General features: G+C 38.7%; 1 long non-coding RNA gene across 1 annotated transcript; it reads left to right on the top strand.

Annotated features, from left to right (window-relative positions):
• The first annotated feature begins 33,782 nt into the window (after positions 1-33,782).
• LOC150087960 (uncharacterized) lies at positions 33,783-69,162 on the top strand. Its single transcript, XR_016546754.1, has 2 exons — positions 33,783-33,944; positions 69,116-69,162. It is a non-coding gene; the product is annotated as an uncharacterized LOC150087960 (long non-coding RNA).
• Positions 69,163-72,089: the final 2,927 nt, after the last annotated feature.

Here is a 72,089-nt window from a genome sequence, read left to right as displayed (position 1 = left end):
ATTAACCCAGCCACGGAGTGAAAAAGCCCATTAAAGTTCCTCGTGTCATCGACGGGATTCGAACCTGGGCCTTTTCCACCCGGTGTGGGGAGGACGGTGACGCAGATCCCCTCGTCCTCATTGAACATAAGGTTCACTTTGAGCAGGATTGGTTCAAGGATCATGTTCTAGCATTTCATATTTTCCCCTGACTTCCAAGTTCCCCCCGACGTCAATATCATCGAACATTTGGGGATGCGGTGGAACTCAACATTCGTCAGTCCACGCCACTGCCTCGCTCCGTGGCTCAGTGGGTAGCATAGTTGATATAATCACTGTCTTTCCCAAACCGGGTGGAAAAGTCCTGAGTTCGAATCCCGCTAATGATGCAAGGAATTTTTACGGGTCTTTTTCACAACGTGTCTGAGTTAGTCGGTCGCAGTCGAGGGTAGCATGGTTTATGTTTTCGGAAATTCAGGTTTTTCGTCCAGCAAACAACAAATCGACTACAGAACACGCGCAATTTACAGACATTATATACCGCTCGCTGTGGCCTAAGTTTATCCAAGAAACTCCCTTGAGAATGAAGTCCAGTCGGATTTATCTGCAAACTTCGAAGATTTCTTACAGTTGCTCACACACTCCTGCAGGACGGAATTTAGTCCAGCTGACCTTGAACTCAATCTGTCATTAATTGCTGCTCTGCAACTTCTGCCACAGCAATTGTTTATTGATTTCTTCTTTTGTAAATTTTATCTGCTTAAAGTATTTTTGTTTCCGTTCTTTGTAAATAATGCGAACATCTCATTGTAAATATTGTATGTATTTCAATGTAAATAGCATAAAAAATGTTTAGTACACAAAGTATATTACATTACTTCCAGTAGTGTAACTACTTTCTTGGAGAAGCTTTCTCAGTAATTTTTCATTTTTAGCGTAATTTCCCAAAGAACTAATTGCTTGCACTAAATTGTGTTTATATTCGCTTATTAGATCTAGTTTTACTTTTGAATTTCGTATAATTGTTCATTAAAATAAAACGCTTTTAGGGCTTAAGCCTCAGGCAGCGTAAAAGTTTAACAACCTACAAATTTGCGCAATAGCATCATGTTATTTCGTCCAGCAAACCTTAACAACGAGTTGCCACGATATTGCACTACCTCTCAGCTCTAAAATAACTAAAGATTCCGTTCTCAGCTATTTTAGAGTTTGCTGCGTACTAACATGATGCTATTGCACAAACTTGTACGTTATTGTTTATTATATTGTTTACTGTTGTATTTGTTTTCTGTTGTATTTGTTTATTGTATTGTTTACTATTATTTGTTCATTATATTGTTTACTATTATTTGTTTATTATATTGTTTACCATTATTTGTTTATTATGTTGTTTACTACTGTTTGTTTTTTATGTGATTGTTATTAACTGCATGACTGTGTGTTCTTTTTCTCCTTTGCTGTACATGTGTGTACACTTTGAAATAAAATTTAAGTTCTAGGGTGCACACACGAATTGTTTTCCCAAGATTCTAAAACCTATTAACACAAACTCTGTACAGAGGTTAAAATTAAACAAATTAATAGGCACGATCCTCGATGGAAACTTATTTAATCATTAAGATCTCGTTTGTTGAAATTTTTAATTAGAAAAGCCATAATTATTGTGAAACAATCTGGTGAGAGTAATATGACTAAGCATTGCATGACTGATCGAATTTGTTGCACATAATGTCGTCCCCAGGGGCTCACATCTGATGAGTATAGGCTTGGCACATCCAGGGTCCTGAGCTGGATATCATCATTCTTCTTTTTCTTGGTGATTCCCTTTTACTTCTGATCCTTGTTCTCTCTCTCTCAGGGTTAAAAAAAATTTTTTTTTTTTGGCTGGTGCAGTATAAGCCTCAGGCTTCCTTGCACCATATGGCTAATAATAATAATAATAATAATAGTAATAATAATAACTCTCCTGTTATTGTTATTTATACCGACTGTGGAACACATTCGAGTTGTAGTTCTGGGTTGCTAGTGGTGGATCCAGTAGGGGGCGATCTAGTGGTGGATCCAGTAGAGTTCCCGCCCCAGTCTAAACAAATTGGAATAAATACCCTGTATTTTATTATATTATTTCAACTACTGGCATTCATATATAGGGGGGAGGACAAAATAGTGGAAACCAACTTTTATAAAAATAGTAGTTTTTGAAATGGCTTTATGACGTATTTATGAACATGCAGGGATTTTTTTTTTCTTTTTTTGTTTCTTGCAGGTAAATGAAAATTTTGTTTCTTGTACTGTAAATGAAAGGTGATAAAAACTGATGTTTAATTAAAAATGATATAAAAAAGTACATGAAGAAAATGGGCGACCTATCTGAATTGTTGTTGCAGTAAGATTTTTAGGAGCATCAGCAGCTAAGGCCATATTGCTCCTTGTATAATGTCTGTAAACTGCATGTGTTCTGATGTCGATTTTCTGTTTTTTTTTTGGACGAAAAATCAGAGTTTCCGGTAGAAAAAACCTCGCTTGAGCCCCACTAACTCAGCCACATTGTGAAAAATGCCCATAAAATTCCTCGCGTTATAGATGGGACTCGAACTTAAATCTTTTCCATCAGGTATGGAGAGGACAGCCCTAGCTAAAGGCAAATTTGCGCAAATCCATTCTACAATTGTCTTTTCTCAATTTGAGTTTATGCCCCCTCAGATGAGTAATCTCAGCAAGAGGAAGAATCCATTAGCGCGTGCTTCCCCTTGAGCTAATGTACATGCTCTCTAGAGGAATGCAAACGACCTTCATAGGGTACATAGCAGATCAGGCGAATAATCGGAAACAGGAAAAAACGCGGCTGGTGCTGCACCTGTGGCAGGCATGGCAAGAGAGATGGTCCAACTCCTGTAAAGGAGAAATCACAAGAAAATTCATACCTCAAGTCAGCAGAGTCTACCCCAGAACCCCACATTGGTTCTTCCCAGGATTACACACTACATACCTACTGACGGGTCATAGTACCATATGTGCCAAGCTAAATAATATGAGAATTGTAGACGACCCAAATTGTGGATGCGGAGAGTTAGAGACTTGGCAACACATAATGTATGAATGTGAATATTATGAAGATTTCCGAAGCATCCTGATAACCAAGACTACATACCTTCCTCGTAATCGGGAACACCTTTTACTGGACACGGAAGAAGAATACAGTACAAAGCGTTCAATAAGTTTGGGCAGAATCTTTTTGCAAGGAGGAGGACATTGATTGCGCTGCACAAAAACGCAGGAGATTAACAAAGTAGGCCATAGACTCGCACCAAATGAGTAAGAAAAGAGCAAGAAAAGGTGCCTCTATCAACAAATCCTTACTGACTGAACATCCAGAAATGACGCCTAAACTTGACGTTACTAAATAGAAAAAGCAATGAACAAAGAGGAGGATGCCTGTGGCGACACAACACTGATGATGGATATGTCCCAAATCAGCCTGATGTCTGATGAACCACAACTGACATTACATTACTCACATTACTTCACATTACTCCCAGGACCTTTTCATTCTCCACTACCCTGAGTGTAGTACCACACAGGGTTACTTTGAGTTCCTGTTACCCATATGTAGGACTACATTTGTCAATGTTAAACTTCAGTTGCCACCTCTCAGCCCACCTGCTCAACTTTTCCAGATCCTGTTGCAGTAGCATACTATCATTACTGTCATTATCAACCCTGCCAACCTCCGTATCGTCTGCAAACTTTTTTTTTTTTTTTTTTTTTATGAGAACCCCAAACACGAGAGGTATTATAACCTATAGTACTTAGTACCGTGCTTGGGTTGGAGGTTGAGAAGACGAAAGAAGATATTTGTTGATATTGGACTTGAACTTCTGTAGATTGTAATTTTCAGGAAATATGTATGAAGGAAGGTTGTTCCAGAAAACGGCAGTTGAATGAATAAATGAGGAAGATGAAAAGTTGGTTCTGTGGGTTTGAAGTTGGACAGTAAATGGATGTTGGCTGGTGGCGGCACGTGTTCGGACTGTTTTGAAAGAGAGAGCGGGAATTATAGAAGCCAATTCGGAAGAACAGTGCCCATGGAAGTATCTGTAGAAGAGGCATGCAGCAGAAACAGTGCGTCTATGAGAAAGCGAGTGGAGAGACTCTGTTAGAGATGAATCATTAATTAACCTAACTGCCCTCTTCTGAATGGAATCAAGAAGCCTGAGAGAGAGGTTTTGGGGGCACCACCCCAGATGTGGGAACAATATTCCATGGCAGGGCGGATTTGCGTTTTATACAGAGTGAGCAGCTGTTTGGGAGAAAAGTAACGCCGAGAGCGAAAGAGAAAACGAAGTTTTTTAGATGCAGAGGAAGCAATATTTGTAATGTGCTTGTGCCAAGAGAGATTAGAAGTCAGGGTAATCCCCAAAAGAGATATATCATTTTGCCTAGAAATCGGAGTGTCACTAAAGATAAGCATAGGAGCAGAAGAATCCTTTTTGCGAGATATAAGACAAGATTGAGTTTTAGAAGGGTTGAAATCAACTAAGGTGTCTTTGCCCCACTGGAGAATTACCTGAAGATCGGCATTTAAGGAATTGGCAGTAGATTTTCGAGAACTTGAAGCTGATTGAGCTGGACAAGGTTTCTCAAAATGGAAAGTTGAATGCAATGTGCTATCATCGGCAAAACTATGGATAGGATTTCCAGTCAATGGAAGGTCATTAATATACAAGAGGAAAAGAATGGGGGAAAGAACTGAACCTTGGGGGACACTGGCATTAGTGGAGAAGTTAGAAGACAGAGAGCCATCTACCATCACCCTCAGTGAGCGATCAGAGAGAAAACTGGATAACCAATTACTAAAAACAGTTGGCAAACCATAAGATGGAAGCTTGTTTAGAAGACCTTTATGCCAAACACGGTCGAAAGCCTTTGAGATGTCAAGAGCAACTACTTGTGTTTCACCGAACCTTTCCATTGAATTAGTCCATAAATGGGTAACATAAGCCAGAATATCACCAGTGGATCGATACTGACGGAATCCATACTGGCGATCGTTGATCAGACGGAAGGTTTCTAGGTAGTTTAAGAGTTGGCGGTTAATTGATTTCTCCATTACTTTAGAAAGAGTAGAAGTAATTGCAATGGGACGATAATTGGATGGGAGGGATTTGTCACCCTTTTTAGGAACTGGCTGGATATGAGCAAATTTCCAAGCAGAAGGAAAAACACCTTTGGAATAAGAAAGTGAAAAAAGGCGACAAAGAATAGGAGTAAGTTCAGGAGCACAGGTTTTGAGAACAAGTGGAGAAATACCATGAGGACCTGGAGCTTTCTTAGCATCAAGATTTATCAAAATCCTTCTGATATCCTTTTGACGGAAGACCACAGGAGGCATTGAATGGAGCGTGTTAGGAATGGTGGGAGGTGTTTTACCAAGATCATTAATACATGAGCTGGAAGAAAAATGGGATGCTAGCAGGTCAGCTTTATCCTTAGCTGAAGTGACAACAGAACCATCTGGTTTGGACAGAGGTGGGAGCACAGATGGGCAAAAGTTGCGGCCAATAGCTTTGGCAAGAGACCAGAATGCTCGGCTACCATTAGGGCAAGAAGCAAGTTTTCTACTCTTAGCCTGTTCAAACTCTAGTTTGGACTGATTAATAACTGCTTTACAATTGTTGCGAGCTTTGGTGTAGGCAGAAAATGAAACTGAAGAATTAGAAACAAGCCAATTACGATATGCAACGTTCTTCTCTTGGACAGCCTCAGCACATTTATTGGAAAACCAAGGTTTAGATAAAGGACGAGATTTTAAAGTGGAGTGTGGGATAAAGGATTCCATTCCTGCAAGAATAATTTCACTGACACGATCTGAGCAAACGTTGACATCAGAAGTTTTGAAACAGTAATCAGACCAAGGAAAAGAAGAAAAGAAGTCTCGCAGGTCATCCCATTTTGCATTCTTGTAATGCCAAACAATACGAGGTTGGGAATAGCCATGAGATAAAGGTTCCATTGGAAAAGAGACAATCACCAAGTTGTGATCTGAAGTGCCTAAAGGACCTCTCACTTCAAACTTGTACTTAGAAGGGTTGTTTGTGAGAAAAAGATCAAGCGTATTGGCTGTATGATTAGGATTGTCCGGTATTCTTGTAGGTAAATGAACAATCTGTGCTAGGTCATTAGTAATTGCAAAAGCCTCAGCATCTCGACCTGCTGGGTCGGTGTGACTAGAAAACGGAAGCCAGCTGGAGTTGTGAACGTTAAAATCACCAAGGAAAATTACCTCACTGTTAGGAAAGTTGGACTGGAGAAAGTCAAGTTGCAAAGAGAGGAAGTCAAAGAGCTCCAAGTGATTGGTGGAGTTGGGAGAACGGTAGAGACAACAGATGAATTTTACACAATGAGGTAGAGAGAGTTTAAGCCAGAGAAGATCAAAGAGAGGAGATTCCAAATTGCCAAGTCTCTGACAGGGAATATCAGAACGGACATATGCACAAGTACCACCTTTGAGGCGAAAGAATCATACAGCGAATAATTTGGACATCTGAGATGAGCAGTAGTTGAATCAACTGATAACTGAGATTCAGTCAGAAAAAGTACATGGGGTTTGGAAGGCTGCAAGTGGAAATGGACATCGTTGAGATTAGAATTGAGACCACGTATATTTGTGAAATGAATTAGGAAGTCCTTGGGAGGTTTAGATCTTTTCGCAGATATTAACCAACTTAGACATTAACCCTGATATACTTTGATCAATATCATTAATAAAACCGAAAACAACAATGTGCCCAACACTAAACCCTAGGGGACTCCACTAATAACGTTAGCTGATGAAGAGCAGTGTCCGTTGATAACCATTCTCTGTCCTCTCCCACTCAACCATCCTTTTATCCATTGTAACAACGTCCCATTAATGTCATACCTCTCCAATTTGTACAGTAGTCTTCCATGTGCCACAGTATCAAAATCTTTCCTAAAATCTAATATGTATATTATATGTATATGACATCAAAATTATTCTTTGAATCCAATTCCTTTGTCACTACATCATAGTATCCAATCAAATTCGTCAGACAAGACTTCCCCTGAACAAATCCATGCTCTGTCTAAACTATAACTGCAGGCTTGTCTAGATGATCTTGTACCGCTTCCTTAACCAGTGACTCCATTATTTTCCCTGGAACAGAAATTAGACTATCAGGTCTGTAATTACCCGTGTCACCCTTTGAACCCCCTTTGTGAATCGGGGACACATTTGCACATCTCCAGTCCATTGGGACCTTCCCTGAGTCCAAGGAAGCTTTCATAATTATGGCAAAGGGTTTCTTACTTCCTTTTCTGCCTCCTTTAATATAACTGAATAGATCCCATCCGCCCCAGGTGTCTTCTCTTATGTTTAACTTCAATAATTTCTCCTCCACGAAGAGGGGAAGAGGATGCAATGAGATGGATGCTCCTTACATCATTGCATCCCCGAAAGAGGATGCAGTGATGTAAGAAGCAGAATAAACTCGACACTTGATGATTGGAAAAAAGGTCATGGTTTCAGACGAATCATCATACACACTTTTTACAACGTCGGGGAGAGTTTACGTTTGGCGAATGGCAAAGGAAGCGCATCATCTTGACTGTCGTGCCAACCGTCAAGTATGGAGGAGGATCAATGGTTTGGGTAGCAATATCTTGGTGTTCTTTAGGTCCTGTCATCATGCTAAATGGGAGAATTACTGCCAATGATTACCTTGATATTCTGGGTGACCAGGTTCATCCCATGAAGCAAACATTGTTTCCCACAAACGATGCTATCTTTCAATATGGTAATGCTCCAACACACACACAACAGATATGTCTAATCTTGGTTTCAGGCGCATGAACCAGAGGCTGAAAAATCTCCCATGGTCCACACAATGGCCTGACTTAACGTTTTTGAGCCATCATGGGTATATTTAGAGAGGAGAGTGAAAAGCAGAATTCTTCCACTTGAATAATTCAAGGAAATTGAAAAGTTCCTCCATGAATAATGGTACAATTTTCCTCTTAAGACAGTTCAAGATTTACTTGAATCTATTCCACGTAGAAGAGAAACTGTTTTAAAAGCAATTCTAATAAAAGCAACTATAACTCTTATCACAGTTGTTACCAAGGGTCTGGTCTGACTCTTGGTTCAACTTTCAGCGAAACAGTGAATATATTGTGTAATAAGGAGAGGTGGAATAGGAACAGAGTATGTCTGAAAGGGACTAAGTTAATAATATTACAGAACGATTCCCAAATAAGGAACAAAAAGTGACATTGTTTTACATGTAGATAAAAAGGTAACCTTAGGGTCTTATTTCGAAATTATGAGATGACGTTGAGAAAAAGTCACTAGTTAATGTGAGAGTGTTTAGAATTTTACCCAGCAAGGAATTTGTCTTAAGATTTGTCAATCAACTCAAACCTAGAGAGAGATTGTGCAAGGGCCATGTCGTTGATTTTCAACGTGATCCTGCACTTGTTAACAGAAGGGGCTCCTTTTTTTAAGGAGAACATACTTATAGAAGAAGTGAAAGAATATTTATTGATGCTGTTCGGCAGTTAGGTACATCAGAAAATTATCTTGTGGAGCTTTGGCTACTTTAATCAGTAAGAAGCAAAGGTAGATTGAATTCTATTGGATTCTTGCACCGCTTCGACTTGCTTATTTGGGCTGAAAAATGTATTAATTAAAAGCAACGATAAAAAAATATTTTTAATTATGGGATGCCGAAAGTAGGATTGAAAAGAACTAATTGATAAATGTTTATTTATCATTATTTTATTAAATTTTCAAATACTGCAAATTGGCACTCATTTTGTAGTAATTTATTCTTTATTGTTAATTTATAATTTTTAAGTACTGAGGAGGGGCCAGAAGATGCACAATTATCCAAAAAGAATCATATCAAATTATTATTACTATTGTTGTTGCTCTTATATTATTTCTCCCTGATTGGGAGGACTCCGTGACGGGTACTGCTACCAAGTATTTCTTGCATAATTTTCACTGCTAATGCTAAAGTCATTACAAAATTATCAAATTATTATTTAAGTGCACCCGAGACCGTTACTTATATTAATTTTTGTATGGAAGTACCATTGGTGCATTATAGCCTTAGTTGCTAATGTGCCAATAAAACCCAACAACCAACCAACCATGGAAGTACCCCAAGCTGCTAATGTGTATGTTGCACTACTGAAAAGAACTGAAATAACCCACAATAAAGAAAACTGTGGAAAACTTCCACTGCCTGAGCTAGGACAGCTACAGCCTCGAGTGGAGAAATTCCTTCCAAAGTGGAAAAATTTAAAAATTTCTCCACTCTGGAAGGAATTGAAATCAGACCCCTCCAAATGCGTGAAGTCAGATATATATATATATATATATATAGAGAGAGAGAGAGAGAGCCGACTAAGCTGTCACTGAGGACTCCTGATAACAACATAAAAATTAATATTTACATATTAGGTGGCCCAAAGAGCAAGCTCATCCCCCCATGTATTGACTTTATGCATGTGTTCTCTGGTAGGCTTTCCGTTTTTCTTGACGAAAAACTCCAGGATTCCTGGAGAAAAAAAAAATTTACTGTCCTTGCCTGGGACCGATTAACTCAGCTACCGTATGAAAAGGTCAATAAAAGTTCCTGGCTGCACTGATGGGGTTCGAACGATAATCTTTTCTACAGGATGTGCAACCCGTAGGATGACTCCTAATGTTTGAGTAATCTTGAACAGATACATGAGAACTGTTGTTGAAGTGCCCATTTCAATGTATTTGTTACTAATTTGTTTATAAATAGAAATAAATTTCAATTTGTTTCAATTAAAACTGTTTTAAGTTTCAGGAATGACAATTAAATGAACAGAAACCTAAAAATCACAAAAGTTAATGTGATTTTTACGTTTCCACCATTTATTTAATTGTCAATTTTCCATGAAACTAAAGGCTGTCCATAAATCTATTATAGTTTCAGAAATGATTATTAGACAATGAAATATTGGCTTTATTAGCATTAGCATTAGCATTAGTAGAGGCATTTGATGCAAGAAAGCAAGCTTATGCAGCATCAGCCAAAAAAAAAAAAAAAAAAAACCCACTTCCACTTCACCCCTCTGTTCGTTCAAAATACCTGTCCAGCTGAGCCTTAAACTTATTTAGGCCATCAACCTCCACCACAAGGGATGGAAGTCTGTTCCACCAACCAACCACCCGATGGCTAAAGGCAAATTTCCGCACGTCTATCTGTCTTTCCTCAATTTGAATTTATGCCCTCTCAGGTGATTTTTCTGAGCTAGAGGAAGAATCCCATCAGCATTGAGCATGCTTAAACCATTCAAGGCTTTATACACCTCTATCAGATCACCTCGCTGGTGCCTAGTCTCCAGACACTGTAATTTGCAAAACTTAAGCCTTTCTTCGTAAGAGCACCCCTTTGTTCCATTCACTAATCTTGTTGCCCTTCTCTGTACTCGTTCCAGCAGCTCTACATCCTTCTTGAAATGAGGCCTCCAGACCTGTATACAGTACTCTAGGTGTGGCCTGACCATTGCCTTATACAATGGAATAATCACCTCCTGATCCCTGCTGGAAAAATTCCTGTATATCATTGACAATACTCCATGAGCTACTCTTGCAGCCCGTCTGCACTGCTCAGAGAACTTCATACAGTACACAGGTACACAGGTACTTCATACAGTACACAGGTACACAGGTACTTCATACAGTACACAGTACAAGTACACAGGGTGGTTGTAATGTCTGGTGTTACTGTTGGTCGAGGAACTCTCTGACTATCCTACAGGTGTTCAGGATTGCGATTTTCTGGAGTTCCTTGTAGGTGTTCGCTGGGGGACCTTGCTGCTAGGCTGCTATGTAGCGTCTTTGGCACCATACCGATGGTTGACACGATGATCGGGATGGTCGCTACTTCTTGCATATGCCACATCTCCTTGACCTCATGTCTCAGGTTGGTATAATTCCTAATTTTTTCCTCATGGGTTTTCTAGACATAGCTAGTGTTCGGCACTGCTATGTCAATCAGATAGGTAGCCTTTTCCATCTTGTCCACAAGGGTTATGTCCGGTCTGTTGTGCGGGATGGTCTTATCCGTTATTATGACGCGATCCCAGTACAGCTTGTGGGTTGGGCTGAAACCACAGTACTGCCTGGGGTTCTTACTTGTACTATGGTACACTTTCTTTGGTCAACTGGTATTTCCTCGCTGGCTTCTGATGTATTATCCTGGATACGTAGTCGTGTTTACGAGCATACTCAGTCTTGTTAATCACCTTGCATCCCGCGGTGATGTGTTGGATCGTTTCTGAGGCCAGGTGGCATCGTCGACATGTGTCATCTGACATTCCGGGCTCCTTTGTGATCTATTTTCTATAGTTTCTGGTGTTGATTACCTGGTCTTGGATGGCTAGCGTGAATCCTTCAGTCTCGGGGAAGAGCGTCCCACTTGTGAGCCATGTATTGGAAGCAATGTTATCAATGTGATCTTGATGAAGGTCACTGTAGTGTCTGCCATAGTGTCTTCATTGCACATCTTTCTAGCTACGTTTCTCGTGCCGTATGGGCGGGTGGGGCTCCTCGCTTATTATTATTATTATTTTTTTTCTGTACATTAAAAAAGTTTTCTTTCTAGTGACATTTATTCTAGCCAATGGGAGAAGAGGGTGAGGAAATTACGTCACTACAAATACACAGATAAATAATTGCATTGTTGTCTTCCATTGAAATAACGTTCATAACGTTCATCAACCTTATGCGCGTGTTTCATTGTCTAATACATGACCATGCCTGGCATTATTTGATGTTCCATTGCAATGTCAGCTGATGAAGGGACCCGAATAGTTTGTATATTTGTAAATAGTTTACAATTTTGTAAATATTTAAATTTTTGTATAGTTTGTTAAATATTTTAGTATTGCTCTTTTGGATGCAACAATATTCCTCATGCATTATGGAACCCGAATACAAAGGCCTTCTTAAGTGACCTATGTAAAGGCAGATAAATAATTACATAGTGATATCTATTCCACCTTAAGAATGCCACGTGGTGGGGTAACGAATGGGAGAAGAGGGATGCGGGTCACGTGGTACATGTGGCAGGGGCAATTACGTCGCTACTAATGCACAGGTAAATAATTACATAGGTAATTTCCAGATAAGATATCAATCAGTGCGTTTCAACAGGTGTATCTTTTACATAGAAAAGATTTGACTTACTCCGTCATACCTCTACATTTTATGTAGAAAAGCGTGTGCGAGGTTTGGCGAGCGAAGCCCGTAGTTATTATTATTTTTATTATTATTATTATTATTATTGTGTTCCTCTTATATTATTTCTCCCTGATTCAGGGTTCCACCTCGTGACGAGTATTGCTACCAAGTACACAAGGTGGTTGTAGTTATATCTGGCGTTACTTTTGCTAGAGGAACTCTCTGACTGTCCTACAGGTGTTCAGGATTGCGAGTTTCTGGAGTTCCTAGTAGGTGTTCGCTGTGAGACCTATTGCTGTTAAACTGTTAAGCAGGGTCTTTGGCAACATACCGGTGGTTGAAAAGATGATCGGGGTGGTCGTTACTTGTATATATCACATCTCTCTGATCTCCTGCCTTAGGTTCGTGTACTTGCTGATTTTCTCCTCATGGGTTTTCTGGAGGTTGTTGGGTTGGGAACCGCTATATCAATCAGATGGGTAGCCTTTTCCTTCTTGTACACAAGGGTTATGTCCGGTCTGTTGTGCGGGATTGTCCTATCCGTTATTATGGCTGGCGCGGTTCCAGTACAGCTTGTGGGATGGGGGTCTCTAGTACTACCTAGTACTACCTAGTGTTCGTACTTGTAGTGCGTTATACTTTCTGTGATCAACTGGTATTTCCTCGTTACCTTCTGATGTATTACCTTGGCTATCTGTTCGCGTCTACGAGTGTACTCAGTTAATCTTGCATCCTGCAGTGGTGTGGTCATTTCTGAGGCCAGGTGGCATCGTCGACATGTGTCATCTGATACTCCGGGCTCCTTGACAATGTATATGCTGTAGTTCCCGGTGTTAATTACGTGGTCTTGGATGGCGATCATGAATCCTTCAGTCTCAGGAAAGAGCGTCCCGCTCGTAAGCCATGCATTGGAAGCAATTTTATCTATGTGATCTTGATGGAGGTCACTGTAGTGCCTGCCATGGAGTGTCTTCTTTGCCCATCTTTCTAGCTTCGTTTGTACCCTCTGAGTGGGAAGGGATTCCTCGCTAAGATTGAGTGGGATATATCGGTTGTCTATGGCCTGGTGGAGCGCTGCTGTATTTTTCTGGAAGTAATCCTTCAGGTTAGCTATCGCTGTTTTCTTGCGTGATGAGGCCTATCAGCTATTATCAATCTCTCCACGACTGATTTTGGATTATGTTAGCATTAGCATTAGAATTAGTAGAGGCATTTGATGCAAGAATGCAAGCTTATGTAGCATCTGCCAAAAAAAAAAAAAAAAAAAATTCCACTTCACCCCTCTGTTCGTTCGAAATATCTGTCCAGCTGAGCCATAAACTTATTTAGGCTATCAACTTCCACACCAAGGGATGGAAGTCTGTTCCACCAACCAACCACCCGCTGACCAAAGACAAATTTCCACACGTCTATCCTACATCTGTCTTTCCTCAATTTGAATTTTGCCATCTCAGGTGATTATTCTGAGCAAGAGGAAGAATCCCATCAGCATTGAGCATGCTCAAACCATTCAAGGCTTTATACACCTCTATCAGATCACCTCGCTGGTGCCTAATCTCCAGACACTGTAATTTTCAAAATTTAAGCCTTTCTTCGTAAGAGCACCCCTTTGTTCCATTCACTAATCTTGTTGCCCTTCTCTGTACTCGTTCCAGCAGCTCTACATCCTTCTTGAAATGAGGCCTCCAGACCTGAATACAGTACTCTAGGTGTGGCCTGACCATTTCCTTATACAAGGGAATAATCACCTCCTTATCCCTGCTAGAAAAATTCCTATATATCATTGACAAGATACCATGAGCTACTCTTCCAGCCCATCTGCACTGCTCAGAGAACTGCATATCTGCCTGCACATCCACCTCCAGGTCCCTTTCATTCTCTGCCACTGTCAGTGTAGTACCACAGAGTCGATACGTTCCTCTGGGGTTACTGCTTCCCATATGTAGTACTTTACATTTGTCAATGTTAAACTTCAATTGCCACCTCTCAGCCCATCTGCTCAACTTTTCTAGATCCTGTTGCAGCAGCGTACTGTCATTAGTGTCCTTAACAACCCTGCCAACCTTTGCATCATCTGCGAACTTGGACATTAAGCTTGATATACCATCAACAATATCATTTATAAATAAAGAACACAACAATGGATGCAACACTGAACCCTGAGGGACTCCACTAATAACATTAGTGCACGATGAGCAGTGTCCATTAATTACCACTCTCTGTCTTCTGCCACTCAACCATCCCTTTATCCATAGCAGCAATTTGCCACCAATGCCACACTGCTCCAATTTGTGCAGCAGTCTTCCATGTGCAACAGTATCAAAAGCATTTCTAAGATCCAAATATATAATATCAAATTTATACCCTGCATCCAATTCTTTTGTGACTACATCATAGTATCCAATCAAATTGGTCACGCAAGACCTTCCCTTAACAAAACCATGCTGTGTCTGAGCTATAACTGAATTCTTGTCAAGATGATCCTGCAGTGCTTCTTTAACCAGTGCTTCCATTAATTTTCCTGGAACAGAAGTTAACTCACAGGTCTATAATTACTTGTGTCAGCCTTTGACCCTCCTTTGTGAATTGGGGTTATATTTGCACATCTCCAGTCTGTGGGTACCTCCCATGAGTACAAGGAAGCTCTCATAATTATGGCTAACGGATTACTTACTTCCTTTGCTGCCTCCTTTAATATAACTGGATAGATCCTATCCACCCCAGGTGCCTTTCTTGTATTTATTTTCAACAATTTCTCCTCCACTTTACACTCAATTATTACAAGATCATCTAGCTCACTGCCATAGTAGAATACATCTCTGGCATTCTCCTTCCTGAATAACTCCTCATGTGTGAATGTAGATGCAAAATATTGATTTAGTTTGTTAGCTACCTGAGCAGGATCATGAACAGTTGAACCATCGATATCCAGTGGACCAATCTGATTCATCCCCTTCCTTCTAGAGTTTGCATAAGTAAAGAGCACCTTGCTGTTTTTCTTTGCATCCCTTGCCAAAGATTTCTCGTAATCTGCCTTCACCTGCCTAACCTCCTTTGTAACTTGGTTACAGATCAACTTATATCTATCATTGGCTTCTGTGTCACATGTTAATTTATATGTATCCCATGCATTTTTCTTCACTACCATATGTCTCATTTGTTCATCTGACATCCATTTAGGCCTGAACCTTGAACAATATTTCTTAGTTGGTATGTAAAGCCTAGTAGCTTCCAAGATAAGTTCATTGAATGCTTCCCATTTTGAGTTTGCTTTTGGTAACATCATCAGTTGGTCCCAGTGTATAGAATTTAAATACTGTCTCAGTCCATCGTAGTCGCCTTTACGAAAGCAATAACCCTTCCCTTTACTCCTGATGGTAGTTACCTTTTTGAGTAAATCCCATTTCGGCACACTGTGATCACTGCCACCTAGTGGTTCCTGTATTTGCAGATTCTTAATGCATGAAGAATCACTACTGATAATCAAATCAAGAGTATTACTCCCTCTAGTTACCTCCCGAACATGCTAATTTAGAAAACAATCATCCAATAAATCCACAATAGCTTTGCTAGTGTGTGAGTGACCAACCCACAAATTCCAGTCAATATCTGGGAAATTAAAATCCCTCATTATAAGACTGTCTGATTTACTGGCCCACTCTATTTCCCTGTACAGTTTCTTATTATACTCATTAGAATCATTAGGCCTATGGCACACTCCTACTCTCAATTTTGATCTCCCAATGCTTATGTCACACTAAACTGACTCGACACTGCACTGTCCAGCGATGTCAATTGGCTTCACTTCCTTGGATTTTATGTGTTTCTTAACTAACCGCATAACCTCTCCTCCCTTCCTATCCTGTCTATCCTTACTGTAGACGTTGTCTGCATGCGTAGCACAGTGGTATCGTCACCGTCCTCCCCACACGGGGTGGAAAAGGCCCGGATTCGAATCCCGTCGATGGCGCGAGGAACTTTAGTGGGCTTTTTTCACTCCGTGGCTGAGTTAGTCGGTCTCAGGTGTAGATAGCAAGGTTTTTTCCCTCAGAAACTGAGGTTTTTTCGTCCAGCGAAAACAGGCAAATCGACCAGAGAACATACGCAATTTACAGACACGAATACGGGTTAATGTAATCATTTACGGGTAACCCTAATATAGTAATTTTATTTTTTTTCGTAGACGTTGTACTCCCCAAATTCCAGTTCTGCCTTACTTATATCTGTGTGACACCATGTCTCTGATATCTCAACGTTATCTGCCTTTGATATTTTGAGCAATACCTCAAATTCATCAAATTTATTTACTAAACTCCTAGCATTGGTGTACACGCAAGTATACATGCACCTGTTTCTTTTCTTAGCTACTCTAACACAACCCATATGTTTATTTGTACCGCAATAACTCCTAGTAGTCTCTGAAATATCCTGCATCTTGTTTTTCAGGCTTCTGCTCATTCCAATAGAAGCAGTGCAAGAATCTCTTTCACCTCTGCCAGTGGCTGTTGTTAATCTATTAGTCTTTGTCTCCCCCCAAGCTAGCAGTTTTCCGACCCACCTAACACTGCCTCGATCGCATCAGCAAATATTCTTGCACCCTTTCTATTTAAGTGTATCCCATCCCTGTAGAAGCAGTCTCTCCTGTTAACAAGTACAGTCCAGGCTGAAAAAAATTCTACCCCTTGAGCCTTGCACAATCTTTCCAGGGTCGAATTGATCGACAAGGCTCTCATCATATACTCGCTTCAATCGTGTCTGGGCAGAATTGCAGACACTTTCAAATTCAACCCTAATTCACGGCTTTTTTTCAACAGTGACCTGTACTTGTTACATAATTCTGCCGGTCTCCTACTCTTGATATCATTAGTGCCAACGTGTACAACTATATCACCTTTTTGCCCTTAAAAGATGATATCCGCTCTACACGTCATCAACCTTTGCCCCTGGCAGACATACCCTGGTCCTGTTTCACCTATCCTTTTTACAAAGCATGTTCCCCGTTTCCCTGAGAATAGAGTCACCAACAACTACTAGTTCCAGTGAGACCAGCGCATTGTGCCTTGCCGGTTGCCTGATGCACAGAAGTGAGCTTTGCCATTGAGCTGGGCAGCTCTCAGCTTATTGGGCCCCTCATATTAATTTCTTCGAGGGCATTTACCCTGCACCTGAATCTCTCGTAGAATATCTTGACACACACACACACACACACACACACACACACACACACACACACACACACACACACACACACACACACACACACACACACACCAAATTCAGCAGTTCTGTTTCTTCCTTCCATCCCCTTTACCCTTCAATAATAATAACGAGGGCCGCAGTGGCTATTATTACTTATTACTTATCCTTCACTCCACATATTTACTAAATACACTGTCCAAATTTTAACTAACTAGCGAATTCACAAATCTTTGCTGTGGACACTAGTTTTCTAAAAAAAAAAAAAAAAAAACCTATATAAAAACATGTTAGTAGAACCATGAATTTAAAAAAGCTCAGAGGCATTGTGTCGTCAACAGAGTCGAAATTGTTTGTGTTTTTTGTCTCAATCCATTTATCTGTTGTCACTGTTCCAGAAGAGGAGCCAATGTAGTAGTACTTACGTAGTCTGCTCGGTTTCTGGGACGGTGAAGGTATTGTCGTTCCTGTAGATGAATACTGTTGCGCAGAATAGTTTTGTGATCATCTCGTTTCCTGGTAGGGTGAAGGAACTGGCGTTCCTGTAAATGGCTCTTGTGGGTAACACAGTTGATAGGATCGCCATTATCGCTACACCGGGTGGAAAAGAACTGAGTTGAGTACTGTTGAAGTTGGGAGAAATTTTTATAAGCCTTTTTCACAACGTGGCTGAATTCTTCGGTCTCAGGCGAGGGTTGTATTGTTTTTTTTCGCCCGGAAACGCGGGTTTTTCATTCAGCAAACAGAAAGTCGACCACAGAACACATTCAATTTACAGACAGTATACACGGAGCAGCATGGCCTTAGTTGTCGATGCACCTAAAATACAACAACCACCAACCAACACAAGAATGAATTAATCGAATGGAAAATAATGAAAAGACTATGAAGAATCAACAAGACGATTCTAGTCATAACCGTCCACACTAGAGAAAAATCCGGTTAAAGTTCCCACATGTTTACATATTTATTTATTATTAGCACATAATATACACAACAGGCGTACGCCCAGTTAAAGTGTATGAGAGAACAGAAAATACAAAGATTGTACAATGACACGTAAATAAATAAAAGAATACATTCTATTAAATCATAACATTCACCATGAACCCAACTGTCGACCAGCCAACTTTCTCCAGATAGTTCTCTGGAACTGTTCCCTGTCCACAGCCATATTCAGATCATACTTGTTCGTAAGAGCTATAGTTCTTTTAAAGAATGAGTTCTTGGATATCTCCAACCTGGAGTTTCTGCTGTGGAATGTCGTCTTCTGTCTACTAGCCACTGCTGGAACGTGGAGATCAATATGGCATAAAAGATCAGGAAGGTAGGTAGAATCAGTGAAGATATGGTACAACAGTTTTAGATCGAGAACAGTTCGCCGAGTTTCCAAAGATTGAAGCTTGAATTGAGAGCAGAGATTCGGGTAGAAAATTCGGAGGTAAAATATGGGATTACTTCTGGAAAGATAGTGGATGAATTTCATTTGTAGTGATTTAATTTGCTGTATCAAATATGTATAGGTTGGGTTCCATATAGGAGAAGCAAACTCTAGTATAGGAATACAGTTGTTTTGAATAAAAGCAGAGTGAACTGAGGCTCTTTGAATCTATATGTCTGCCGTTTGATGAATCCAACGTGTTTTTTTAGCTTGAGTAATATATTTCTAATATGTTTATCAAACTCCCACCATGATAAAAGTAACACCCAAATCTATAATTTTAGAAACTCTGCTAATCGGAATATCCTTGATATAGATGTACTAATCCTTGATGTAGTTGATCCGATCCGATCAGCATCTTTTTTACGAATAAAGTGGGCCCTGGCACGGGAAAAGACAAAATCGCCTTTTCCCGTGCCAGGGCTTACTTTATTCGGAAAAAAGCTGCTGCAATCCAAGAAAATCTTGACCGCACTCTGATGAAAGGAAAGCCATTCTATGCTGCCCAACATGGTAGATTCAATCAAATGCTTGATCTTCAAGAATGGCTCAAATACATCGCCAGGTTTTCAAATACAACCACAGTTCCATCTACAGCTGTCCAGCCTGGCAAAGAAAACCATTCAGATGTTCCTAGGGACTATCCAGATACGTGCTCATATGTGCCATCAATTCCCTTTCCATAACAGCCACTGCTGGGGAGTATGGAATTCCGCAATTTATGGTCAAATGCTTAGGCACATTCATCATAGACTCTCTTCTCTCGATCTACGACGGATGCTTCACTGAGCATTATTTTCCACCCCAATGGAATAGGTACAGAGTGTACCCCATCCCTAAAAACCAATTTGTCACGCAAGTGAGCCAGTTTAGATCCAACATTCATTGCCTCCTGTCTGCTAAAAACTCTCGAAAAGGCTTTTCTACCGATAATTATTCACCAAATCCTCCAGACGAAATCACCTGAAATCCATTACGCCATCCCAGGAAAATCATCAATCACTAACTTGGCAGCCACCACAGAACGCATCCTCTCAACATTTGAACAAAGCGCTGAGCTGGCAACCATATATCTGGACATAAGCGCAGCCTTTGATGCGGTGTCGATCCCGGCCTTGTTCCTTCTACTTAAGGAGAAATTTCATATTCGCGGTGATATCCTGTACTTTTTGGAATCTCTACTCTGTCACAGAATACTTATTCTCAATCGGGAACAACACACCCTATCCTGTGACATTACTGCTGGAATACTGCAGGGGGAGGTGTCATATCGGGTGTCCTGTTCACGGCTATCATCGTGTCCATTATTGCCTCCATGAACGGTCTCTTATGCTATGCTGATGACATCAAACTTCTGACGAAAATTAACACTGGCGACAATCTCGTTCAGCTCACCAACAGGATCAATTTCCAACTTAAGGATCTTGAATCGTACCTGGCAAGCTTCAATCTAAAAATCAACCCACGGAAGCCCGCTCAGGTTATATTCTCCGTTAAATCCGTGTCAACACTACTCAACGAGTCATTCGGAGGGTACCAATACCAAACGTACCCTCGCATACACACCTTGGTGTTCTGTTTGATCGAAAGATGTCCTTTGTCAACCATATCGACAAAATCAATACCAAATTTTCTTGTCTATGGTGGATATCAAAGCAGCAGCTGCTACACGTCCCACATCCCCTCACTGTTAAACAGTTCATCACCTCCACGATCTACCCCGCCATTATCGATGGTGCAGAAATATGGGCCTCAGCCGCACCTACAAACCTTAAGCGGGTGTACACAGCTGAATACTGGTTATTGAAATGGGCCAACAACAAGCTTCGTTTGCCTCCTGCTACTCAACCACCATGATGGCACAAGCATTCGAAATCCCGAGGGTGAAGTTCCTGATCGTGGCAAAGAGACTGATCTTCACAGCGAAATCCATCACAGGCCAGATATCACCTTCGAATATTTGGCACGCTTACTCTTGGAGGATCCCACAGCCTAGCCTATGATTGTCACCTGCACTTGTGGCTCACCACAACAGGCTTTAACTCACTGACAGGTTTCTCCCCAAGCAGGTGCTCGCCACCTTGAACTGTGAATGCCAGTTTTAACAGACTAATAAGTAACAAGGACAGAAACAACTTTATCAAAGACCTTGAACCCTGACCTTCTAAAAGAGGATTGTGATGCTCCTATCCTCATGTTCAAATCTGTTATCACTGGAGTCCTGCTAAATCATTCCCAAGTTGAATTCTGTTTTTTTTTTCTTTTTTGTGTTTGTATTTCTTTTGCATTTTTATGCTGTATTTTGTAGCCTTTTGTATTTGTACAATGTTTTTTTTTTTTTTTGTAACCTGTCCTGTAATTGTATGTCGTATATTATTCTGTTTTTCTCAACCTACTATATGTGATCCCCTCGCGCTCACCGCCGGGATGGGATATTGTGCTGTTACTCTGTACTTCACAATAAACAATTACGTATTTATTTATGCTTGATGTACTAAAATCATAGATTTTCGCGAACCTGCAAAGGAAATCCAGCTGCAGTTCCTAGGATTTACCTCCAGACCGTTTAAAGCAGTCGAATTAGCTAAAGAGTTGAGAGCAGTTTGTAGATTATCTGCATCGGCTTGTCTGTCGATCGGTGAGTAAACCTTCATGTCATCAGCAAACATTACAATCTTAATACAATCTCCCTCTACAAATTGCGGTAGAGCATTGACAAAGATGGTGAATAAGAGAAGCCCAAGAGATGATCCTTGTGGAACTCCTTTTGATGGAATAAATTCCCTTGAAATTTCCTGTCCAATGATAACCCTATATTTCCGACACGATATGATATTTAACTCATCAACCAGGAAAGTAGTGGGTCAAGTGTTCCATGCTGGCTTAGTTTTTTTGCAAGATGACAGTGTGGGACACTGTGAAAAGCCTTAGGTAGGTCTGCATAGATCACATGAACCTGTTCTCCCATATCGACGGTTTCTATAACCTGTTGCCAGATAGTGACAAGATTAGTGGAAGTTGATCGGCTCCTGGTAAAGCCATGTTGGCTCTCCAAGTTAACTGATATCTTCTTGGTTATGCAGCTAGTCGGGATGTTGTCCGTTGTTAAGGGACAGTTGATCGGTCTCTACTTTGCCGGTTTGTGGTACCTTTATCTTTAGCTTTTAGTTAGCTAATTTCCTGAATCAGTGACTTTGGGACTGTGTCAGGGTTTCTTATCATCTTGGTGAACTGCTCTCTTACGTGCCTGAGTGTGCAGTGAATTCATATACTAATAATTGTGGATAATGTCTATCCTTGGAGTTCAGCAGGTGTGAGATTTCCTGATCAACCGTTGCACTTACTTTTTCCGAATCTTCCGTTCTGTCATCCCTTGTATGTCCTTGGTTTTCTTTCATTCTAAGTCTATCCAGGAGGGGGGAGGGATTGGCCGTTATGGCTAATTTCACTGCTGCACAGTTTCCTCAGAAATCCTCGACTGCCATCTTGTTGGGGGGATCCCAACAAGATGGCAGTCGAGACGATCGAAGGCAACAAGATTGCCTTCCTTCTACTTTTGTCCGTTTTCCTGTAGAAGGCAATTGGTTTCATGAAATATCAGGTTGTTTCGTTTTCTCTCGGTACTCTCCTAGTAGCGACCAAGTCTCTTGCTGAGTACCAGCAGTTATTCTTGAGAGAGTCATGGTATTTTTCGATCTTCTGATTATAGGTCTTGTGTTTGCTATGGATGTTGTCTTTTTTGAGGATGGTGTTTTCACTTTTCTGATCAGCTTCTTACTTCTGTTGTACTGGTAAGTTTGCCTACCTTCAGTCTTAGCCCTTCTGTCTTCTGCTATAGTCTTCTTTCCCAGGCTGGTGGTTCCTTGTCTTGCGTTTTGTGTTTCTGTTGATTATTGGTTTCTCTTCCATTCATCCTGGTGACTGCTTCCAAGGCACAGTATATGGCTGTGCAGATGGTGTCTAGTGTTACTTCGTTGTTGTTCAGGTAATCCAGTATTATTCTCTAATTGGGGTTGTCTGTGAGTTGCCGTAGGATTCTATTGGGTCTGCTTTGGTATGGTGTGGTACCTGTACTTCTGCTAGAGCCTTCTTCCATTGTTCTTCGAATCTGAATATTGAGACCTCATCATCTTTCAACTTCAGTTGCACTGGGATTTACTTCTCGTATTTGATGTTCCTCCTCTAGTTCTAGTTTGGCTGTGTCCATATTCCTTATTTTCTTTGTAGTTGATTGCTCACATCCTGATTGAGTTTTTCCAAGAGTGCAAGCGATATCGCGTTCCTTCTTCATGACGATGCTCGTCGCTGGTCTGCTATTCGCTGTTGAGTAACCTGAACAATCAGAACAATTCCAACCACTTGGTGTGTAGTAGTTTCTGTACATTGTCATATCATCAGTTTCTGCTTGGTTACTTTGTGTGTTATGGGCTCATGATGAACGTATTCATTTGGATGCTCCGCTAATTGCGCTGGCTCTTTCTTCCTTCCTGGGTGGTCACTAGCTCAGTTGTGCAGGAAGCACTTCCAGTTGGATGGGCTGGAATGCCTTGTCTTTCCCTTATGGTGTCCATATTGGGGTCTATGCCACTTGCTCCACTGTGTTCTTCGGGAGACTGTTTCCAACTACAAACCACTTTGCCTAAGACCTGAACGCAAGTGACTTTATCCTGCGCACACTCGATGTACACAGAAAGGACAGAATTCGTTGCCCTGGAACACCTGTTCCATGAACAAACTCTGTCCAGGGCAACCTGTTCCAGTGCAATTAGGTGAGAGACTCGCATTGCCTTGGAACACCTGTTCCAGGGCAACGCGGCTGCTCACCCGTCTCGCTAGTGGACTAACTCACCGCTTGGCAGGTGTATAGGTACACTGATTCACATAGACGGTAATTCGATGTCAGAATGGATAAACGTCGTGAATTAACGGACTTTGAAAGATGGATGATAGTTGGTGCCCGACGCATAGGTCATTCTATCGTGGAGGTGCCACTGAAATTGCACTATCCCCATTTGACAATATCAAGAGTGTATCGAGAATACGCCATTTCCAGAAGAGAATAATATCTCATTATGGACAGCGCTGTGTATGGAGAGAGGTGGTGGAAGAACGTGGCCTTCAATGTCTGTTTTTCATTGTTTCAGCCAACCGGAGAGCATCAGTGGCATAAATCACAGCTGACTTAGTAATAGTAATAGTAATCGTGGCATGTGATGCAAGAAAGCAAGAACGAGGAAGGTGTCAGAGACGTCTCCACCACGACCAGAGGCGATCATTAGTCACCATAGGTAACGGGAACTGCTGATCCATCAGCATCTCATTTCTAACACCACGACTTTACTCGCTTCAACTGGGCGAAAGAACATCGGGGCTGCTGGACCTTGGATGACTGGTGACGGACTCCTGGTCCGATGAGTCCCGTTTCCAGCTATTTCGAGCGGTCTGGAGGGTGTGTAACTGGCGGAAACCGCACGAAGCTATGCATCCGTCATGTCAACAAGGAACTCTTCAGGCAGGTGGACGGTCGGTAATGGCCTGGAGGCACGTTCAACTGGAACGCTTTTGGACCTCTGGTATGTCAAGGTGCATTTCTGAACGGTCCAGGTTACGTGTTCATCCTTGCAGACCATCTGCATTCCTTCATGGTTATCATGCACCCTCAGGGCTATGGATTCTTCCAGAAAGAGAATGCTTCTCCCAAGAGAGCCGTGGTGACTACAACATGGTTCGAAGAGCATTCTACAGATTTTAGCAGCATGGAATGGCCTCCCCGTTAACCGACATGAACCCAATGGAGCAGCTTTGGGATGCTCTGGAAAAGCTTGTTTGAGCTTTGGATCCTCCACGAATGTGATGGAATTATGGACCACAGTGCAGCAAGCATGGATGGAAATACTTGTGGAACGTTTTCGTGAACTAGTGGCCTCAACGCCTCTCTTTATGACTGTCTTTAACCTGGCGAAAGGTGCGCGTACCCGTTACTAGGCTGGTGTTCCACGATTTCTGTCCACTCAGATTAGTATGTTCAATGCTTGTACATCTCATGTTTATTCAGCTATGTGGTAGACCTGTTTAGCTTTGGCCTTTGCATCCAGTAGTGGGTGGTAGTTATTGGGAGCGACACTAAATGGCGTCACTCTTTGCCTGAGCCATCACATTGAACTTGGGGTAAGTCCAATTAAGCGATTTTCGCGATTTTTCACTGCTTTCCTTCCTGTGTGATGCTAATTCGGGTTCATCACATTTGATTCCTGCATAGAAACCACTGTGTTAATCGCGCCTGTTTATTATTTTTCTTAATCAATTTTCTCCATAAGGGATTTTTTCCATCCTGTGATGCCAAATGTGTGGGGTGTTTATTGTGTCTGTTTACTATTATTAATATTACCGCTGGTCATGGAACTCAAGGACTATGCTACGAGTGTTCAGGATCCTGGCTTTATGGAGTTCCATGGAAGTGAACTCTGGGAGTGCCATTGTTTCTTGGTTCTTATGGAGGCTTTTGGGCACCGTGTGGTTGGTTGACATGGTGATCGGGATTGCCATTACTTCTTCCCTATATCATATTTCTCACGCATTTCTCTCTTATTTGTGTGCACTTTCTGATGTTTTTCCTCATAGGTTTTCTGAAGGTTGCTGGTGTTAGGCATCGCTACTTTTTTATGTCAATCAGATTAATAGCTGTTTTCTTCTTATTGATGAGGATTATGTGTGGTCTGTTGTGCGGATCGTCTTTTCTGTTATTATGGCGTGGTCCCAATATAATTAGTCAGATAGGTCTCTAGTATGGCCTGGAGTTCGTTGCAATACAGTATACTTTCTTTGATTAACTTGTATTTATGCGCTAGTTTTTGATGTATTATACTGGCGACCTGGTCGTGTCTACAAGCGTACTCCAGCTGAGTAACAACCTTGCATCATGTGGTGATGTGCTGAATTGTTTCTGGACCCAGGTGGTATGGTCCACACGTGTCATTTGTTATGAGCCCCACTGTTATGCTCCACAAACTAATCTGACAGAATGCATATGCATGGTGAATTTTCTGCAGCAGGTAACTGTCAAACAAACTTAGGTACTCAACATGATGCAAAGAATTAAATATAAATAAATAAATATAATCTTTATTGTGTACAAAAGGATGTATACAATGTTCCCTTTACGGCAGGAATGCCAGGGGCTTCACATTGGCTGGTGGACAGCTTTGAGGACGGGGCCCACATCGAAATTCGGGTTCATCCCCCAGGACCAACAATATATTAAGTTTCAGTTAAATTATTCACAATATATTCATAAAGATGTTATACAGTATGTTTGACATTATATACAATATTATATAGACATCCTTTTTTAAATTTATTATACTGCAACATTACTGTGCAGTTTGCCTGGTTAAGTTTAGGATATCAAGGATCTCTCTCCAGTATTTACGATCCTTGACAACTTTGTAGAGATCGCCTTCGATTGCTTGGACTGTTATAAGCATCTGCTTGGGGAGAAAGCAGTCGCTAAAGGCTAGTCTATTATGGTTGGCTATAAGTGTTGGAGCTGACCTCAGCCCGGGTTGAGGGATTCTCCAGCTGCACAGTTCTCATATGTTTGGCTCTGATATTATTCCAGTTAGTGTGAGGCGCCTTTTCATTATAAAGTTTTGCAGTCGGGCAAAGTTCAGTGCGATTGTCATCGCAGTTTTTTTTGCTGGGGTTGACGATGATGTTTATGTGTGATCCAACGAAGGAGCCAGTATTCGGAGGTGTACAAAATCAAATTATTATATTAGGGTTACCCGTAAATGATTACATTAACCCGTATTCGTGTCTGTTAATTGCGTGTGTTCTCTGGTCGATTTGCCTGTTTTGCTGGACGAAAAAACCTCAGTTTCTGAGGAAAAAAACCTTGCTATCTACGCCTGAGACCGACTAACTCAGCCACGGAGTGAAAAAAGCCCACTAAAGTTCCTTGTGTCATCGACGGGATTCGAACCGGGGCCTTTTCCACCCCGTGTGGGGAGGACGGTGACGATACCACTGTGCTACCCACGCAGACATTCGGAGGTGTACACACGCTTTATATTCGTGGGGGCTGCAGATGCCCATATTTCTGAGGCGTATAACACGACGGAATATACAGAGGTGTATACGTACCGCCGAGTCACATCCAGATCCTTAACGTGGAGTAGTAGTTGTTTGGTAATCCACCGCATTTTGCAGAATTTTGTTATGAGCTTGTCAATGTATGGTTTGAAGGTCAGTTTGCAATCGAAGATAACTCCCAAGTCCGTATGTATATTTACCACTGGAAGGAGAATGCCATCTAGAGAAGCTTCGACTTCAGTGGATTGGTACTTGAAAGAAAAGACAATTTGGGTTGATTTTGCAGGATTAATAAGTAGTCCAAATTGATGGAGATAGGACCCTAAGTCATGTAGCTTTCGATTGATCTTTTCATTAATTTTTGAGATATGTTCGCCTGGGTTAATCTGGGTGTGTAGCTTAATATCGTCAGCATAGCAGATTATGTCTTCTCTTTGTTGCAAAAACGGAATAATGACTGCAGTAAATAATGCTCCGGAGAGGACTCCGCCTTGGGGAACTCCCGCAGTGATTTTTCTTGAGATTATATCTTGATCCGCTGTCAGAACAATGATTCTGTCTGATAGCAGGGTTGTGAAAAACCACAAAATGTTACCTTTTATATGGAAGTAATTTTCTAGGAGGTGAACGAACGAGGGAATGCTGATTGAGTCGAAGGCAGCTTCCAGGTTGACGTACGTGATGGCAAGTTCTGCTTTAGCTTCTAGTGCTCTGAGAATAGTGCTGGTTATGGATTTTAAATTGGTGACTGTGGATCTTCCGGGAATGGCATAGTGAATTTGTGAGGGTTTGTGAGGCATGATTTGATTAGTGATGGTTGAAAGTAATGCATTCTCCATAAGTTTCAAGAGGCTTGAAGAGCGAGAGAGTGGCCTGAAGTGTTTAATGAGGGATGCAGATTGGCATTTAGGATGTGATCTCACAGCATATCTGTTCCAGAGAGGTACTGCTGCGTTAAGACACGGTTAAAAATTGAGAGTAGTGGATCGATGATAAACGTGCTGAGACACTTGACCATGAATTGTGGCACAAGGTTGGGGCCTGCGGTTGTGGTGGGTGGCAATCCATTTATAGCAGTTATAAGCTGCTTCCTAGTGATGCAAATGGTGGCGAGCATATCCATTGGGACGTTGTTGACAGGTAAGTTGCCTGGATATGTCGGGGCCACATTGTTCGAGAACCGTGCAATGTGGTCCACAGTTCAAGATCCAGTGTTTTAGGAATTCCTGTGTGCGGAGAGTCATAAAATGGTTTACCTTTTTGTAGGGTTGCTTTTTAGATGTTTTTTGATTGCAGATGATTTCTGGCAGTTGAACACTGCCCTTGCTCTGGAGAAGGCAATCCGATCTTGTACAGCTCCTGACTTTCCATCTGTTGTGCAGATTTTGTGTTTCTTGGAAGGTTTTGTTCAGTGCAGGTGTCCACCAAGCCCTTGAACGGGGAGTGATACAGACAGTCTTTGTCGCTCCGTAATTGGTAATGGTCAGGATCCACCTGGTCATGAGGTCCATAGCAAGCTGGAGATCGCAATTGTTGAGAGCTTCCCAAGGGATGTAGGATGCGGCTTCGAGACATCATGGTGGATCAATGAATTTCGGGGATGTTATTTCTTTTTTTTTCTTTTTAATTAGCTCTGAAACTATTAAAATACCTTTCTCTAGATCAGACTTTGGTCCACAGGATCATAGAATCCATGGAATCCCTAAGAAATGTGGTCAGGTCCTCACTGCATGCCACTACAGCGATATCAGCCTGTAATGTTGCATTAGGATTAGCATTAGTAGAGGCATACGATGCAAGGAAGCAAGCTTATGCAGCATCAGCCAAAAAAAAAAAAAAAAAAAAAAAACCCCTCCCATTTGTTCCAAATTTACCCTCCTGCACGAAACAGAAAAAAATTTAATTGAGTAAAAATGAAAGTTTTTTAGTTATGTTTATGATAAAATTTGCTATGTCCACGAACAATATTTTTTTTTACACGAAGCATGTTTATTGTTAGCTAGCTGCACAGTTCAAGCGAAACTACAGTGAATAGGGGTGAAATGGTATTAGCATTGCTGCTGCTTCCAGGGCTATTTTTAAGGATTTGTGACTGCCAGAGTCAAAGTCAAATAGGGGGATCATTATTATAGTATTACTATTGCACCTATTTTTCATGGCCCCACACTAAACTTTGCATTGGGACCCACTTTTTCTAGTTACTTTCTGACTGCAACATAATACTTACTGCTTCTTCCAAAGAACCATTTAGGACAAATGCTAAATCGGAAACGTTTGTTAAGTTTACTTAAGTTTAAAATTCTGTTCTTATTATTTTTTTTTAAATCAAAATTCATTTCTTAAAAAAATTAATAATTACATGTGGTAAAAAACAAAACAAAACAAAATAAGGTATTGATACTTATTGGAAAGGTATTTAAAAGGCGCTCTATTCGAATTTGTTAGCTGATGTTGTGGTAGATAATTCGGTATTTCAGTTCTTGCTAATGGCTTCTACTAGCGTTTCACGAAAAAGCAAGGTAACAAAATGTAAAACTACGTATCTCAGATAAAATATTATCGCAAGAACATGATTAATAAGATAAACAGGTACTGTTAAATGTAGCCCACACAATGTGAAAATTGAAGGTGATGCTGCATCAATAATTTGTTTAGCCTGAAAGTTTCGTCTCTGTCAGAAGTCTTTATTCCAATTTTGATGAATGGAAGCAGGAAGAACCCGCAACCATTTTTTTAGTCACGCGTAGAACACTAAGTAGTTTCTTACTACTCTGTGACTGACATGAGAAATTTCAACGTAATATTGATGTTTTGTTATTTTAAAATATCATAAAGAAATGCTGTCCGTAGATGGCGGCACATTTGCAAACTGATCGTGGAAACTTGTTCTAGAAAACGTGTATTAAAAAATTATAAAAAAAAACCCAGTTTGGTTTGTTATAATTCTACTTAGCTACAAATTTGTGATTATTAATTAAGGTAGGTTTATCAGTGGCGATTTTTTTTCTTATTTTAAAATTCATTAGCAATAAGTAAACATTTTGTGCACGAACTGAAACCTGTTTTGTTTTGATAGCTACGTGTTGCAAAATCTATACCGAAGTACGACTGCTTTTCATTTTTAAACGCAAATGCGCAATTAATTTGCCACCTTGTTTCTGGTAACAAAAAAAAAAAACAGTAAAAATTATATATAATAAATAAATAAATAATTATATAATCAAAGAAAGGAAACATTACTTTCCGAAAAGTTTATTTGGATTTTTTTTTAAATATTGAAGTGATAGGAGAATAAAAGATAATTTGAGTCTTGCCAATTACGCAATAGTATTCTAATGACATTTTTGACATTTGCCAAATTCAGACTTCGGTTAGGTAGTCAAAGGAACATTTCGTTATTTAGAATTCGTTTTGTTGTCAGTTGGACATAACAGTTATGTTGAATGTTCACCTATAATTTTTTGAGTTTTAAAAAGGAGAATTTATACATGTAAATTTTTTATAATGGGATATTTTTATATTACGTTGTGAAACGTGGTAAAGTCATCTGACAGTAAAGGTGGAAAATGTTTTTGATGTTGGGATTTATTAGTAATGTATTTAAATACATGTGCGTTTTCAAAATTCGTATTGTGTAAATCGTAGTATAATCTACTACGATTATGCATATATTATATGCGTTTAATTAAATTCAGCTCACTTTTATTTTTAAACCCTAGTAATTTGAATGATTTCGGAAATGACAATCAAAAATGTATACTGAAAATAAAAATGTATGTGTGTATATATATATAAGCTTTAAAGACATCTGGAAGGATGAAAGGACAAAATTAACTTTCACATTTCACAAGGACAAAATTAACTTTCACTTGTAGCATATATGGTTTTAGAAATACAATTGGGGCAAGTCTCAAAAGTTAATATTTGTGTTATTAACATTACATAAAAGTATAAATAAATTACAAATAATTGGAAGCTATTATCATTATATAATTTGTATTTAACTTAGTGGGCACATCAAAAAATAAAAAGGCATAGTTGCAAATGGGAAACTTCAAAGTTTTATTTTTAACTCTAACACTGCATTGGATAATAAGAAATTACTACAGTGGTAGTAGGGCAGCACCCTTTTTACTGCAATACATAGTTTGGTATTATATAAGTTGGTGAATGAACAAGTTCTGTAAGGTCAGAGTTGGAAAAGCCTATGTGCACCTTGACCAGCTGGTTTTTGTAACTAGAAAATTGAAATTAGCTGGAGTTGTGAACATTAAAATCACCTAGGAAAATTACCCCTCTTTCTTTTAAGAAAGTTGTATTGAAGAAAGTTGAATTTCAAAGAAAGGATCTCAAAAAGTTCTTGGTGATTTATAGCAAGCAAATTGGAGTTGGAATATTGATAGAGGCAACAGATGGATTATTATTAGCTATATGGTGCAAGGAAGCCTGAGACTTATGTTGCACCAGCCAAAAAAAAAAAAAAAAAATTTCCAGAGTTAAAAAATTCCTGAGAGAGAGAGAGAGAGTGAGTCAAAAGTAGAAGGGAATCACCAAGAAAGAGAAGAATGATGATATCCAGCTCAGGATCATGGGTGTGCCAAGCCCATACTCACTAGATATGAGCTCCTGGAGTTATAGAATGGGATAAAGAGATTTTAAGCCAGAGGAGATCAAAAAGAAAAAAAAAAAAAAAAAAGGCAATTCCAGCTTATGAAGCCTCTGACAAAGAATATTCGAATGGAAATATGCACAAGTACCACCTTTGAAGCAAAAGGAATTTCATATTTGTGATATTACTTGGATTGCCAGCAATTACTTGATCAAGGATGTTTGTGCTCCTGATATGTTGATAAATATCTCGTCTACGTGATTTATCCCACAGGTTGAGTTTATGATTTCTGATAAATGAGAGTCAAGTTGAAATTTCTTACAACAACACACTTGAACTTGGTTATCAGACTTATCTTTTTGCTATCATACATAATTCCTTCACTGTAGCTGACCGGGCTAGCTGGGTGGGTAAAGTGCCTGCCTGGCAACCCAAAGGTCGCGGGTTTGATTCCCGCCTCGGGCTTGGATCAATGTACTGCAAAAAAAAAACCTTGGGAGGTGCATCATGGCCACAGAAGCCTATGCACCAACAACTACCAAAAAAGAAAAAAAAAAAAATTCCTTCACTTTTCCTTTACCTTGATCCAATACTACATAAACTCAGTGTTATTCTAATATTGTTTTGAATTAGAATTCTAAAATGAAAATCTTCACTCCACATCAGGGTGATACTAAGTCTCAGTTATCCTTACAATAGTATCTGTTGGCTAATTAGTAACCCAAATTTATCCATTTTACTGACAGTATTCTTGACATTGCTACTGAACAGTTTGAACTTTGCATTTGCTTGCTCTTACTTCCCTCATACATTCATTGTAATTACAGAAACATCTTATGCCATTATTTGCCTGCTGTACATTGCTTTTGTTACATCTTTTTGCATGCTTAACTGATGGCTAATCATTCCTGGACTTATGAGTTGATGGTTTACTCTTAGATTGGGGAAGCATCTTATTCAAACATTTTTCTGAATGAGAATTATTCCAATTCTTCAAGTTTTTATTCAGAATTTATGAGACATCTCATGTCTCCCGTACTCATAAATATTGATGGATTGACTGCTATTTAAAGTGGTAGAATTATCTGTGGATTTTCAAGTGTAATGAATACAAAATTTACAATACTAATGTTTGTTAATGTATTTGGTAACATTTTAAATGAAGAGTTAATTATTATTTTGTTACCCAACCTGGTAGGACAATATATGGTTCAGTACAGTGAGTGTTCACTGGATAACTTGAATATTTTCTGCTTTGTAGAAACCAGAAAACCTTGCAGGACACCAAACATCTTTGCTTGAGACCAGCTAACTATAAAAATATTGAAAAAAGTCTTTACAAAATTCCTTCATCTGGATTTGAACTCAACCCAAGCTAAATAAGTGGCAAAACCCCCAAGGGATCCTCAATATCTTATTTTAGGCTAACTTAAAAATTTCCTCTGAGTGATTCTTAATAGATATCAGAAAATTAGTATGGGCTCTTTTACACTATATGCTTCTTAACATTATCGTGCAGTGTAATGTAATGAAACATGCTTTTAAGTATGCAAATATTATTGTTGCTGATTTCATTTACCCTTGAATGATGGCCTTTAGTAATAATAGCAAATGCATATACTGAATTTGCTATTATTAATGGATCAACTATTGGGGGCAGCCCTTCTTGTGATGTAGGGATTTTATTTTATCAGAAGTGGTCTGATTCCTCTTGCTGATTTGAGGATTTCTAAATCTAGTGGTGGCTGTAGCTAAATGGTCTTAGACAGGGGTTTATAGTTTTTCTCTCAGATTTATTCTAGGTGTTTGAGCAAACGTGATGAATGGCTTGTGAATATGTATAACTTAGATATAATATACACTTACCTGGTCAGCAGTGCTGGGGAGATGGAATTTATTTGGTCATTGTAGCCAGCTGGTCCCCTATACAGGTTAAGGCAAGAAATAGGAGCTTGATATTGGGGAGGGTGGATTATGTTTTTATTCAGGATGAATTTGAGAAATAGCATTTAAATATTTTATACATTATACAGAAGTTGTGGGCATTAATTCATTCAGAGTAATGAATTCAGAAGTATCAAACACCTTTGAGTGCTCATAAACTGAAAAATGTAATAGATATTATTTTTAAACTTCTAGGTGGCTAGTGAGTAATATCGTCCCTGTGATATGAAAGGCTGTTTCATGCTTAAGAAGTTTTGTGAAAGAAGATTTTTCATCAGTAATTATGGATCTTGAATTATGGAAATTACATCCAGATCTTCTTCAGTCGATTAGAATAGGAAACAAGTTCCTGTCTCTCTTTTACAAATTTCTGCCAAATCTTGGGGAGAACTTTGGTGCTAGCTATATCTCAGTTCATCTTAACAGTGGAGGTGAAAGAGGTATTGTGTTTTGCTTTTTGCTTTGAATGAAGACAGAAATTACTGTAATGACTTTCCAAAATCTTCTTCAGCATCTTTCTTTCATGAGACCAAAGAATCCATCTTGTTGAAGCCATATTTGAATAGAATGGGAACCAGTCATTATTTATTTTTAACTGTATTGTAACAAATACATGGGATATAAATTTTCTTCCCATCTGACTTGCATAAATTACAAGTTTCAGTGAGACCCACGAGACCAAAGTTGTCCTGTGAGGTGTGGTTAGTTTTTTTTTTTTTTTTTTCCCTTAACACTTGGGTTGGAGTGAAGTATTTAAAAGTGTCGAAAAGAATGAGATAATTCCTACTGTCAAGTTTTTTGTGCTGAGTGGGATTCCAGTGCATATAATAGGCTGGTTGTATGCAAAATCTCTTGGGAAAAAATCTGTATCAGTAAATTGACTGGCTTCTTTTATTGTTAATGTTAGTGAACCTAAGAATTTTTAATACAGGAAACCTGTTGCTGAATGCAGTAGTGATAAATTCCTGGATTTACATAGTTGCAACTATCTCTCCCCATTTTAATATTATTACTGACTCATACACAAAGAAAATATATTTAAAGATTTTAAAATTCTCTTTTAATATACATTAAAATTCTGCTATAATGACATTTAATAAAATACAAAAAATCTTTCATTATAGTTGGATTTTCATTATAATCAAATTAATGGCTAAAAAGTACTTAAATGCTGAATAAAGGAATTGATAAAAACTGTTGTATATTTCTTTCTTACCTCTGCTCATCATATTATCCTTCTGCCATACATTAGTAGCAACTAATATATGAATCTTCAGTAGCATATTGTTCAAGTATAATATCTGCAACCTTAAAGTTAAGAAAATAAACTTTTTGTGCATTAGAACAGATTTATATTTTATTTCAAACACATATACATGTATTTATTAGTAAATGAAATACAAATTTGTTCTAAGGAGAAGTGCTCATTTTCTTAATTCAGATAACTTCTAATATGGTACCTTTTATATGAATGTTATTGCATCAGATTTGATTAAGGTGCAAGTAAATTCAGGGAAATAGCTGAAGAAGATAAATAATAACAGTCTAATGGCCAGTTTTACTGATGAACAGGAGAAGGGAGCAGAACAAGTTATCATTCTATTCTGTCTGATTAGTCTGAAGTGTTTTAGTACTTGCAGTGAGATTTATGACCCTGGAATTGAATTTTTTTTTGGGAAACATGAACATTTATTATAAATTATTGCTTTTATTTTTCTGTGAAATTGGAGGCATTTTGGATCATGGTTCTCCAATAAATTTCATAATATGCACTTGTATTTGTATATCTGTACTGCTTTAAGTGATGTGCCCTTCTGAGACCAATGTCCCATACTGTGCCCGCTTGAGCTGTTTCTGTGCCCTACCCTTAGGCAGAATTAGCAAAAGCCCTAGAAGTAAAAAGTTTTTTAATTCATAAATTTAGCAATTTAAGACGAGTGCATATGGCCAGCAAGTTAGGCAGTATATTTTGTTATAAAAAAAGCTTTAAGTATTATGAAAGTAGTAACAGTGAAACAAGGATCCCTGTGAATCTTATTTCATGTCATTTATTAACTTTACAGATAAATATATAATTGTAAAAAAAAAAAAAAGTGTTCAAAAATTCAGTTCCACACAGTGTAAAGCACTTATAGTGAAAAGTTTCACGTTGCTCTTTCTTTGTCCCATAGAATTGCTTATATTTAACATTAAATAATGTAACAGATTTATTATTATCGGCTGTATTCACAATGACTTTTCACAATACAGTAAAATCTTGCTGCATCGGTCAATTTTAATGAAAATTTACTAGAACAAAAATATATTATTAGTGCTTTGTAAATCTCTTTTGAATGAAAAATTTTTTTAGCAAAAAAATCAATATAACAAAATATTTTCCAAGTCTGCCTATGCTTAAAATGTATTCATGAACCGTGAAATTTCTTTAAATGCTTTTTGAGAATGGACTCTTTGATTTTGTTAAGTTCAAAATTATAAAATAACTAAAGCTATTTGGCTTTATCAAAATTAAACGAAGTTGGGAAGACTGTTTTGCCCTGTTGTGTATTTTTGTGGCTAGCGGGATTTAAATTACCTAATAAATGCAAAGATCTTATTACTCAGCAGAGCAAAATTTGGGTGATTCCATGTCAAGTGGCCTAATTTTGAAGATGGTCGACCATCTTCAATTTCATCTTCAATTGAAGATGGTTGACCTGCTCGACCATCTTCAATTTTGTTGAAACTTGGTGTAGATGTTTAAACGGGTTTCCAAAGAAGCTGTGCAAAAATTCAGTTCAAAATACAGCGTGCTTGAGGCACCAGCACCTTTTTTTGTGGAGGTCACTTGTGTTATGCAGAAAAAAATCACAAAAAATTTTCAAAGTTTTAAGTGTTACTGTTGCACAATGGTGAGAGGTAGTGCTCTGAAATTTGGTATACCTAATTAACTTTTGGCAATGAATGCAAAACTTTTGGTGTCCAGGCTCAAAAACCTTTACATTTTTTACAATGCAGTCTAAAACTGGCACCAAGAATTTGTCGCAACAAATTTAAGCAAGACTTTGAAAGTCATAACTTTGAAATAAAAACCTTTGGTACCTTCTTCTTTGGACATTCCACTTACCAACTGCACGAATGCAGCCTAACTAAATATCAGCTCTTATACTTGTTTTCTGGCTGAGATATTTTCCTTCAAAGATTGACTCAAAATTTGAAAGTCAGATTTAACCTATCTTAAGAGGCAAATATCTTAATGTGGGACACCTTCAGTTCTCTTGTTTTTTTTTTTTCCTACCATTGGAAAGAGCAGGTTTTAGGCAACAAGAATCATGGTTTTTCAGTTTTGTGTCTTGCTACTTAAGGCCTAAAAAATGGCCTTAAACATTTTATATTATCCACATAATATTTGCATACTTATTTGATGGTGAAGTTTCACATCTCAATAAGGACAGAACTATTGCATTTACAGGAGTGAAATTTTCTGCAATTACTCTTCCCTTTGGTTTAAGGAGAAAGGATATATTGCCAATGCACAAAAAGATCTGTATTTTTTACAATGGGGGTGCAAATGGCAAGAAAAGAAATTGCATGGGTTTCTTTAGTGCAAGTTCCCAAGCCTGAAAAGTGGTCTTTATTCAGGATTCCAAGCATAAAGATGATGTTCTATTGATTTCTAAGCTTGAAAGAAGTTAACTGCAACAAAGTTTATTTAAAACACAATACAATTTGAAATAAGCAAGTGAGTGTGAAGATATTGAATCACTGCTTCATAATGGACTGGAATTTTTCATTGATGGTTGATGTTCCTACTTTACGCAAGCTATATTGTCGTCCCATTTTTGTTGTTTTTGGGGCTGGAAGATTGGCACTAATTTGCTGTTCAGGAATCCATCAGACATCTTGTCTAGCAGGCCAGTGAAATGAGCGAGCTGCTCCATGAGGATGCATGAAGTTTACCAATACATCATGTTCTTCAAATGAAATTTCACAAATATTTCCAATCCACCAATTATTGTCATAAATACAGGCAATGTATTGGCCAGGTTGTAAATTAACAATTGGCACATATTGAATATTGAAAAAAAAAAAAAAACATACATAGTTCACCGATCCATACCTTCTAAGAATTTGTCTAGTTCTTCCTTAAATTTATTCCACCTATCCACTTCCACAACAACAGATAGAAGTCTGTTCTAATAGTCAACCACCTGCTGGCTTAATGTAAACTTCCACACATCTATCCTGCACCCATTCTTCCTCAACTTGAATTTATGCCGCCTCATGTGTAGTTTCAGCAAGTGGAAGAATACCATTAACATTCAACTTACTCAATCCATTCACGGCTTTAAACACCTCAGTCAGATTGCCCCACAGGTGCCTAGTCTTGAGACACTGCAGTTTGCAGAACTATAGATTTTCTCGGTAAGAGAAAAGCTTCAGTTCTCTTCACCAGTCCGGTTGCCCTTCTCTGCACCTGTTCCAGCAGATCTACAGCCTTCCTAAATTTATGCATCCAGACCTGTATACAGTACTCAAGATGCAGCCTAACCATGGTCTTATACAAAGGGATGATCACCTCCTTATTCCTGCTAGCAAAGTTTCTGTATATTATTGACGAAACCTCATGAGCTGCCCTAGCAGCCTGTCTGCACTGCTCTGAAAACTTCATGTCTTGACTACACAATTACTCCCAGGCCTATTTCATTTTGCACTATCCTGAGTGTAGTAGCACCCATATTCTTACGTTACTCTGGGGGGTTACTGATACACACACATGCAGTACTTTCCATTGACAAATGGAACGTACTACACACATGCAGTACTTTCGATTTGTCAATGTTAAATTTCAGTGGTCACTTCTCAGCCTATCTGCCTAACTTTTCTAGATCCTGTTGCAGTAGCATACTGTCATTAACCAACCTGCCAACATTTGTATCATCTGCAAACTAGGATATTAAGCCTGATATGTCTTCATCAATATCACTGATAAATATAGAAAACAGTCGGCCCAACACCGAACCCTGGTGGACTCAACTAATAACATTACTCGATGAAGAGCAGTGTCCACTGATTACCACTCTCTGTTGTCTCCTACTCAACTCCCTTTATTCATAGCAGCAACTTGCCTTAATGCCACACTGCCCCAATTTGTACAGCAGTCTTTTATGTGCAACATAATCAAAAGCTTTCCTGAATGTAAGTACATGATATCAAAATAATTTTTTGCATCTACTTCTTTTGTGACCACCTTGTAGTATCCAATCAAATTGGTCAGAAAAGATTTCCCCTTAACAAATCCATGCTCTGTCTGGATTTGTCTCCTCATGTATGTAGTCTCAGCAAGTGGAAGAACAACATTAACGTTCAGCTTACTCAATTCATTTGAGGCTTTAAACACCTCAGTCAGATCTCTTGCAGGGGAGATCTGACTGAGTCTTGTCTAGATGATCCTACATTACTTCTTTAACCAGTGACTACATTATTTTCTCTGGAACAGAAAAACTAACAGGCCTGTAATTACTTGTGTCACTCTTTTATCCTCTGTTAATTGGGGATACATTCACACTTCTCCATTCTGTGGGGACCTCTCCTGAACCCAAGGATGCTCTCGTAATTATGGCTGAGGGTTTGCTTACTTCCTTTGCTGCCTTAATATAATTGGAGAGATCCCATCTACTCCAGGTGCCTTAGTTATGTTTAGCATCAACAATTTCTCTTCCACTTTCCTCTCAGTTATTACAAAATCATTTAGCTCCCTGTTAGAGTTTGATAAACTACTGATCTCCATTTCCTTAGAGAATTCTCCACGTGTAAATGTAGATGCAAAATACTCATAAGTTTGTCAGCTTATGAGTATTTTGCAGCATCATCAACAGTCGAACCATCGATGAAACGTGGAACAATCTGATTCATCCCCTTCCTTCTAGAGTTTGCATAAGTAAAGAAGTCTTTGCTGATTTTCTTTGCCAAATATTTCTCGTAATCTCCTTTTGCTTGCTTGACCTCTTTTGTGAATTGGTTACAGACCAGCTTATATCTATCATAGACTTCTGTGTCACATGTTAATTTATATGTATCCCAAGCATTTTTCTTCTCTGCTATGTCCATTAGTTCATCTGACATTCATTTAGGCCTAAGCCTTGAACAATATTTCTTAGTTGGTATGTAAAGCCTAGTAGCTTCCAAGATATGTTCTTTGAATGCTTCCCATTTTGAATTTGCTGTTGGTAACATCATCAGTTGGTCCCACTGTATAGAATTTAAATACTGTCTCAGACCATCGTAGTCGCCTTTACGAAAGCAATAACCCTTCCGTTTACCTCTGATGGTAGTTACCTCTTTGAGTAAATCCCACTTCAGCACACTGTGATCACTGCCACCTAGTGGTTCCTCTATCTGCAGATTCTTAATGCATGAAGAATCGCTACTGATAATCAAATCAAGAGTATTACTCCCTCTAGTTGCCTCCCGAACATGTTGATGTAGAAAACAATCATCCAATAAATCCACAAAAGCCTTCCTAGTGTGTGTGTGACCAACCCACAAATTCCAGTCAATATGCAGGAAATTAAAATTCCCCATTATAAGACTCTGATTTACTGGCCCACTCTATTTTCCTGTACAGTTTTTTATTATACTCATCAGAGTCATTAGGCTTATAAATACACACTCCTACTCTCAATTTTGATCTCCCAGTGCTTATGTCACACCAAACTGGCTCGAATCTGCACTGTCCAGCGATGTCAACTGGCTGCACTTCCTTGGATTTCATGTGTTTCTTTACTAATAGCATAACCCCTTCTCCCTTCCTATCCTGTCTATCCTTCCTGTATACATTGTACTCCCCAATTTCCAGTTCTGCCTTCGTTATATCTGTGTGACACCACTGCTCTGATAACCCAACAATATCTGCCTTTGATGTTTTGTCCATCACTTCAAATTCATCAAATTTATTTACCAACCTCCTAGCATTGGTGTATATGCAAGTATACATGCACCTGTTCCTATTCTTAGCTACCCTAACACAACCCATGTGTTTACTTGTACCACAATGATTCCCAGCAGTCTCTGAAATACCCTGCATCTTGTTTTCCAGGCTGCTGCTCATTTCAATAGAAGCAGTGCAAGAATCACTTTCACCTCTGCCAGTGGCTACTGTTAATCTGTTAGTCTGTGTATCCCCCCAACCTTGCAGTTTTCCGACCCACCTAACACTGCCTCGATAACATCAAATATTCTTGCACCCTTTCCATTTTAATGTATCTCATCCCTGTAGAAGCAGTCTCTCCTGTTAATAAGCACAGACCAGGCTGAAAAAATTCTACCCCTTGAGCCTTGTACAATCTTTCCAGGGCCAAATTGATCAACAAGACTGTCATCATATACTCCCTTCTATCCTCCCTCATATTTCACCTTAAGAGAGAAATATATAATGTGAACATATTCCATTAAAATGATAATTTGAATTTTGCAGCATAACGAATTTTGCATAACAAGACCATAAGAGATGTGGGTTCAGTGCAGAGTGAGAAAATTAAGCAGCAATTCAGCATTTTTTTTGAACAAATTAGAGCTTGGGGTGGGAGAGTTATTGTCCTCGAAGAAATTGAAGGACTCATGAAGTACTCGTACTGAACTCAATGCTAGAGCCCCCCTTTTCATACATTAGGCAGCATTCCTGGATCACAAAGAGCAGAAGGTTCTGGTACTCACAGAAGTAGTGATGATTCTGTTGTCAGGGATGTGGGATGTATACTATATAAATAAGGATATGTGTTTTAGAGCCACTGTATGTCTGCCTAGTGCAAAAATTAATGGTACTTTAAGTTATTTGTAAGGACATAAACACACAAAAGGGGCAGTGTTATTATTAGTCATATTGTACAAGAAAGCCTGAGGCTTATGCTGCACTAGCCAAAAAAAAAAAAAAAAAAAAAAGTTTGAGTTACCCTGAGAGAGAGAGAGAGAGAAGTAGAAGGGAATCACCAATAAGGAGAAGAATGACAATATCCAGCTAAGGACCCTGGGTATGCCAAGCCCATACCCACCAGTGTGAGACCCTGGGGTTAATTTTTGTTTTTCATGTAGGTGCTCAGAATTATGCTTACACAATCTGTTGCTTTAATTCATGCATATCAGGTGTTGCCAAAAAAAAAAAAATTGAAATGCCATTTATGGCTGAACTTAAGTGTTGGAAATTATTCAAAGGTATAGTAATGAAGTTCGTGAGACATCAATCAATGCAACAAAAGCTGTTGGGGTAAAATTTTTCTTAACATGGTATGTCCTTGTTAACAAAAGAGTATTTTTGCAGAGATGGTGTACACTTAAATAAAGGATATTATTCTATCAAGACAGAATAAGGTGGTTTGCAACTGCTAGTTTGGTGTTATGTGCAGACTACTAGTTTAGTAGTACCCATTAACAGAGGAGGAATTGTTTCTTGCATTATTTCCACTGACACACACACACACACATGCCTGAAAAGCAGAACAGTGATTACTAAGCTTGCTGGGTGCATGGGTGGGTAATCCTTGTGGTACAAGCAATTGTTCCATGTAAGAGCGATTAAAAGTGCAGACTGGTGCTCAGGCTTGCTTACACACTAATACTAGGTGCATAATAAATAAATTTGTGAATTTAGAGTATTTGTTAAGTCACTAAATACTGGACTTATAGGAATATGAGAAATCTGGTTAGTACACTTTGCATAGAAAGGAGGGAGGTGAAGGTTATGCATTTAGTTAAGAAGCATATAAAACAAAAAAGGGGGCTTGGAAGATAACACACAGGTATCCTGTGTGTTATCAGACATTCAGCCTAAAACACTGATGGATCTAATATCTCTCTATTACAGAAGGTTTAGGAGAAGTCTGGTTGGCCTGCCTCCCTAAAATCCACTCATGCACACCTTCTCGATGGTAAGCCCTGTTACGTCACTTAGGTGGCAACGAATGTGTAGAGTGGTTCTCTTCAAGACGCCTGGTCAGTGTGAAGAGGAAAAGACCAAACCCTCCAGCATATGACAGCACGACAAAACAAATGGCTCTCAGTCCCCATCAGCTTTCACTCCCCCTCTTATGGCAGTGAGAGGATCAGAGTGGAAGCAGAGGGTGCTAAGAATCTCTTGGTACGACCAGGCTGCCATGCACGGAAACTGAACTTGGCCTGTTATAACGTAAGATCACTCATCAGTGAAGAGAGAATATTAGAGCTGGAAAAGGAATTAGAAAATGTGAATTGGAATATCATCGGTTTGGCTGAAACAAAAAGAAGGAATGAATCACTTATAAGTTTATCAAATGGAAATCTGCTGTACACCAATGGAAACAGTGAAAGGAGTGAAGGTGGAGTTGGGTTTCTGGTCCATAAAGATTTAAAAAACAACATTTTGGAATTCAAAAGTACATCACCAAGGGTGTCAAGACTAATACTCAAGATTTCTAAGAGGTACAAGCTAAAGGTTATAATGATTTATGCACCAACATCGAGCCATGATGATGAAGAGGTTGAAGAAATGTACACTGAAATTGAGAGTCTTCTAGATGAGCAGAAAACCCACTACACTATTATTATGGGGGACTTCAATGCTAAGGTCGGAAAAAGACAAAACAACGCAGAAAGGGGAACTATAGGAAATTTTGGAATTGGTGAAAGAAATGAAAGAGGCGAAAAACTTGTGGAATTTGCAGAATCTCAAGGATTGTCAGTAATGAACACTTTCTTCAAGAAAAGGGTGAACAGAAAGTGGACATGGAAGAGTCCAAATGGATTAACAACTAATGAAATTGACTTCATCCTCACTAACAGAAGATATATTGTGAATGATGTTACCGTCCTGAATAAGGTAAATGTTGAAGTGATCACAGAATGGTAAGATGTACACTTGATATAGATGTAGGAAAGGAAACTGACTCGAGTAAATAATACAAAGGTCTTTGAGATAACAGAAGAGGAGAAAAAGCAGTATGTACTGGAACTTAAGAACAAGTTTGAGCTTCTGCAGACTGCTCAGGACCAAGATATCGATGAGGAATATTACAACTTTCTGAAAGTGATAAAGCAAGAAAGCTATAGGGAAAAATAAATCCAAAGAAGAAAAAATTAGTCAAGAAACACTTATGATGAACCGAAGGCGAAAAATGAAGAGCAAGATAAACACTGACAAGGAAAAAATTGAGTATACTGAGTTATGCAAAGCCATTAAAAAGAGACTCAGAGGACATAAGAAGATTTAACACAAGAAAAGTAGAACAATCATTAAGGGAAAACAAAGGATTTAAATCAGCAGCCATGAGCAGTAATACAGAAAGACAAATGATACTGAAACTGAAGAATAGCGATGGTGTACTTATAAACAGCAGAGAAGGCATAATTCATAAATAGCAGAAGACTACTATAGAGAATTATACAAGGAGCGAGAGAATGATGCCAGCAGTGGGGAAGATGGATTCCAAAGTAGCAACACATACGACATACCTGATATTCTTCCTGATGAGGTAGAACATGCATTGAAGAAAATGAAGAATCAGAAAGCCCTGGGGGAAGATGAAGTTACTGTAGAGTTGTTAAAATTGGGAGGAAGAGACATAACACAAAAACTGGCAAGGCTCTTCACAAAGTGCATCAGAAAATGTGTGACGCCTAAGCAGTGGAATAATGCAATCATAGTTTTGTTGCATAAGAAAGGAGATAAATCAGAAATTGGAAATTATAGACCAATTAGCTTGTTATCCCACATCTACAAGTTGTTCACAAGGGTCATTACTAACAGATTAGAAAGAATACTTGATGAGAATCAACCGAAAGAGCAAGCTGGCTTTAGGACAGGATTCTCAACTATGGATCACCTTCACATAATATCACAGCTAATGGAGAAAGCAATTACATATAAAACACCATTATGCCTTGCATTTGTGGATTATGAAAAGGCATTTGATTCCATGCAGCATAAGGCAATGTTTTGGACACTGGAAAGACAAGGCATAGATACCCCACATATTATTATTTTGAAGAAAATATATGAGAGTGTTACCTCCTTTATTAGACTAGACAAAGACAGTAGGAAATTTAAAATCGAGAAAGGAGTTCTACAAGGAGACACAATATCGTTGTGGAACTTGATAGATTGAATAAATTTAAGGAGGAACTGGACAGGCATTTGGAGGGAATGGTGTTTTTTTTTTTTTTTTTTTTTGGCTGATGCTGCATAAGTTCATACACTTGCTTTCTTGCATCACATGCCACTACTTCTACTATCTCCGAAGCTGTTTACTGCTGCCCTTGAGGAAGCTTTCAGAAGATTAGACTGGTTGCAGAAAGGAGTCAATGTGAACGGATAGTAACTAAACCATTTACGATTTGCAGATGACATTGTGGTCATAAGCCACGATCCCAAAGAATTAGAGGAAAATCTTAATCAGTTATGCACAGTTAGTGAGGATTTTGGACTAAAGTTGAATATGGCTAAAACAAAAGTAATGATGAACAAGTATGCCACAGAAAGGGATATAATGATTGAAGGAGCAGTAATTGAAAAGGTGGAGCCATATACTAATCTGGGACAAGTTATTAGCTGTAATAATGATAAATGGCTGGAAGTCAAGAGAAGAATAAATTTTGGATGGATAGCATTCAGGAAATATAGTTACATACTGAAGAGCAATACCCAGTTTGTCTGAAACGTAAAATAATGAACCAATGTATACTCCCCACCATGACTTATGGAAGTGAAACTTGGGCACTCACCAAAAGAATACAAGAGAAGCTGAGAACTACACAGCGAAGAATGGAACAAATTATATTGGGAATCAGACTGTTAGATAAGAAGAGAAACACATGGATTAGGCAGCAAACTCAAGTAAAGGACATTCTTATCAAAACTAAAGAACTAAAATGGTCTTGGGCAGGACACATAGCTCGAAGACATGATGACAGATGGACTAAAAAAATAACAGAATGGTACCCAAGAGGAGCTAGAAGAAAACCTGGAAGACAAAGGCGGAGATGGATAGATGAAATTCACAAGTTTGTGGGTAGTAAATGTATGGCCAGTGCTCAAAACAGATGGAACTGGAAAATTATTGGAGAGGCCTTCATCCTGCAGTGGATTGAAAATGGCTGAAGATGATGAAATTAAAAAAAAACAAAAAAAAAACAGTGTAGATGTGGGTTTCAGTATAATATTCAGTTAGTCTTGGTGAGACATAAGAATGGGAAAATAAAAATGAGGGCGTGAGCATGTATAGGCCAAATAACTATGGTAAGTTTATCCCTGGAAAGACTGGTCAAGGCTCATTGAGAAGAATTTTCCTCAGTGTGGTCTGTGTTTGTTAACAAAAGGCTTTTTATAGGTATGGAATACTTAAATAGAAGAGATTCAAGATTATTTGCTAATGCTATCAAGGTAGGTAGTGTTAAGCGAGTTCAAAAACTGCTTGCTTGGGGGAATACACAGACTGACAGATTAACAGTAGCTGCAGGCAGAGGTGAAAGTGATTTTACTGGGAAGTGCAGCAACCTGGAAGACAAAGTGTCTGGGATTTCAAGGCTTGCTGGGGATCCTCATGTAACAAGCAAATACATGGGCTGTGTTAAGGTTACTAAAAGTGAAAACAAGTGCATCTATTCTTGAGTGTACACTAATGTCAGGAGTATAACAAACGAATTTGAGGAATTTGAAGTACTAGTTAAGTCATCAAATGTGGATGGTGTAGGTATATCGGAGACATGGTGTAACACGGACGTAAGGGATGCAGAATGTGAATAAGATGAGTACAGTGTGTACAGAAAGGGTAGATAGGACAGGAGGAAGGAGGAGATTCTTTGGAGATTCATTGTAGAATAGCATGTGAATCATCATGCATTAACAACTTCCAGCACACAGTTCACAAAGATTGAGTTCATACACTGATATGTTTGAACACTTCAACCTGATACATAAAAAATGCAGCCCTCATCAACAGAGCATTATGTTGCAGACAAGAGTCCACTCACTCTGGTGTTGTCTCACCTGAATACCACAAAAAATGCCACAAATAAGTATCGGCAACAAGTTCCCATGAAACCCAACACAATCACATGCACATGCACAAATAATGAATTCTGTTGGTGTGAAAGTCTATATCAGATCACATCAAAAACAAGCTGGCTAAACTAATAGGAAGCTCCACAGCAGTTTTGTTCATCCACCAGCAAAATGCATTAAAGGAATGAGACTAAAACACAATGTATTTAGTCTCATTCTCTTGCTGGCAACTGGTGTTAACATTTATGCCAGTCTAAGACCAGAGGGAACGCTCTGTTTTGTCTGAACAACTACATACAAATAGAATGGAAGTTAAATTACAATAGCTTATAATGATTTATTTCACTTTCCAGATGTTGACTGGAACTTATGGGTTGGCCATTCATGCATTAGCAAGACTTTTTGAGATTTATTGGAGGAATGTTTTCTTCATAGAGAAGCATTGTGAGCAAGAAATACTCTCGACTCGATTATCAGCAGTGATTCATGCATTAAGAATCTGCAGATAAAAGAACCACTAGGTGGGATTGATGACAGTGCATTGGTGTTGGATTTACTTAAAGCTGTAATCATTTTCAAGGGCAAGGAGAAAGGAAGAGCTTTTGCTTTTATAAAGGTAACTACAGTGGTCTCAGTTTTTAAATTCTGTTCAGTGGGACTAACTGATGATGTCGCCAACACTAATTCTTAATGGGAAGTATTCAGCAATCATAGAAGCTTTTTATACCAACGAGATTCTGTTCTAGGCTTAGAGCTAAATGGGTGTCATATTAGCATTAGCATTAGTAGAGGCATTTGATGCAAGAAAGCAAGCTTATACAGCATCAGCCAAAAAAAAAAAAAACCCACTTCCACTTCACCCCTCTGTTCGTTCAAAATACCTGTCCAGCTGAGCCTTAAACTTATTTAGGCTATCAACTTCCACGACAAGGGATGGAAGTCTGTTCCACCAACCAACCACCCGCTGGCTAAAGGCAAATTTCCGCACGTCTATCCCACATCTGTCTTTCCTCAATTCGAATTTATGCTCTCTCAGGTGATTATTTTGAGCGAGAGGAAGAATCCCATCAGCATTGAGCATGCTCAAACCATTCAAGGCTTTATACACCTCTATCAGATCATCTCGCTGGTGCATTAAATGCATTAAAGGAATCTTTAATGCATTTAATGCAGATAATCTCGCTGGTGCCTGGTTTCCAGACACTGTAATTTGCAAAATTTAAGCCTTTCTTCATAAGAGCACCCCTTTGTTCCATTCACTAATCTTGTTGCCCTTCTGTGTACTCGTTCCAGCAGCTCTACATACTTCTTGAAATGAGGCCTCCAGACGTGTATACAGTACTCTAGGTGTGGCCTGACCATTGCCTTATACAAGGGAATAATCACCTCCTTATCCCTGCTAGAAAAATTCCTATATATCATTGACAATACACCATGAGCTACTCTTGCAGCCCGTCTGCACTGCTCAGAGAACTTCATATCTGCCTGCACAACAACCCCCAGGTCCCTTTCATTCTCTACCACTGTCAGTGTAGTACCACAGAGTTGATACGTTGCTCTGGGGTTGCTGTTTCCCATGTGTAGTACTTTACATTTGTCAATGTTAAACTTCATTTGCCACCTCTCATCCCATCTGCTCAACCTTTCCAGATCCTGTTGCAGCAGCATAGTGTCAGTAGTGGCCTTTGACAACCCTGCCTACCTTTGTATCGTCTGCAAACTTCGACATTAAGCTTGATATACCCTCATCAATATCATTTATGAATACAGAAAACAATAATGGACTGAACACTGAGCCCTGAGGGACTCCACTAATAACATTAGTCCACGACGAGCAGTGTCCATTGATTACCACTCTCTGTCTTCTCCCCCTCAGCTACCCCTTTATCCACAGCAGCAATTTGCCTCCAATGCCACACTGCTCCAATTTGTGCAGCAGTCTTCCATGTGCAACAGTATCAAAAGCCTTTCTAAGATCCAAGTATATAATATCAAAGTTATTCCCTGCATCCAGTTCCTTTGTGACTGCATCATAGTATCCAATCAAATTGGTCAGGCAAGACTTCCCCTTAACAAAACCATGCTGTGTCCGAGCTATAGCTGAAGTCTTGTCTAAATGATCCTGCAGTGCTTCTTTAACTAGTGCCTCCATTAATTTTCCTGGAATAGAAGTTAAACTCACAGGTCTATAATTACTTGTGTCAGCCTTTGATCCTCCTTTGTGAATTGGGGTCACATTTGCACATTTCCAGTCTATGGGTACCTCCCCTGAGTCCAAGGAAGCTCTCATAATTATGGCTAAGGGTTTGCTGCCTCTTTTAATATAACTGGATAGATCCCATCCACTCCGGGTGCCTTTCTTGTGTTTATCTTCAACAGTTTCTCCTCCACTTTACTCCCAGTTATTTCAAGATTCTGTAGCTTACTGCTAGAGTTGAATACACCTCTGGCATTCCCCTCGCTGAATAACTCCTCATGTGTGAATGTCGATGCAAAATATTCATTTAGTTTGTTAGCTACCTGAGTAGGATCATCAACAGTTGACCCATCAATATCAAGTGGACCAATCTGATTCATCCCCTTCCTTCTAGAGTTTACATAAGTAAAGAACTCTTTGCTGTTTTTCTTTGCATCCCTTGCCAAGGATTTCTCGTAATCTGCCTTCGCCTGCCTAACCTCCTTTGTAACTTGGTTGCATATCAACTTGTATCTATCATAGGCTTCTGTGTCATGTGTTAATTTGTAAGTATCCCATGCATTTTTCTTCTCTGCCATATGCCTCATCATTTCATCTGACATCCATTTTGGCCTAAACCTTGAACAATATTTCTTAGTTGATATGTAAAGCCTAGTAGCTTCCAAGATAAGTTCTTTGAATGCTTCCCATTTTGAATTTGCTGTTGGTAACATCATCAGTTGGTCCCACTGTATAGAATTTAAATACTGTCTCAGTCCATCGTAATCGCCTTTACGGAAGCAATAACCCTTCCCTTTACCCCTAATGGTAGTTACCTCTTTGAGTAAATCCCACTTCAGCACACTGTGATCACTGCCACCTAGTGGCTCATTTATCTGCAGATTCTTAATGCATGAAGAATCACTGCTGATAATCAAATCAAGAGTATTACTCCCTCTAGTTGCCTCCCGAACATGCTGATGTAGAAAACAATCATCCAATAAATCCACAAAAGCCCTGCTAGTGTGTGAGTAACCAGCCCCCAAATTCCAGTCAATATCTGGGAAATTAAAATCTTCCATTATAAGACTCTCTGATTTACTGGCCCACTCTATTTCCCTGTACAGTATCTTATTATACTCATGAGAGTCATTAGGCCTATAGCACACTCCTACTCTCAATTTTGATCTCCCAATGTTTATGTCACACCAAACTGACTCAACACTGCACTGTCCAGCGATGTCGACTGGCTTCACTTCCTTGGTTTTTATGTGTTTCTTAACTAATAGCATAACGCCTCCCCCCCTTCCTATCCTGTCTATCCTTTCTGTAGACGTTGAACTCCCCAAATTGCAGTTCTGCATCCCTTATATCTGTGTGACACCACGTCTCTGATATCCCAACAATATCTGCCTTCGATGTTTTGAGCAATACCTCAAATTCATCAAATTTATTTACTAAACTCCTAGCATTGGTGTACACGCAAGTATACATGCACCTATTTCTATTCTTAGCTACCCTAACACAACCCATGTGTTTACTTGTACCGCAATGACTCCCGGCAGTCTCTGAAATATCCTGCATCTTGTTTGCTGCATCTTCTGAAATATCCTGCATATGAACTAATGAGAATAGATGGGATTCTAATGAGAGTAGATGGGGACTAACAAAAATGATGGGATTCTCCTCTTGCTTAGGTTACTCACCTGAGGAGACAAAAATTCCAATTGAGGAAAGACAATTGTAGAACAGATGTGCGGAAATTTTCCTTTAGCCAGCGGGTGGTTGATAGTTGGAACAAATTTCCATCTGTTGTAGTGGAGGTCAACAACTTAAATAAGTTCAAGACAGAACGAGACAAACATTTGGAGTGAATGGATGGGTGAAATTGGAAAGTTTTTTTTTTTTTTTTTTTGTTTTTTGCTTGATGCTACATAAGCTTGCTTTCTTGCATCATATGCCTCTGCTAATGCTAATAGTTACAGAGAAGGAACATACATGAGATGCATATAGATTACATAGAGAAGAAACATATGTAGGATGCATATAGGTTACACAGAGACGAAACATACATGGGCTGCTTACAGATTGCACTGGTCAACACATAAGATGTTATGAAAATACCCAATCTTGACTAATTTCATGCTGCTGAACACGAAAATCATATTAAAATTTGTCGATTGGCTCTTGTTTTCAAATTACAGTTGGGGTCTCATATTAGCTAGTTACTCTACATTATCAACTACAGCTCGGCAAAATGCATGACAGCATCACAGTTTCAATACCACCATGCTCTTATCACATGATTGGCAAATGTCGCCTCACTGTGCATCATGTGATAAGTTGTTGCTCAAATGCATCTTCACTCTGTTGCAGTATCCCTCGAATACGGCTGGGTACTGGGTGAATTGTTCTCGCAGAGAACAACCATTGACAATGGTTGTTCTCTGCGAGATTCCTACTTTTTGCGCAGTATTTGTGTCGCAAGATTAATATGCCTTATAATTGTGTGAATAGTTCAGATGACTTTGTTATGTATGTGGAGAAGTCACGTTAGCTTCAAGGAAGCTTCCCTTAACTCAAGCCATAAAAAAGGATACTTGTACTTTGGGTGTAAAGTAAGTGACTAGGACAAGAACTGGGCTCCACACGCATATGCTGTTCATCAAAACTCTTAAGTGTGGGTGAATCGAAAGGGACGTTTTATGCCTTTTGCAATGCCCATGATATGGAGGGAATCAACAAATCACCTCACAGACTGTTACTTCTGTATGGTGTCTCCTATTAGAAAAGGGATGACAAGGAAGGAAAAGTGGATAGTGACGTACCCAAATATATCATCTGCAATTTGTCCTATGCCTCATGTGAAGTACTAGCTATTTCTGAACCACCTGACCGTTTTTCTGTTATTTGGTTTTTAGAAGCATTAGCAACTAAGGCTATATTGCTCCATGATATGCGGTGGTCATTCCCTGACCTTTCCGCATCTTCCGTATTTGGTGGTGACGGGCTCGAACCCCGGTCTAATCAAGAAGCGTGTGCTACGTGCTGCTGCTCCTTCCCACCTGGCTACGCCCATTTTTCTGTACACTCTTATAAAGATGAAGATACTGATGAACATCAACTTGATATACATGAAGAAGTACAGCAGCTGTCTTCATCAATGGATCCACCATTTTGTCCAAATGTGGTTCAAAAGGATATAGGTCCTTTATCCTTTTGAACCACATAAGATCAGAGAAAGTGAGCTTAATGACCTCATCAAGGATCTCGAACTGCTGAAGGATAAGGCAGAGCTTTTGGCATAGAGGCTACAACAGTGATCATTTTGTTGATCAATTCTACTGTAGATCATTCTGTGAAAGTGACATTTCCTACTTGAAATAAAGACTATGTAAATTCTACCAAACAGAAGGTGATAGACACAAACTCACTGTTTGTAAGGATGTTGAAGGTCAAATTGGCAGCAGTGGACATGAGAGAAGTTGGCCTTAACAAAAATCATTAACACTTGGAATGAAGAACGTAGCATGTCAACCTCTGTTAGATCCCAATAAAGTTTTGCTACTTTTTTTGAAAATGAGCCAATCAGCCATTATAGTAATAGTAATGGAGATATGTGATGCAAGAAAGCAAGCATATGAGCTTGTGTAGCCTCAGCCAAAAAAAAAAAAAAAAAAATTTCACACATCCATTCCCTCTAAAAGTTTGTCCAATTCCAACTTGAATTTATTTAAGCTGTCAACTTCCACAACAACAGATGGAAGCTTGTTCTAACAATTAACCACCCACTGGCTAAAGGCAAATTTCCACATATCTATTCTACAACTGTCTTTCCTGAATTTGAGTTTATGCTCCCTCAGGTTCGTAATCTGAGCAAGAGGAAGAATCCCATCAGAATTCTGCGTGCTCAACTTGTTCAAGGCCTTATAGACCCCCAATCAGATCATCTCGCAGGTTCCCCTCACCAGTCATATTGCTCTTCTCTGTACTCTCAAGCAACTCTACATCCTTCCTAAAATGAGGACTCCAGACCCGTATGTAGTTCTCAAGGCGTCGCCTGACCATTGTGTTATAAAAAGGGATAATCACATCCTTTTCCCTACTAACAAAATTCCTGTATATCATTGACAATACCCCATGACCTGCTCTGGCAGCCTGTCTGCATTGCTCAGAAAACTTCATATCTGACTGCACAGTTACTCTCAGGTCCTTTTTTATTTTCTACCACCTTGAGTGTAGTACCACACAGTTGGTATGTTTCTCTAGGGCTACTTCTACCCATATGCAGTACTTTGCATTTGTCAATGTTAAACTTCAGTTGCCACTTCTGAGCCCATCTACCCAAATATTCTAGATCCTGTTGCAGTAGCGTGCTGCCATTACTGTCATTAACAACCCTGCCAATCTTTGTATCATCTGCAAATTTTGACATTAAGCTTGATATACCTACATCAGTATCATTGATAAATATACAAAACAACAACAGTGGGGCGAGTATCGATCTCTGGGTGAATCCACTAATAATATTAGTCAACGAAGAGCAGCGTCCATTGATTTACTACTCTCTGTCTGCTCTTGCTCAACCATCCTTTTATCCATTGTAGCAACTTACCCTTAATACCAACCTGCTTGGCACCTCCGTAGCCAGGTGGGCAGAAGCAGCAGTGCGTAGCACACTCTTCTTTATTAGACCGGGATTCAAGCCCGTGATCACCGAATACGGAGGATGCGGAAAGGTCAGGGAATGACCACCGCATATCCCCGGAGCAATATGGCCTTAGTTCAGAGGTTTCCAAACTTTCTCGGTTCATGGTGCCCTTAGTGTCCCAGTAATTTTTTCATGGCACCCCTATGCCAAAAGAAATATCTAACACAGTGGTTTTCGACCTTTTAATATATATACCTATATAATATTTTTTTCTTTATATAGAGGTACTAAATAAAGATCAATTATAGATCACCACAAAATTAAAAATATAAGGTATGATGGATGCCGTTCACCTTTTTATAATGAAATAAATATACAAATTAAAAAAAAAATAATAATAACTTTAAGTAACTTAAACCCAAATTACACGGCACCCTTAGAATGTTGTTGCGCCACCCTAGTATGCCGTGGCACCTCGGTTGAAAATCACTGCCTTAGTTACTAATGCTCCTAAAAACCAAAAATAACAATAACAATAACAAACCTGCTCCAATTTGTACAGTAGTCTTCCATCTGCAACAGTGTCAAAAGCTTTCCTGAAATTCAAGTATATGATATTAAAATTATTTTTTGCATCCAGTTCCTTTCTAACCACACCACATCATAGTATCCAATCAAATTTGTCAGGCAAGACATTCCCTTAACAAACCCATGCTGTATCTGAATTATTATTGCAGTCTTGTCTAGATGATTCTGCAATGCATCTTTAACCAGTGACTCCATTATTTCCTCCGGAACAGAAGTTAAACTAACTGGTCTGTAATTACTCGTGTCACCCTTAGATCCCCCCTTCCTTTGTGAATTGGGGATACATTTTCAGATCTCCAGTCCGTGGGGACTTCCCCTGAGTCCAAGAATACTCTCATAATTATGGCTAAAGGTTTGCTTACTTCTTTCCCACCTCCTTTAATATAACTGGATAGATCCCATCCACCCCAGGTGCTTTTCTTATGTTTAACTTCAACAATTCCTCCTCCACTTTGCTCCCAGTTATTACAAGATCATTAAGCACCTTGTTACAGTTTGATAAACATCTTGCATTTTCCTCCCTTAATAACTCTTCATGTGTGAATGTAGATACAGAATACTCATTCAGATTATTAGCTATCTGAGCAGGATTACCAACAGTCGACCCATCGATATCAAGTGGACTAATCTGATTCGTCCCCTTTCTTCTAGAGTTTATATAAGTAAAGAAGTCCTTGCTGTTTTTTTTTAGTAGACTTTGCCTAAGATTTCTTGTAATCTGCCTTTGCTTGCCTAATCTCCTTTGCGACTTGATTACAGACTAGCCTATATCTGCCATAGGCTTTTTTGTTGTCTGATAATTTATATGCATCACATTCATTTTTCTTCTCTGCCACGAGTCTCATTAGTTCATCTGACATCCATTTTGGTCTAAACCTTGAAAAAGATTTCTTAATTGGTATAAAAAAGTCTAGCAGCTTCCATGATTAATTCCTTGAATGGCTTCCTATCGGTAACATCATCAGTTGTATAAAATTTAAAATCCCACTGTATAAAATTTAAAAACTGTCTGAGACCACTGTATTCACCTTTATGGAAGCTAAAACCCCTTCCCTTTACTCCTGATTGGTAATTATATATTTAAGTAAATCCCAAATCAGTACACTGTGATCACTGCCACCTAGTGGTTCCTTTATCTGCAAATTCTTAATGCACGAATAATCACTGCTGATAACCAGACCAAGAGTATTATACTCTCTGGTTGCCTCTCTAACATGCTGCTGCAGAAAACAATCGTCCAATAAATCCACAAAAGTCTTCCTAGTGTGCAAGTGACCAACCCACAAGTTCCAGTCAATATCTGAGAAGCTAAAATCCCCCATTATAACACAATCTGATTTACTGACCCATTCTGTTTCTCTTTAAAATTGTTCATTGTACTCAGAGTCTAACGCGCTCCTACTCTCATTTTTGCTTTCCCAGTCCTTATGTCACATCAAACTGACTCAACATTGCACTGTCCATCTATGTCAATTGGATGCACTCCTTTAGATTTTGTTTTTCTTAATTAACAGCATAACCTCTCATCCCTTCCTATCCTGTCTATCTTTTCTGTACACATTGTACTCCACAAATTCCAATTCTGCATTCTTAATATCTGTGTGACATAATGTCTCTGATATCCCAACAATATCTGCCTTTGATGTCTTGTCCAGCACTTCAAATTCATCAGATTTATTTACTATACTTCTAGCATTGGTGTACATGCAAATATACATGCACCTATCTTATTCTTAGTTACCCTAACACAGCCCATATATTTATTTGTTTCCTGATGACTCCCACCAGTCCCTGAAACCTTGAGCACACTGCCCCCAGTCTGCTGCTCATTCTAATAGAATCAGTGCAAGGATCACTTTCACCTCTGCCTGTGCATACTTTTAACCTTTTAGTCTGTTAAGCACTATTTCCGTGTTTAACACCCCAAAATCTATAAAGTAAACTTACTTTCATGCCTGTAACAAGATATGACCCAAAATGTATTGTTCAGTGTTATCAATGGATGCAGAAACCTACAGTAGGTATAACCTGTCCTGCAATCAACTCATATAGGGGATTAGGCCTGCTAAAGCATATTGCCAGAAATCTCCGGCAAAGAATGCAAAGAAAAGTAGCAAAATATATTTACTTATGTAAACACTAGAAAGGAAGGGCTGAATCACATTAGTCTACTAGATATGCATGATATTACTTTGAGGTCCTGCTCAGGTCGCCGACAAACAAGAGCTATTTTGCACTTTTGCTCATATTAACCCCAGGGGCTCTCATCTGGTGAGTATGGGCTTGGCATACCTAAGTTGGATATTATCATTCTTCCTGAGCTGGATATTATCATTCTTCTCTTTCTTGGTGATTCACTTCTGCTTTTGAGTCTCTCTCTCTCTCTCTCTCAGGGTAACTCGGGATTTTTTTTTTTTTTTTTTTTGGCTGGTGCAGTATAAGCCTCAGGCTTCCTTGCACCATATAGCTAATAATAATATGATGATGAGGATGTCAGAAGTATATCAAATTACAGGAAAATAAATGACTTTGTGATAACTGAAAGGGAAAGTGGAAGAAATTGTTGAAGCTAAATATAAAGAAGACACCAGGGATCTATCCAATTATATTTAATGAAACAGCATAAGATGTAAGCAAACCATTTAGTCATAAATGGGTGAAGTGGAAGTGGTTTTCTTTTTTTTTTTTTTTTTGGCTGATGCTGCATAAGCTTGCTTTCTTGCATCAAATGCCTCTACTAATGCTAATGCTAAATATGAGGGCATCCTTGTATTCAAGGAAGTTCCCTATGAACTTGAAATGTGTGAACATACCCCTAATTTACAAAGAGGATCAAAGGGTACAGTGAATAATTACAGACCTGTAAGTTTGACTTCTGTTCCAGGAAAACTAATGGATTCACTGGTTAAAGAAGCAATGATCATTTTTACAGCTATACAGCAAGCACAGTGTGGATTTGGTAAGGGGACTATTTTATTTGACCAATCTGGTTTGATACTGTGATGTAGTAACTGATGAACTGGATGCAAAAAATAATTTTGATATATATTTAGATTTCAGAAAATCTTTTGAGACTGTTCCACATTTTGAGACTGCTGTACAAATTGGAGTAGTGTGGCATTAGGGGCAAGATGCTTCCATGAACAAAGAGATGGTTGAATGCGAGAAAACAGTGATTATCAGTGGGCACTGCTCTTGTTGTTTGATTAACGTTATTAGTAGATTCCCCTGGGGTTTTAGTGCTGGGGCCCATTACTGTTTTCAATATTTATTGATGATGGAGGCATATCAGGCCTAATGTTCTGTCTGCAAATGATGCAAAGATTGGCAGTAATCAGGGTATGATACAGCAAAAATTTCTAGAAAACTTAGATTGATTGAGACATGGCAATTGAGGCTTAACCCTGATAAATGCAAGGTACTGCATATGGGTAGTGGTAATCCCACAATAATGTATCATCTGTGTGATACCACATTCAGGCTACTGGAGAATAAAAAGAGCTGGAGTAAATGTGCAGTCAGATGAAGTTCTCGTTCAGACTGGCTGCTAGGATACACCTCGTGAGGTTTTGTTAATGATATACAGAAATTTTTCCATTGTGGATAAGGAGGTGATTGTCCCACTGGTTAGGTATTCTTGAGTACTGCATACAGGTCTGGAAGCCTCCTTTTAGAAAAGATGGGATCTGTTGAAATGGGTATAGAGAAGAGCAAGGAGATTAGCAAGAGGAACAAAAGGGTATTCTTCCCAAGATAGAATAGAATTCAGTTCTGCAGGTTGTAACTTCTGGAAGTTAGGCACATGTGAGGAGATCTGATTGAGATATTTAAGGCTTTGAATGGATTGAGTAAGCTAAATACCATTGCATCCTTTCTCTTACTTGGGCAACACAAATGAGGGGGCATAAATTTAAGTTGAGGAAGGATAGTTGCGACATTTTTTTTCAGTTGGTAGATAGTTTATTGTTGGAAAAAACTTCCATTGGATTTTGCGGAAGTGCATATCTGGAATAAATTTATGGAGGAACTAGGTAACATATTAGAGGGAATGGACAGATGATGTGGGATTTTTTTTTTTTTTTTTTTGATGATGATAAGCTTGCATCATTTGCCACTATTAATACTAATATTAAAGCATAAAAACATATAAAGTGAGGGCACTGAATCAAAATGTTTTATCATGGAATATTTTAACTTTCTAAATATTAATGTGAACTTGTGGGTTGCATCTCATTCAGTAGCAGAACATTTGTGGTTTTTGGTGGATGGCTGCTGCTGTTGTCTATATAAATATGTTAGGCAACATTCTTGATTTGGTCATTAACAGTAATTCATCATATATTAGTAATCCCAACTAAAGGAACCACTATTGATGGGGGTTTTATAAAAAAAAAACAAATACTTTTAAGGGTAGATAGAAGGAATTCTGTTTAGGAAAAGGTAATTACAGTGGTGTCAGACATTTTTTAAAATTCTTTTTAATGGCAACTGGTAATAAATGAAAATGCCAAATGGGAAGTAATCATAGAAGCTATTAAGTTTTTTTTACCTATGAAGATTGAGACCAAAAATGGATGTGAAGTGACCTGATGCATTGAATGGTTATAAATATTTAGGGTATATCGAATCCAATAGTAAGTAAAGTGTGTAATCGAATTACTCAGAGGGTTAGGCATGCTGAAGCAAATTATGAGACATCTTTGAGAACACAAAAGTAAATTAGCAAAGAATTCTTTTCTTTTGTTAACATTAGAAGGAAAAGGAATGAACCACATTGATTCATCTGAACAAGAATACCATAAATATTGATGATCCTATATAGATTACTGAAAAACTGAATAAATTAAATTCTTAATCTGGAGATGAGCACACAAACTCATCAAAATTATACTTAACAATTAGTTTATGATATTTACAGGTTACATTAAGACAATTCCTTCAACTAAATTAATTCAAGTACACAATAGTCAGTGTTTTGAAACCTCTTTGGGATCATTTTCTAGACAACTAGACAGAGAAACAAAAGAAATTTGATTCAGATTTCTTTTGTTTCTCTGTCTAGTATGTAATGAGTAGTTATAAATGACCCTGCTCTTCATGGAGCAGTGTTATGAGTGGGCTCCAACAGGGTTTGGCCCCTTATTAACAATATTGATGTCGCTATTTCAAGTTTAACTTCTAATTTGCCTGTGACACTAAGATGGGCAAGGTGATTAATTAGTATTAGTAGTGGCAAATGATGCAAGAAAGCAAGCTTATACAGCACCAGTCAGAACAAAAAAAAAAAAAAAACCTTCCCATTTCACCTATCCATCCCCTCCAACAGTTTGTCTAGTTCTTCCTTGAATTTTGAATTTACTAAAGCTATCCACTTCCACAACATTAGACAATAGAAAACAGGCCTTGAGCTTTGGGTTGCATATCACAAAACTTTCTAGCAATGATCTTCCTAGTCAAACCGACTAGAAAGGTCGACAAACACTAGAAAACTTTCTAGTCAGTTTGCTGGTCGTCACTAGAAAGTTTTGTGATCAGACATTAGTTTGTTCCAGTTCAACCACCCATTGCCTGAAAGCAAACTTCCACACATCTATTCTGCAGCTATCCTTCCTCAATTTGAATTTATATCCCCTTAACTGTGTAGTCTGAGCAATAAGAAGAATCCTATCAGCATTGAGTTTGCTGAATCCATTCAAAGCCTTAAATATCTCAATCAGATCACCTCACAGGTGCCTAGTCTCCAGATGCTGCAGTTTGCAGAACTGAAGCCGTTCTTGGTGAGAGCACGCCTTTGTTCCCCTCACCAATATCTTTGCTGTTCTCTGTACTCATTCCAGCAACTCCACATCCTTCCTAAACTGAGGCTTCCAGATCTGTATGCAGTACTCAAGAGGTGAATATTCCACTTATACAGTGGAATAATCACTTCCTTATCCCTGCTAGCAAAATTCCCGTATATCATTGACAATAATCAAGGTATTCTACTTTAACAAGAGCTAGTTGAACTAGGCATATGGGCTGAAAAGAAAAAAAAAAAAAAAAACAGTGATTAGGTCACATCTTGAATATATTGCGCACAGGTTTGCGATCCTCATTTTAAGAAGGTTTTAGGTCTGTTGGCAATGGTGCAGAGAATTGCAACAAATTAGTTGGGGCACTAAAGAGTTTCTTACCAAGATAAATTTGGGTTTTGTAAGCTGTAGCCTCTAGTCATCTGTATGGAGACCGAACTGAAGTTTAAGACTTAAAGAGGGTTAACTAACTACTCATTTTTGAATTTTCCAGAGCAAGGGTCATCTTTGACGGACAGATGGCCCTCTTTAAACCTTGTGAAAAAACCTTTAAACCTTCTGAAAAGTCTTTGAATGATATGTACCCTCTTTTACAAAAGGTGTTTTTAATGTTTCTTGGATTTCTTTTGCACTTTTCTCTAATTTTAAACAAAATTTGATGCACATTGATTACTCAGTAAAATCACTCATTTTAAAATTGGACAAAAGGCAGGGTGCAATTTAGTAACATACAGTGGGTTTGATACATTTTCGGCACTGAATTTTTGAAACTATTGCTTTCATCTATTCAGGACCACTATTGTAATGTAATGAACATCTGTAAATTTTTTTTTGCCAGTTTCCCCCTTTAATTTCCTAAAACTGAAGCAATAGTTATGCTGTCAACAACTATTTTGCATCTTCCAAAAAATTTGATTTTTTTGATGACTAGCATCAAAATATGCTATCAGAGAATTTGTTTGGCCATCCAACCACATCACGACTTTCATTAGTCATAAAAGTAATTTTGAATTAGTTTGATAAAACAACACTGTGTTATTGAATCACTCACCGGACTGTCACTTTTAAACTTAGCCAGCATAACACACAACACGAATGGAATCAAGTATTAATAGTAATAGTAATGGAGGCATGTGATGCAAGAAAGCAAGCATATGAGCTTATGTAGCATCAGCCAAAAAAACAAAAATGTTTGTCCACTTCCTCCTTGAATTTATTTAAGCTATCAACTTCCACAATGACAGATGGAAGTTGGTTCTAGCAATTAACCACATGCTGACTAAAGGCAAATTTCTGTACATCTATTCAACAACTCTCCTCAATTTGAATTTATGACCCCCTCAGGTTCATAATCTGAACAAGGGGAAGAATCCCATATGAATTCAGTATGCTCAACCCATTCAAGGCCTTATATACCTCAATCAGATCATCTCACAGGTGCCTAGTCTCCAGCTGCTGCAATTTGCAGAACTTAGGCCTTTCTTGATAGAAACTTGAAACTAGGAACAAAATGGAAGGTACTGGCACTTATTGCTAGATTAAATGTTAAATAATTGATTGATACAGTACAGAGAGTTCAGCTAAAATAGTTAGGTTTGGTTAGAATCTGAAAAATTGGGATAGAAACTTAAATTGGAATTAGGTCCTGAAAACTCATTACCCTATTTATAACACAGATGTTGATAGGATTTTTCATTCAAATTTTTTTCTTGATTAGCCTCACTATATGTATTATAAAAACAAAATATCTTAATTGCAAAACGAATTGCTATTTAAAAAAATTATAACCTAAGAGGATAATTTAGTTTATCGTAGAACTCAGTTTTTAGAAAATTGTAATGCAGCCACATGTATGTATGGATTTGTTTTTATTTAACTTTTTCTAGTTAGTACAACTATATGCTTTATATATATAGAGAGAGAGAGAGCAAGCAAGCAAGCAAGATTAGCATTAGCATTAGTAGAGGCATATGATGCAAGAAAGCAAGCTTATTCAGCATCAGCCAAAAAAAAAAAAAAAAAAAAAAAAACACACACCACTCCCATTTCACCCCTCCGTTCGTTCGAAATACCTGTCCAGTTGAGCTTTAAATTTGTTTAGGCTATCAACTTCAACAACAAGTGATGGAAGTCGGTTCCACCAACCAACCACCCGCTGGCCAAAGGCAAATTTCCGCACATCTATCCGACATCCGTCCTTCCTCAATTTGAATTTATGCCCACTGAGCTGATTATTCTGAGCAAGATGAAGAATCCCATTGGCATTGAGCATGCTCAAACCATTCAAAGCCTTATACACCTCTATCAGATCACCTCTCCGGTGCCTAGTCTCCAGACTCTGTAATTTGCAAAACTTAAGCCTTTCTTCGTAAGAGCAACCCTTTGTTCCATTCACTAATCTTGTTGCCCTTCTCTGTACCCGTTCCAGCAGCTCCACATCCTTCCTGAAATGAGGCCTCCAGACCTGTATACAGTACTCAAGATGTGGCCTAACCATTGCCTTATACAAGGGAATAATCACCTCCTTATCCCTGCTAGAAAAATTCCTGTATGTCATTGACAAGACACCATGAGCTACTCTTGCAGCTCGTCTGCACTGCTCAGAGAACTTCATATCTGCCTGCACAATTACCCCCAGGTCCTTTTCATTCTCCACCACTGTCAGTGTAGTACCGCAGAGTTGATACGTTGCTCTGGGGTTACTGTTTCCCATATGTAGTACTTTACATTTGTCAATGTTAAACTTCATTTGCCACCTCTCAGCCCATCTGTTCAACCTTTCCAGATCCTGTTGCAGCAGCATAGCGTCAGTAGTGTCCTTAACAACCCTGCCAACCTTTGTATCATCTGCAAACTTGGACATTAAACTTGATATCCCATCATCAATATCATTCATAAACACCGAAAACAACAACGGACCCAACACTGAACCCTGAGGAACTCCACTAATAACATTAGTCCACGTTGAGCAGTGTCCATTGATTACCACTCTCTGTCTTCTGCCACTCAACCATCCCCTTATCCATAGCAGCAATTTGCCTCCAATGCCACACTGCTCCAATTTGTGCAGCAGTCTTCCATGTGCAACAGTATCAAAAGCCTTTCTAAGATCCAAATATATAATATCAAAGTTATTCCCTGCATCCAGTTCTTTTGTGACTACATCATAGTATCCAATCAAATTGGTCAGGCAAGACCTGCCCTTAACAAAACCATGCTGCGTCTGAGCTATAACTGAATTCTTGTCTAGATGATCCTGCAGTGCTTCTTTAACCAGTGCCTCCATTAATTTACCTGGAACAGAAGTTAAACTAACAGGTCTATAATTACTTGTGTCAGCCTTTGATCCTCCTTTGTGAATTGGGGTTACATTTGCACATCTCCAGTCTATGGGTACCTCCCCTGAGTCCAAAGAAGCTGTCATAATTATGGCTAGGGGCTTGTTTACTTCCTTTGCTGCTTCCTTTAATATAACTGGATAGATCCCATCCACCCCAGGTGCCTTTTTTATGTTTATCCTCAACAATCTCTCCTCCACTTTCCTCTCAGTTATTACAAAATCATCTAGCTCACTGCCAATGTCTACTTTACCTACGTCATTCTCCTTCCTGAATAACTCCTCATGCGTGAATGTAGATGCAAAATACTCATTTAGATTGTTAGCCACCTGAGCAGGATCCTCAACTGTTGAACCATCAATATCCAGTGGACCAATCTGATTCATCCCTTTCCTTCTTGAGTTTAAATAGGTAAAGAACTCTTTTCTGTTTTTCTTTGCATCCTTTGCCAAGGATTTTTCGTAGTCTGCCTTTGCCTGCCTAATCTCCTTTGTGACTTGGTTACAGACCAACTTATATCTATCATAGGCTTCCATGTCACCCATTTCAATAAAGATACTGTCTTTATTGAAAAATGTTCAGTTGTACATATAAACAAAGTTAAAGGTTGTGCCTGGCCTTATAGCTCTTCATGGCTATAAGGCCAGGTCGATAAAAATTAAATAAATAGATAAAATTGAAAGTAACAAATAACAAGTTACTTAGTGTATACAGTGCATTACATTTCAGGCATGTTTGATTTTTTTTTTGAAAATAAATGTTTTAATTTTTTGATTAATAGAAATGAAAATTAAATGTAGTTATCTGTTTATCAATCAGTTACTAAGTTTATAACTTTATAGAACACTTAATAAAATTCTATATATTTATGTTTTCTAAACTTAGCCATTTCGTTTAATTACACTTGTAAAATATTTAATATTCTCTTCCTATATTACTAATTTTTTTTAAGTCTCTTTTCTCTTGTATATATGTATCTCTTCACAGGTGACATATTCACGAATCTTGCATAATGATACATGCAAAGCATGCACAGACTGTGTAATGCTAATCACTCAATCAACTACCTGCTGGCTGAAGGCAGTCATCCACCCCACGGGCTCACATATGGTGAGTTTGGGCTTGGCACACCCAGGATCCTTAGCTGGATATCATCATCCTTCTCTTTCTTGGTGATTCCCTTCTACTTCTCTCTCTCTCTCTCTCTCTCTCTCTCTCTCTCTCTCTCTCTCTCTCTCTCTCTCAGGGTAATCGGGGAATTTTTTTTGGCTGGTGCAGCATAAGCCTTAGGCTTCCTTGCACCATATAGCTAATAATAATAATAATATCTATTCTACAACCATTCTTCCTCAATTTGAATTTATGCCCCCTGGTGTGTGGTCTGAGCAAGAGGACAAATCCCATCAGCATTGAGTTTGCTCAATCTATTTAAAGCCTTAAGCACCTATCAGATCACTTAGTCTGGAGACTAGGCACCTCACAGGTACCTATTCTCCAGATGTTGCAATTTGCAGAACTGAAGCTTTTCTTGGTAATACACCCCTTTATTCCCCTCACCAATCTGATTGCCCTTCTCTGCCTCCATTCTAGCAGTTCTACATCCTTCCTAAAATGAGGCCTCCAGATGTGTATGCAATACTCAAGATGTGGCCTGCCCAGTCCTTTATATGATGGGATAATCGCCTCCTTATCCCTACTAGCAAAATTCCTGTTTATCATTAACAAAACTCCACAAGCTGTCCTGGCAGCCTACCTGCTCTGCCGAGAGAATGTATCTGACTGTACCATTACCCCCAGGTTGTTGTCATTTTCCATTACCATGAGTTTAGTACCACATGGCATCTTAATCTAGGATTACTGCTACTTATATATAGTACCTTGCATTTGTCAATGATAAACTTCAATTGCCATTTGAAGCCCATCTGCCTAATTTTTCTAGATCTTGTTGTGGTGGCATACCCTGATTGCTGTTATTAACCACCCTGCAAACCTTTCTATCATCTACAAACTTAGATATTAAGAAGGTGGTCATTCCTGTGCATAAGGCAATGGTCAGGCCACACCTTGAGTACTATATACAGGTCTGGAGTCCTAATTTTATGAAGGATGTAGAGCTGCTGGAGCGAGTACAGAGAAGGACAACAAGATTGGTGAGGGGAACAAAGGGTTGCTCTTACCAAGAAAGGCTTAAATTCTGCAAATTGCAGAATTTAAGCCTGTCTGGAGACTAGGCACCTCTGAGGTGATCTGTTGAAGGGTATAAGGCCTTGAATGGTTTGAGCAAGCTCAGTGCCAATGGGATTCTTCCTCTTGTTCAGATTACAAACCCGAGGGGCACAAATTCGATTTGAGGAAAGACAGTTGTAGAATAGATGTGCGGAAATTTGCCTTTAGCCAGCAGGTGCTCGATTGCTGAACAAACTTATCTGTGAAAAACTCTTAAATCTTTTCCTCATTCATTTCACAAATATACATAGTATTAGTTTCAATCTTTACGAAGGATGTAGAGCTGCTGGAACGAGTACAGAGAAGGGCAACAAGATTGGTGAGGGGAACAAAGGGTTGCTCTTACCAAGAAAGGCTTAAGTTCTGCAAATTGCAGTGTCTGGAGACTAGGCACCTCTGAGGTGATCCGTTGAGGTGTATAAGGCCTTGAATGGTTTGAGCAAGCTCAGTGCCGATGGGATTATTCTTGTTCAGATTACAAACCCGAGGGGCACAAATTCGATTTGAGGAAAGACAGTTGTAGAATAGATGTGCGGAAATTTGCCTTTAGCCAGCAGGTGCCCAATTGCTGAACAAACTTATCTGTGAAAAACTCTAAATCTCTTCCTCATTCATTTCACAAATATACATAGTATCAGTTTCAATCTCAGTAATGTCCATTTCTACTTACAGTCCGACAAGCCCCATTTACTTTTTCTGACAGAATCCCAACTAGCAGATGATTCAATCACTGCTTCTCTGAGTTGTCTGAATCACTCACTTCACTTTGAAGTGAGTGATTCCTTTAACTTCAAAGTGGTACTTATGCTATGTCTGTTCTAATATTCCCTTTGAGAAACTGAGCAATTTGGAATCTTCTCTGGCTTAAAATCTCTCTACCACATTCTGTCAGATTCATCTGTTGCCTCTATCTTTCTTCTAACTCCACTAATCACTTAGAACTCTTTGACTTCCTCTTTTTGAAACTTGACTTTCTACAGTCCAACTTTTCTAACACTGAGGTAATTTTCCTTGGTGATTTTAATGTTCACAACTCCAGCTGGCTTCCATTTTCTAGTCACATTACCATGTGACTAGATCCATCTGGTTAAGATGCTGAGGCTTTTGCAATTACTAATGATCTCGCACAGATTGGTCTTTTACATACCAGAATACCAGATAGTCCTAACCACACAACCAATACCCTTAATCTTTTTTTTCACAAACAACACTCCTAAGTACACAGTTGAGGTGATTGATGCTCTAGGCACCTCAGATCACAACTTGATGATTGTTTCTTCTTCAATAGAGCCTTTCTCTCATGGCTGTTCTCACCCTTGTGTTGATTAGCCTTACAAAAATGCAAAATGGGATGATCTACGAGATTTCTTGTCTTCTTTTACTTGAACTCCTGAGCTCAAGTAAAAAAAGACAAGAAAACCTGTGCTCCTGAGCCTATTCCTGTTCTGTGTTGCCTTTTTTTTTACTTTCTTATTCTACAGATGGTCAGATTACTGTTTCGAGTCTTCTGATGTCAATGTATGCTCAAATCGTGTCAGGGAAATTATTCATGTAGGGATGAAATCCTTTATTCCACACTCCACCTTAAAATCTTGTCCTTTATCTAAACCTTGATGTTCTTATAAATATGATAAGGCTATATAAGATAATGTGCATATCGCAATTGACTTGTATCCTAATCCCTGGGTCCATTTTCTGCCTACACTAGAGCTTGCTTATTAATCAGTCTAAACTAGATATCTAAGAGTAGAAAACTTGCTTCTTGTCCAGATGGTAGTTGAATATTCTGGCCTCTTTCCAAAGCTATTGACTGTAACTTTTGCCATCTCTGTTACCACCTCTTTCAAAACCAGATGGTTCTATTGCCAATTCAGCAAAAGATAAAGCTGACCTGCTAGAATCCTACTTTTCTTCTAACCCATCTATTGATGATCTTGGTAAACTGCCTCCTGCCATTCCCAGTACACTCCTTTCAATGCTTTCTGTGGTCTTCCATCAAAAGGGTGTTAGAAGAATTTTGAACAGTCCCCAGTTTTGAGCAGATGGTATTTCTCCACTTGTTCTAAAATAAACCTGTGCTCCTGAGCCTACTCCTGTTCTGTGTTGCATTTTTTTTACTTTCTTATTCTACAGATGTTTTCCCTTCTGCTTGGAAATTTGTTCATATCCAGTCAGTTCTTAAAAAGGGTGACATATTGCTTGCATCCAATTATCATCTCATTGCACTTAATTCTACTCTTTCTAAAGTAATGGAGAAAAATCTGTTAACTGCCAATTCTTAACTATCTAGAAACCCTCCATCTGATCAATTGTCACCAGTATCAGTACCGTCAGTGTCGATCCACTGGTGTTATACAGGCTTATGTTACCTATCTATGGACAAATTCAATGGAAATGGTTAGTGAATCTCATGCAGTTGACGTTGACATGTCAAATGCTTTTGATGATGTTGGACATCCATGGTTTTCCGACTTTTTTATTTTAATTGGATATCCAGTTTTCTCTCTTACCACTCACTGTGTGCGATGATAGATTGCTCTTTGTCTTTTGACTTTAGCATTAGCATTAGTAGAGGCATTTGATTCAAGAAAGCAAGCTTATGCAGCATTAGCCAAAAAATAAATAAATAAATAAAATAAATAAAAAATAACCACTTCCACTTCACCCCTCTGTTCGTTCGAAATACCTGTCCAGCTGAGCCTTAAACTTATTTAGGCTATCAACTTCCACGACAAGGGATGGAAGTCTATTCCAGCAACCAACCTTCTGAACTAATGCAGTTGTTCCCCAAGGTTCAGTTCTTTCTCCTGCTCTTTTCCTCTTGTATATTAATGACTCTTCATTGCCTGGAAATTCTCTATTCTGTCTATAGTTTTGCTGATGATAGCACATTGTATTCCACCTTCCAGTTTCAGAACCTTTGTTCTGCACAAACAGCATCAACTTCTTGAATATCTAGTGAATTTCCCAGTGGGGGAAAGATAACTAAGTTAATTTCAATTGTTCCAAAACTCAGTACTGTTTTATATCTTACAAAAAGGATTCTTCTGTTCTTATGCTTATCTTCAACCACACTCAGATTTCTAAACAAGATCACATATCCCTATTTGGGATTACCCTGACTTCTAACCTCTCTTGGCATAAGCACATCACAAATATTGCTTCTTCTGCATCTAAAAAATGGGTTTACTCTTTCCCTCGCTGCATTATTTTTCTTCCAAACAGCTGTTCACTCTGTACAAATCACAAATCTGCCTCATCATTTGTTTGCACTGCTGAGGCTGGGTCTTGCATTGTCTTTTTTCTTATTTTATATTGGCGTTGCCTTGGTATTCAGGTAGCAGAATTGTGCCTTGGCAAGTATAACCCCTAATTGTAGCATTAATTTGCTACATTATGTTTGTAGTATGTTTAAGTTCCTTTTGCTTTAATTGTATTGAAAATGACAAGCATTGATATTCTTAAAAAATATCGTTTTTAAATAAACTATTAACTATTAATGTGTGGCTCAAGGATTTATAATTCCCATTGCATAATTGCTTATCTTCCTTTAAGAAAGGATATTGTTGGAGTAAATTTTGAACAACAGTTACATAATAAAATGATTGTTAGCACATTAGCATCAAGAGATCCACTTTGAGAATCTATAGCATTTGTAACTTAGCATTTGTCACTTTTTTTAATGTGACTATCAAAACCTTTAAAGAAAGAAATAAATCTCATTAAAAATTTAAAATAACAAAACAAGCAAAAAATAACAACAGTTATTCCTGTGATGCACTTAGTTATGTTTTAAACGTAATTAATTATAATTTGCATATGCTTTTACAGATTCATGGAATGAAGCTTATCAAGAAGAAAAGAAGATAATTGGTTAGTAGGCTGTTTCATTAACATATATTTTTTCTGTATTTATTATTGATGCTTATTCCAGTACAGTAATCTCTCAGTTTTTGAACACCATATGTTCCTGTTAAGTACATAAGTCTTTGCATAACAGATATGGGAAAAGTAATAGAAAATCCAGTGGTTATTGAAGTGGTACCTTGCATCACTCTTCACAGATGAAATACTCTTCACGATATGAATAAATCAAGTGCAAGTCAAGCTGAGCAGTAATAATGCAGTAAATTTGGTGATAATGTAGTTATAAAGATTGATTATACTGGTCAACAAAAAACTTTTTTTTTGTTTCCATCAAAGATATAAACACACATTTATAAACCAGTTTTGCACTTGCTAATTTCAAATATGCTCTCAATTTTTTGAAATGCAGATAGTTTTTTTTAATATACCTGCTGATGATGTCAGTATAAGTTAATTTCATTATAGAACACATGAGACTGGTTTCAATTACATTTTTATCACTTTTCCAATTTAAATCCAATACACTTTATACACATAGCTAAACTTTATCACTTTTCCAATTTAAATCCAATACACTTTATACACATAGCTAAAATAATACAGTATGCTATATTAAAAAAGATATGTGCAATTTAAAAATTATTGTGTGGATGATTTCCTTTGGTGCTCTTTGTCCACAATGTTTTAGTACAATATCCAGCAGTAATCTGCCAACGTACTCGTTCCAGGAACTTTGATAGCAATTTTCCCATTTATATGCATCAGGCAGTTTCTGAACTCCATCTTCCATTTTTGTATACATGAAACCTGTGGTTTCTCGAAAGGTGTGGTTTCATAAAGCCTTTGAAAGACTGTCATGCTTTTAGTTCTAATACGTTGAGGCATTTTTCACAGCATTCATCCTGCAGAAACTCTCTGATTTGAGGCCTCCAAAGATTTTTTCGTTCATTTTTGTGGCACTGATCTTTAAAAATTTCTCACATAAGTAACGAAATCTTCTTAAATTCACCTTGCCCATTTCTTTCACAAAACTTTTTATCAGGCCAAGTTTAATGTGAGTGGAAAGAAAATCTTCATTGGACCTGTTAATGAAATATATTGCATACCACTCATTCCTAGCTAATATGTGCTTCTTTGAGGTCAGTTATGTTTGATGTAATAGTCTGTAGAAAAATGGCTGTCCCATAGACATAGGAAACAACAATAATTTGTAAGCCCTCCTTGCATGTCCATTAACATACAAATGACTTTGAGGTCACCACAGATTGATGGATGCTGTATTGAATTGTGGAAGCAGTTCAATGCAGCACCCATCAATACTTGAAAAAGTAGTATCTTCATGTTATATTATGTTTCCTTTAGATGAAAGGAGTGGGAAATGCAGATGGATGGCTATAGTTTTCAGTTTTCATTGATGGAATCAATGGAGTTTTAAGAAATCCAGTAGCAGAGCAGACTCTATTCTGTAAAGAATATCTCCAAAATTTGATTTTTCCTAATCAAGTGTTTTGTACTCATCAAACAGAGGTGGGAAGCTTTAGTCTCAAGGTGTGAATTTTAGCTTTATTTTTGGAGAGGGCTAGATCTCTGATGTCATTCAAACTCATCTTGTTTGAACAGATCTGGTTCTGATGTCTCTTCATTGGGTGTTTTTTTTATGAAAATCCCCCAAAAAAAGGTATTAGGACCTATAGTACTTATGTATCAAGTACAGGTTGAAAGTTGAGAAAATACTTGTTAACATTAGACTTGAATTTTTCTAGATTGTGATTTTCGGAGTGTGAAGAGAGGTTGTTCCAGAAAACAGAAGTTGTAGGAATAAGTGAGGAAGAAGAAAAGTTAGTTCTGATGGTTTGACGTTGGATAGTAAAAGGATGCTGAACAGTTCAAAAGGTGATATAGTTGTACACGTTGGCACTAATGATATTAAGATTAGGAGACCGGCGGAATTACTTAACAAGTACAGGTCACTGATGAAAAAAAAGCCGTGAATTAGGGTTGAATTTGAAAGTGTCTGCAATTCTGCCCAGACACGATAGGAGGGAGTATATGATGAGAGCCCTGTCGATCAATTCGGCCCTGGAAAGATTGTGCAGGGCTCAAGGGGTAGAATTTTTTTCAGTCTGGTCTGTATTGTTAACAGGAGAGACTGCTTCTACAGGGACGGGATACACTTAAATAGAAAGGGTGCAAGAATGTTTGCTGATGCTATCAAGGCAGTGTTAGGTGGGTTGGAAAACTACTAGATTGGGGGATACAAGGACTAATAGATTAACGGTAGCCACTGGTGGAGGAGAAAGTGATTCTTGCACTGCTTCTATTGGAATGAGCAGCAGCCTGGAAAATAAGATGCAGGATATTTCAGAGACTGCTGGGAGTCACTGGGGTACAAGTAAACACATGGGTTGTGTTAGGGTAGCTAAGAGGAAGAGCAGGTGCATGTATACTTGTGTGTACACCAATGCTAGGAGTTTAGTAAATAAATTTGATGAATTTGAGGTATTCCTCAAAACATCAAAGGCAGATATTGTTGGGATTTCAGAGACGTGGTGTCACACAGATATAAGGAATGCAGAACTGGAATTTGGGGAGTACAATGTCTACAGAAAGGATAGACAGGATAGGAAGGGAGGAGGGGTTATGCTATTAGTTAAGAAACACATAAAACCCAAGGAAGTGAAGCCAGTCGACATCGCTGGACAGTGCAGTGTCGAGTCAGTTTGGTGTGACATAAGCATTGGGAGATCAAAATTGAGAGTAGGAGTGTGCTATAGGCCTAATGACTCTGATGAGTATAATAAGAAACTGTACAGAGAAATAGAGTGGGCCAGTAAATCAGAGAGTCTTATAATGGGTGATTTTAATTTCCCAGATATTGACTGGAATTTGGGGGCTGGTCACTCACACACTAGCAAGGCTTTTGTGGATTTATTGGATG

This window comes from Mastigoproctus giganteus, chromosome 3, assembly GCF_048544385.1.
Source record: "Mastigoproctus giganteus isolate SK-2022 chromosome 3, ASM4854438v1, whole genome shotgun sequence".
In the NCBI taxonomy this organism is placed as follows: domain Eukaryota; kingdom Metazoa; phylum Arthropoda; class Arachnida; order Uropygi; family Thelyphonidae; genus Mastigoproctus; species Mastigoproctus giganteus.
Note: the sequence above shows the minus strand (reverse complement) of the source record. Positions and strands in the feature narration are given on the sequence as shown.